Here is a 72089-nt window from a genome sequence, read left to right as displayed (position 1 = left end):
TGACAATTGTTAGAAGCTGAAGGAGAATCAGCCTCCAGCCTGAGAAGGCACTTTAATACCAAAAAAATGAAGAAAGTCACTCCATACTATTTACAATTTTATTCAGGGTAACTTACTGACAGGGATAATCAGGTGGGTGGACAGAGGGCCAGGGCACTACACAGCTTTTCTCTGAGCCTGTTCTCCACCTATTCTCCACAGCTATCTGGACCTTAATCTACAGTTTTTATAAAATGAGGGGCATGGTGGTTATGTCCACAGGGTAGTTATCTAAAGTGCCACCACCTATGAACCAGAGGGTAGAACAAAATGGCAGGGGGGGCAAAGATGGAGTTGCTATTGTTGGCACTCTTATGGAGCAAAAAAGAAAATTATCCTATCAATTGAACAAATAGATCACTGTGATCCCGGTAGACTATCTCATTATCCAGGTTCTCGTGTTTTCCATTATAAGTTCAGATCAGGGTTTTACGGTGGCCATAACATAATTTCATCTTTCCCTGTTGTTATCCACAGAATGTCAGTATCTTATTGTTTCATTATGGAGATGAAGACCCACTTCAAAAAGTCCTGATCAGTCTTTACATGTTCTTTTTGCTCATGTCATTAGCCAGGTTGGTGGTGGGCATGATGGCTTAGTGCATAGTGTTGATCATTGGTGATTGAGTGATTTCTAGTTATTGTCATCCAGAAAAACTTGCATGGCTCCCTTACCTGCTAGTCAGATGAACCAACCTTCTATTTCCTAATTGGCATTTTGCCATAATCTCCCTCTAACTGCCCTTTTCCCACTCATTTTAAGAGTGCATCTCATTTCATCTCTGAGTAATGAAACTCTCCCAAATCACTAGGGAGTATTTTATCTGTAGTTACCACCATGGGCCAGAAGGAAATGGGTCTGTTTTCCTGGTAGTACAGAAGGGTGAGCAACAACCACAGATTTTAAAACTTTGTGATATCCTTCCTTCTCACCTGTCCTCTATCTCTAGCCATTTATACAACCCAACAGATGTCTCCTGGATGACAGTTAAAAAACACTTGTTTCCTTGCCACTGAACACTTCATCAACTAGATGAAATACTGCTTGCCAGATTCCTATTCCATACATTGAAAGTATGGAATACTTCCTTTCTACAAAAAGGCACTGTGATCTTTTTCAGCCTTTAAAACTGGGGGTTGAAAATCAAATCTAGCTAACCTATCAGGAGTAGGTGGAGCCAAAGTTTTTCTAATGTGGCCTATTATTGAAACTGAATGGATCAACTTTGCAGAGGTTACAACTTTTCTACCAAGAGAATTCTTTAGTTTGTTAAAGACAGCATTTTTATCTTTGTCAGAGAAATTTAGTGTTCTGAGTCTACCTGTTTTGAGAAATTTTGTAAATCAAATCAAAGCAGGATCTTGGATTTTCATGGGGTTTATATGTTGTTACTACAGATGGGGAGCCAAGCCACTAAAATAGATTTTTAAATTGCTAACCAACAAGACATCACTTATAAACTAAAAATTGGGGACATAAGAGGAATTTTTTAAAAACACTTCATAAATGTTTACAGTTCAAACATGTAACATATGAATTCTAATTTTACATTTTTATAATACATATAATTAATCATTTAAGAACCCCATTTACAACATAATTTAACCTATTTTTTCTTTATTACAAAAATTTAACCAAACTCTATTAGCCATTTTTAAACAGAAACATAGACTAATGAGTTTACACAGACACTTCAGGAGTTACTGAGTACCTGCTAGAAAAATATCTTCACAGCTAGAAACTCATGAAATAGGGGTGAGTTGAGGATCAGGCAGTTCCTACCAGTTAGTACAACTTTGTATTTACTTTTTTAATTGACATTATTAGTTGCAGGTATACAACATATTGACCCATAATTCTATACATTAATTAATGCCCACCAACCTAAGTGTAGTTATCACACAATGCTATATCAATGGTATTGACTATATTCTCTATGCTGTACTCTCCATCTCTGTGATTACTATTTATTTTATAACGGGAAGTTTGTATCCCTTAATCCTCTTTATCTATTAACCCATTCCCACATCCACCTTTCCTCTGGCAACAACCAGTCTATCCTCTGTATTGAAGAGTCAGTTTGTTTGTTTGTTTGTTTGCTTTGCTTTTTAGATTCCACAAAAAAGTGAAATCATCCAGTATTTGTATTTCTCTGATTTATTTCAGTTAACATAGTATTTTCTAGGGCCATGCATGTTTTCACAAATGGCAAGATCTCACCCATCTTGCATCTGAGTAATATTCAATTCAAGATATTCAACTCAATTCACATCTTTATCCATTCATCTATCAATGGACACAGGTTGCTTTTATATATTGGTTATTGTAAATAATGCCACAATAGACAGAGGAATGGATATATCTTTTTTGAATTAGTGTTTCCATTTTCTTTGGGTAAATATCCAGTAATAAAATTATTGCACCATATGGCATTTCTTTTATTTAACTATATTTTATTATTTTATTTTATTTTATTTTTATTCCAATATAGTCAACATACAGTGTCATATTAGTTTCAGGTGTACGATATAATGATTCAACAATTCCATTCATCACACAGTGCTCATCATGCAAGTGCACAACTTAATACCCATCACCTATTTCATCATTTCCCACCACCCATCAGCCCTCTAATAACCATTATATTGTTCTCAATAGTTAAGAGTCTGATTCTTGTCCAGAATCTCTTTTTCTTGTTTTTTTTTTTTTTTTTTTTTCTTCCCACATGTGGGGTTTTTGCCCTTGGGGAGTCAATAAACCCTCTTCCAAATGTACTCCAGGGAAAGGGACAGTTCTCTCCCAATGTGCCTCAGAGATTGCTACACCATGCTCTGCACTCCAGGGCCAGATCCCTCCACTCCAGTGGCATGCACAACAGCTCCCATATGGAGAAAGTCATGCACTTCCAAAACCTGAGTTGGGGCTCCAAATGTTGTTTGCAAAAAAGAACTGGGACACTCAATACTTCTCGCTCCCCAGTCTGTGGTCCAGAGAGGTTTTCCTCTTATGCTAACTCAATGCTGCACTTTCTTAATGCCCCCTCTCTCTCCCTTTTGTCTCTCAACAGAAAGTGTTCTCTTCCCTCTGCACCTCTGCAATTTTCCTCCCCCAATTCACATTTATAGACCTATTATCTTTCAATTTGTCTCCCTCCAACTGTGTAGATCCTTCTGCCACTCTGAAGATCTATTTCCTGGGTGTTCCAAGTAATCTGAACTCGATACAGTTGTGTTTGATGGACAAGAAAAACCCAAGGATCCCATATTTTCCACCATCTTAACTCCTTCTGTAGTTTTTTTTTTTTTTTTTTTTTTTTTTTTAGTTTTTATATGAATTCCAGTTAGTTCACATACAGTGTAACATTAGTTTCAGGTATACAATATTGTGATTCAATACTTCCATACAACACCTGGTGCTCATCACAAGTGCACTAAAACAGTAGTGACAAAGAAAATAATGTAAAAGTAGCAACAGAATAGAAAACAACTATATACAAGGGAAACCACATAAGGCTAGGAGTGGATTTTTCAGCAGAAACTTTGCAGGACAAAAGTGGCATGTAATATTCAAAGTGCTGAAAAGGAAAAATATGTAGCCAAGATTATACTATCCAGCAAGGCTATCATTCAGATTAGAAAGAAACATAAAGATTTCCTCAAACAAAAGTTAAAGGAGTTCACAACCACTGAACTAGCCCTACAAGAAATATTAAAGGGGATCTTTGAGTAAAATGGAAAGATCATAAGTCAGAGTATGAAAATTATAAAACAAAAAGCAGTAAAAATAAACACTTTTATAAAACAGTCAAAGGTTGAAAATATGATGCCATATTCCTAAAATGTCGGGGAGACAGGAGTAAAAGATGGATTCAAACTTTAAATATAGACTGCTACACAGAAAATGTGGCATACAAAGTTAATGGTAACCACAAATAAAAAACCAGTAGAAGATGTGCAAAGTATAAACAGAAAGGAATGGAAGTATAACACTAAAGAAAGCCAGCAAACGATGGAAGACAGTAAGAGAAAAAGGATTGGAGAAAAACTACAAAAGTGACGACAAAACAAGTAAAAAAAAAAAGGCAATAAATAAATATCTATCAATACTTTGAATGAAAATGTACTAAATGTTCCAATCAAAAGCCACAGGGTATAGGATGCATAACTGGCTCAGTCAGTAAAGCATGCAACTCTTGAACTCAGGGTTGTGATTTCAAACCCAATATTGGGCCTAGAGGTTACTTCAAGCAAACAAAAAAAGACACAGGGTGACAGAGTGAATGAAAAAAAATACCATATATGTGCTGCCTACAAGACCCATTTCAGACCAAAAGACTCCTGCAGATTGAGAGTGACAAAATGGAGAAATACTTATTATGCAAATGATTGCCAAAAGAAAGCCCAGGTGGCATACTTACATAGACAAAATAGACTTTAGAATAAAGGTTATAAAAGAGACAAAGAAGGACACTATGTAATAATAAAGGGGACAATACAATAAGAAGATATATTAATCAAAAACATTTATGCAACCGACATAGGAGTATCCAAATACAAAAGCAATTAATAACAAACATAAAGGAACAGAGTGATAGAAATACAATAATAGTAGTGGACTTTACCACCCCATTTACATCAATTAACTGATCATCTAAACAGATAATCAACAAGTTCACAGTTCTTTTGAATGACACACTCAACCAGTTGGACTTCACAAACATATTCAAAACATTCCATTGCAAAAGAGCAAAATACACATTTCTTTCAAGTATACATGGACATTTTCGAGAATACATCACATATTTGGCCACAAAGCAAATTCAAACTTAAAAAGATTGAAGTCATAACATGCAAATTTCTGACCACAATACTATGAAACTAAAAATCAACCACAAGGAAAAATATGGAAGAACACAAAAATATGGAGGTTAAATAATATGCTACTCAAGAATAAAAGGGTCAACTAAGAAATCAAAGAAGAAATAAAAAATTATGTGGAAACAAATGAATATGAAAACACAATGATCCAAAAACTTTAGGATGCAGCAAAAGCGGTCCTAAGAGGGAAGTTTATGGCAACTACCTCAAGAAGCAAGAAAAGTCTCAAATAAACCATCTACCCTTACACCTAAAGGAGCTAGAAAAAAGCAATAAACAAAACCCAAACCCAGCAGAAGGAAGGAAAAAATAAAGATTAGAGAAGAACCAAGTGATACAGAAACAAACAAATAAACAAAACAATCTAGCAAACAACAGAACAGATCAACAAAAACAGGAGCTGGTTCTTTGAAAAGATGAACACAATTAGTAAATCCCTAACCAGGCTCATCAGAGAGAGAGAAAGAGAGAGAGAGAGAACCCACAAATGAAAGAAGAGAAATAACAACCAAAAATCCAAACAATTGAAAGAAAATATTATGAAAAATTATATTCCAATAAATTAAACAACCTAGAAGAAATAGATATATTCCTAGAAATACATAAACTACAAAAACTGGGCAGGAAGAAAGAGAAAATTTGAACAGACTAATTACTAGCAATAAAATTGCATCACTAATCAAAAAACTCCCAACAAACAAAAGTCCAGGAACAGACATCTACACAGGTGAATTCTACCAAACATTTGAAGAATTAATTCTTCTCAAATTATTCCAAAAAAATAAAAGACAAAGGAAAACTTCCAAATCCATTCTATTAGAACAGTATCAACCTGGTAGCAAAACCTGGTAAAGCTACAACAACAACAACAAAAGAACTACAAGCCAATATCTATGATGAAAATAAGAGCACAAAGTCCTCAAAAAAATTAAAAACAGAATTCAACAATACATTAAAAAAATCATTCACCACAATCAAATGGGAATTTTTTCCCCAAGATGCAAGGGGATTCATATTTGCAAAACTATAAATGCAATATGTCACACTAAAAATAAAAACGATAAAAACCATACAATCACTTCAATAGATGCAGGAAAAGCATTTGACAAAGTACAACATCCATTCATGATAAAAGCTCTCAACAAAGCATGTCTAGAGGGAGTATAACTCAACATAATAAAGGTCTCAACACAACATAATAAAGGTCTGACATGTCAAACCCACAGCAAACATCATATTCAATGAGAAAAAACTGAGAGCTTTCCCCCTAAGTTCAGGAACAAAACAACGATGTCCACCTTTACCATTTTTATTCAGCATGCTACCAGAAGTCCTAGCCAGAGCAATCAGACAACAAAAAGAAACAAAAAGCATTCAAATTGGTAAGGAAGTAGTAAAACTTTCACTATTTGCCAATGACATCATACCACATACAGAAAACCTAAAGACTTCACCAAAAATTAACTAGAACTGATGAATGAATTCAGTATAATCACAGGATACAAAATTAATGTAAAGAAAAATGTTGCATTTCTATACATTAATAATGAAACAGCAGAAAGAAATTAAGAAAATAGTCCCACTTACAATTGCACTAAAAACAATAAATTATCTTGAAATCAACTTAACCAAAGAGGTGAAAGACTTGTACTCTGAAAATTTTAAAACATTGATGAAAGAAATTCAAGATAACACAAAGAAATGGAAATACATTCCATGGATACAAAGAATAGATATTGTTAAAATGTCTATACTATCCAAAGCAATCTACACATTTAAGGCAATCCCTATCAAAACACCAACAGCATATTTCACAGAACTAGAACGAACAATCAAACATTTGTATGGAACCACAAAAGACCCTGAATAGCCAAATCAATCTTGAAAAAGAAATACAAAAATAGAGATATCACAATTCCAGACTTCAAGTTATATTACAAAGCTATTATAATCAAAAGAGTATGGTACTGGCACAAAATTAGACATATAGATCAATGGAACTGAATAGAAAACCCAGAAATAACCCTACAATTATATGGTCAATTAATGTTCAACAAAGGAGAAGAAAAATACATGAGAAGAAAGAGACATTTCAAAAATGGTGTTGGAAAACTGCACAGGTATATACAGAGGAATGAAACTGGACCACTCTCATATACCATATACCAAAATGGATTAAAGACCTAAACTATAAAAATTCTAGAAGAAAGCTCAGGCAGTAATGTCTCTGACATCAATCAGAGCAACATTTTTCTAGATATGTCTCTTGAGGTAAGGGAAATAAAAGCAAACATGAACTATTGGGACTATATAAAAATAAAACGTTTTTGCACAGTGAAGGAAGGAATCATAAAACTAAAAGACAACTGATGGAATGGGAGAAGATATTTGCAATGACATATCTGAAAAGTGTTAGTATATAAAATATATAAAGGACTTATGAAACTCAACACCCAAAAACCAAATAATCCAATTCAAATTGGGCAGAAGAAATGAACAAACATTTCCCCAAAAAGATATCCAGATGCCAACATTCACATGAAAAGATGGCCAACATCACTTACTATCAAGGAAATGCAAATCAAAACTAGAATGACAGATCACCTCACATCTGTCAGAATGACTAAAATAAAAAAAAACACACAAGAAACAATAAGCAGTGGTATTTGGAGAAAAAAGGAAGCCTTGTGCACTGTTGGTGGGAATGCAAACTAGTAAAGCAACTGTGTAAAACAGTATGGAGTTTCCTCAAAAAGTTAATAATAGAACTACCTTACTATCCATAAATCACACTACTGGATATTTACCCAAAGAATACAAGAACACTATTCAAAGGAATACATGCATCCATATATTTATAGCAGCATTATTTGCAATAGCCAAGTTATGGAAGCATCCCAAGTGTCCATCGATAGGTAAATGGATAAAGAAAAAGTGGTATATACACACAATGGAATATTATTCGTCTATAAAAAAGAATAAAATCTTGCCAGTTATAATAACAGAAGGAGCTACAGAATATAAGGCTAAGTGAAATTTGTCAGAGAAAGACAATTACCATATGATTTCATATGGTATATGTGGAATTTAAGAAACAAAACAAACACACAAAGGAAAGAGAGAGAAAGACCAACAAAGAAACAGACTCTTAACTATAGAAAACTAATTGATGCCTACCAGAGGAAAAGTGGGGAGAGGAGGGAATATTGGGGTATGAAATAGGGAATGGGGATTAAAGAGTACATTTATCATAACGAGCACTAAGTAATGTATAGAATTATTGAATCATTATATTATACACCTGAAACTAATATAACACTGCATGTTAACTATACTGGCATTAAAATTAAAAATTAAAATAAAAGAAACCATACAATTCAGACCAGCAAGGTTTTCAAAAAAATTAGATCTAAAAATGCTATGAATAAATAAATAAATAATTGCTTATTTTACCTCCTGACAGAGGAAGTTCTGGTTTATGGAAGCAGAGAGGATAAGCAACACTCCCCAGAACAAAAACAAATGTTCCAGATGGATAATTAATCACACACTATTGACTAGACAAATACAAGTTTTATAATTCACCTTAATTTACTATAGTTTGATTTTATTTATTTTTTTTAATTCCTGGGCACCTGGGTTGCTCAGTTGGTTGAACATCTGACTCTTGATCTCAGCTCAGGTCTTAATCTCAGGTTTGTGAATTCAAGTCCCTTGTTGGGCTCCTTGCTAGGTGTGGAGCCTACTTTAAAAAAAATTCCAGGATAGCTATCATACAGTGCTATTTTAGTTTCAGGTGATTCAACAATAACATCCATCCCCTAGTGTTCATCATGACACATGCACTCTGGATTAATTCCCATCACCTATTGCACCCAACCCCCACTCACCTTTCATGTGGTAACCATCATTTTGTTCTCTATAGTTATGAGTCTGTTTCTTTGTATCTCTCTCTCTCTTCTATTTCCATTGTGTGCTTGTTTTGTTTCTTAAATTCCACATGTAAGTGAAATCATATGGTATTTGTCTTTCTCTAACTGAATTAATTTGCTTAGCATCACATTATTCTCTCTAGCTCCATCCATGTCATTCCAAATGGCAAGATTACATTCTTTTTATGACTGAATAATATTCCACTGTATATGTACATCACTCCTTCTTTATCCATTCACCTATCAATGGACACTAGGTCTGCTCCCATAATTTGGGTATTATAAATAATGCTGCTATAAAAATAGGAGTATATGTATCCCTTTGAATTAGTGTTTTTGTATTTTAGGGGTAAATATCAAGTAGGGCAATTACTAGATCATAGGGTAATTCTATATCTAATTTTTTAAGGAACCTCTATATTGTTTTCCACAGTGGCTGCACCAGTTTGCATTCCCACCAACGGTGCACAAGTCTTCCTTTTCCTCCACATTCTCACCAACACTTGGTTATTTCTTGTGTTTTTTATTTTAGCCGTTCTAACAGATATGAGGTGATATGTCATTCCAGTTTTCATTTGCATTGCCCTGATAATGAGTGATGTTCAGCATCTTTTCATGTGTGTGTTGGTCATCTGAATGTCTTTTTTGGAGAAATGTCTGTTCATTTCTTCCACCCATTTTTTAAAATGTTTTATTTATTTTTGAGAAAGAGGAAGATAGACACCGTATGAGCAGGGGAGGGGCAGAGAGAGGGAGACACAGAGTCTGAAGCAGGCTCCAGGCTCTGAGCTGTCAGCACAGAGCCCGACATGAGGGTGGAACCCACAAATTGCGAGATCATGACCTGACCTGAAGTCGGACGCTTAACTGAGTGAACCACCCAGGTGCCCCTCTTCCACCCATCTTTAATTCAATTATTTAGTTTCTGATTGTTGACTTGTATAAGTGCTTTAAATATTTTGTACATTAACCCTTTATTTTGTACATGGTGTAGAAAGTGGTCCAGTTTCATTCTTTTGCAAGTAGAGACCAGTTTTTCCAACACCATTTGTTGAAGAGACTGTCCTTTTCTATTGGATATTCTTTCCTGTAATTTTCTATTGTTTTAAAGCATGTATTTTAATTAAAAATGTCAGTAAAAGTTGATTATCTAACGTATAGTAGAAATATCTCTATTTACAAGTCAGGATTTCATCATTTTTAAGTTTATTTTCCTTCATGCTTAAAACTTTTATTGATGATATAAACTGCAACATGGCTTAGATCCAGTTCTCTCAATTTCATGTGTATACATCCAAACATTATTAAATGTTTAAATTTTAAAAAAAACATGAAAAAGAAGCTTTCCAATTACAAATTGATCATATGGAAAGAATATACAAGATGTGATTCTGAGACAAGTAGGGGAAATTTCTTTGTACTCTAGTCTCTTGTAATTCCATTTTTGTTTTGTTTTGTTTTATTCCAAATTTTATTTAAAGTCTAGTTAGTTAACATACAATGTAATATTGGTTTAAGAAGTAGAATTTACTGGTTCATCACTTACATATAAACCCAGCATTCATCATAACAAATGCCATCCTTAATATCCATCACCCATTTAACTCCTCCCCCATCCACCTCCCTCCATCAACCCTCAGTTTGTTCTCTATAGTTGAGTCTATTATGGTTTGTCCCCCACCCTCTTTTTTTCCTTCTCATATGTTCATCTGTTTTGATTCTTAAATTCCACCAATGAGTGAAATCATATGGTATTTTCTTTCTCTGATTGACTTATTTCACTTAGCATAATACCTTCTAGCTCCATTCATGTCATTGCAAACAGTAGAATTTCATTCTTTTTGATTCCCAAGTAGTATTCTATTTTACATATACCGCATCTTCTTTATCCATTCATTAGTCAAGAACATGGGCTCTTTGCATAGTTTAGCTGTTCATAATGTTGCTATAAAAATTGAGGTTCATGTGCCCCTTTGGATCTGTATTTTTTTATCCATTGGGTAAATACCTAGTATGGCAGTCCTGGATCATAGGGTACTTTTATTTTTAATTTTTTTGAGGAACCTCCATAGTGTTCTCCAAGAGGCTGCACCAGTTTGTATTCCCATCAAAAGTGCAAGAGGGTTCCCCTTTCTCTGCATCATCACCAACATCTGTTGTTTCCTGCATTGTTAATTTTAACCATTCTGACAGTTGTGAGGTGGTATCTCATCATGGGTTGGATTTGTACTTTCCTGATGAATGATGTTGAACATCTTTTCATATGTCTGTTAGCCATCTGGATGTCTTCTTTGGTAAAGTGTCTATTCATGTATTCTGCCCATTTTTAAACTAGATTATTTGGTTTTGAGCTGTTGAGTTTTATAAATTCTTTATAGATTTTGGAAACTAACCCTCTATCAGATATGTTATTTGAAAATATCTTCTCCCATTTTGTAGTTTTGTTAACTACAGAAGTTAACAGTTGTGCAGAAGCTTTTTATACGATGAAGTCCCAATAGTTCATTTTTTCTTTTGTTTCTTTTGCCTCTGGATACATGTCTAATGAGAAGTTGTTGTGGCCAAGGTCAAAGAGGATGCTGCCTGTGTTCTCTTCTAGAATTTTTATTGTTTCAGGTCTCATATTTAGATCTTTCATACATTTTGAATTTATTTTTGTGTATGGTGTAAGAAAGTGGTCCAATGTCATTCTTCTGCATGTTGCTATCCAGTTTTCCCAAAACCATTTGTTAAAAAGACTGTTTTTTACTCATATATTCTTTTCTGCTTTGCCAAGATTTAGCTGACCATATAGTTATGAGTCGAATTCTGGTTTGTTCCACCAATCTAATGTGTCTGCTTTTATTCAGTACCACACCGTCTTGATGAGTACAGCTTTGTAATATACCTTGAAATACAGAATCATGGTTTCTTCAGCTTTTCTTTTCTTTTTCAGCATGTATTTGGCTATTTGGGATCTTTTGTGGGTCCATACAAATTTTAGGATTGTTTGTTCTAGCCCTGTGAAAAATGATGGTGAGTGTGTGTGTGTGTGTGTGTGTGTGTGTGTGTGTGGAGATTGCATTAAATGTATAGATTGCTTTGGGCAGTATAGACGTTTTAACAATGTTTGTTTTTCCAATCCATTAACATGGAATATTTTTCCATCTTTTTGTGTCCTTTTCAATTTTTTCATAGTGTTCTATAGTTTTCAGAGTACAGATCTTTTACCTCTTTTGTTGGGTTTATTCCTAGGTATCTTACTGTTTTTGGTGAAATTGTAAATGGGATCGATTCCTTGATTTCTTTTTCTGCTGCTTGATTATTGGTGTATAAAAATGCAACTGATTTCTGTATATTGATTTTATACCCTGTGGCTTTCCTGAATTCATATATTATTTCTCATAATTTTTTTTGTGGAGTCTTTTGGGTTTTCTACATAGAGTATTATGTAACATGCAAATATTTGAAGTTCTACTTATTCCTTGGTGATTTGGATGATTTTAACTTCTTTTTATTGTCTGATTACTGAGGTTAAGACTTCCAGTACTATGTTAAATAACAATGGTGAGAGTGGACATCCCTGTCTTGTTCCTGACTGTAGAGGAAAGGCTCTCAGTATTTTTCCTGTAGAGGAAAGGCTCTCAGTATTTTTCCCCAGTGAGAGTCATATTAGCTATGTTTTGTTTTTGTTTTTGTTTATGTTTTTGTTTTGTCTTGTATATGGTCTTTATGATGTGGAAGTATGTCCCATCTATACATACTTTTTAAAGGGTTTTTATTAAGAATGTATGCTGTATTTCGTCAAAAGCTTTTTCTGCATCTATTGAGAGTATCACATGGTTCTTATTCCTTCTTTTATTAAGTATATTGCGTTGATTGATTTGCAGCCCAGGAATAAATCCCACTTAATAATGGTAAATAATTGTTTTAATGGACTGTTAGACTTGATTTACTAGTATCTTGTTGATAATTTTTGCATTCAGGTTCATCAAGAATGTTGGCCTATAATTCTCCTTTTTAGTGGGGTCTTCGTCTTGTCAAAAGAAAGCCTGAGTAGCCATAGTTATGTCAGACGAACTAGATTTTAACCCATAGACTGTAACAAGAAGATGAAGAAGGGCACTATACCATAATTGAAGGGTCTATCCATCAAGATCTAACAATTGCCAATATTTATGCCGCCAGCTTGAAACACTCAAATATATAAATCAATTAATAACAAATACAAAGGATTTTAATACCCCACTTATAGCAATGGACAGATCATCTAAGCAGAAAATAAATAAGGAAACAATGGCTTTGAATGACACACTGGACCAGATGGACTTAACAGATATATTCAGAACATTGTATCTTAAAGCAGAATACACATTCTTCTCAAGTGCACATGGAACATTCTCCAGAATAGATCACATATTGGATCACAAATCATCCCTCAACAAGTACAAAAGATTGAGACCACACCATGCATATTTTGAGACTACAATGCTATGAAACTTGATGTCAACCACAAGAAAACATTTGGGAAGACCACAAACACAGAGTTTTAAGAACATGCTACTAAAGAATGAATGGATACACCAGGAAATTAAAGGAGAAATTTAAAAAAAATACAAGGAAGCAAATGAAAATTAAAACACAACAGTCCAAAACCTTTGGGATGCGGCAAAGGCAGTCCCAAGAGGAGAGTGATTGCCATACAGACCTACTTCAAGAAACAAGAAAGCTTTCAAATACACAACGTAAACTTACACCAAAAGGAACTAGAAAAGGAGTAGCGAATAAAGTCTAAGTCAAAGAGAAGAAGGGAAATAATAAAGATTTGAGGAGAAATAAACAATATAGAAACAAACAAAAAAAGCCAAAACAGTAGAACAGTTTAATGAAACTAAGAGCTAATTCTTTGGAATAAAATTGATAAACCTCTATTCAGACTTATCAAAAAGAAGAGAAAGGATACAAATAAATAAAATCACAAATGGAAGATGAGAGAGCTCAACCAACACTACAGAAATACTAACAAGTATAAGAGAATATTATGAGGGGTGACTGCGTGGCTCAGTGGTTAAGTGTCCAACTTCAGTTCAGGTCACGATCTCATGGCTCATGAGTTCAAGTCCTGAGTTTGGCTCTGTACTGATACCTCACAGCCTGGAGCCTGCTTCGGATCCTGGGACCCATCTCTCTTTCTGCCCCTCCCCTGCTTGCACTCTGTCTCTCTAAAAAATAAATAAACATTAAAAAAAGATTTTTGGGGTACCTGGGTGGCTCAGTCGGCTGGGAGGTCGACTTCAGCTCAGGTCATGATCTCGCGGTCTTTGAGTTTGAGCCCTGTGTCAGGCTTTGTGCTGAGTGCTCAGAGCCTGGAGCCTGCTTCCAATTCTGTGTCTCCCTCTCTCTGCCCCTTCCCTGCTTGCTCTCTTTCTGTCTCTCTGTCTCAAAAATAATAAACACTAAAAAACCATTTTTTTAAGTTTTTTTAAAAAATCACAAGAGTATATTATGAAAAGTTATATACCAACAAACTGGGCAATCTGGAAGAAATGGATAAATTCCTAGAAACACACAAACTACCAAAATGGGCAGAGGAAGAAACAGAAAATTTGAATAGTCCCCATAGCCAGCAAAGAAATTGAATCAGTAACCAAAAATTGTGGGGGAAGTAGGTTCTACTTACATAAATGAGTTAGAAAAAAGCTTAGGGTGGAAAGCCACCACCATGAGGTGAAAGTGCCCGATGTTAGCTAGCGAGATATTGTAATGGGATAATGAGTAACTTGTTATATCACCTGCAGGAAATTACTTTCCATCTGGCACTAATATACCTTGATCACAAACACCACTTGCTCCCCAGACCCTTTGCTTCTCACACATACAAGATAATGATTACTGTCTGATTGTTTTCTTCACATTCACCACATGTGTAAGATCTTGAGCGCTCAATAAATATGGAGACAAAACCACTGTTGAGGGCTCTTGTCTCCTTCTAGACATTAGCCTCTCTTATATTCAATTCTGTGTTCACTCTCTTGCTGGACAAGAGAGAACTCCAGACTCATAGTATGCAACAAAATATTTCCCAACAAATAAGATGACTAGATGGCTTCCCAGAAGAATTCTACTAGATGTTTTAAAAAGAGTTAATACCTATTCTCAAACTGTTCCAAAAAGTACAAATGGAAGGAAAACTGCCAAACTCATTCTATGAGGCCGGCATTACCTTGATTCTTCTGGTTACCTTTTAAATAACTTTTTTTTTAATTTTTTTTTTCAACGTTTATTTATTTTTGGGACAGAGAGAGACAGAGCATGAACGGGGGAGAGGCAGAGAGAGAGGGAGACACAGAATCGGAAACAGGCTCCAGGCTCTGAGCCATCAGCCCAGAGCCTGACGCGGGGCTCGAACTCACGGACCGCGAGATCGTGACCTGGCTGAAGTCGGACGCTTAACCGACTGCACCACCCAGGCGCCCCACCTTTTAAATAGCTTTTAAAATGTACCTAAAGGAGAACAAATAGCCAATATTTCAGCCTCATTTCATGTGTTAACTTACATTTGAAGACAAATTCCTTATTTTTACTTTTGCCATTTTGCTACAAGGATATTTTTCTATTTGATAGTTCTAGAGTAACATTCTAATTCAAAGGCACTATCACTAACATAAAAAATGACAAAGTAATCATTTCCCCCTCCTAACAACCACAGAGCTATCTATTACTACTATTATCAGAAATAATAGAACACTTTGTACTACTTTTTAATGGAAAGCTAATGAAAGATACCCTAAGAATTACATTAACACTTGTAAAGTAAGCAGAGTATCATCTGTAAAGTCTGACTAAACTTCAAATGATCTGTTTATACAGCTTGAAAGCAATTCAAAACACAATAAATAAAAATAAAAATAAACTTCTTATTTCTGACATGTAAAGAGCTTGACAGTCATCACATACATCCTAAGAATAAAGCTGAACAAACTGAAATGCAACAATTCTTGATTCATCAAAGAATTGAGAACATAAGACAAACTGTGATCCTGAAAACTAAATAAACAAATAGGCAATTATAGAGAATTAGAACTTACCAGGAACAGAAGCCCATAGCTTAGGTCAGTATATTTAAACTATAATTGATGAATTTCTGGAGTCTTTGTGCAGACTAAGCTTAGAGCTTAAAACTCTGAAGGAGCCTACTCTTAAGCCCTACACTTTCCATAATTTTTCTTGAAATATCCCTACCAGTTTTTCACTATGAATATCAGAGAAAAAACTGTAGTGCTTCTCACAGGGGAAAATAAAAGCAACCATTCTCAAATATATATAGAGGTTTCTTCTCCTTAAACAAGGCCTTCCTTCAAGGAAATTATTCTACCATAACCTAACATAAGAGAATTTTACCAAAGCCTGACAAACCTGGCAAAGGAAACTCCCAAGTCCATCTCTCTTTAGATTTTGACAAAGAGGAAGGAAAATGCATAATTTAGGCCCATGAAAAGAATAAAACCTAATTATAGGACTACACAAGTCTTGCTTACTCTCCTCCCATACATTACCACCACATCAGTAGAACTCCTGAATAATAGCAGGGGGTTATAGCTGAAAGAATTGAAAGCCTCAGACCTTATTATGGGATCTATGGATAACTAAAGACAATATGGGAGACAAAAACAAGGACAGTAGAGGAAATTTTAGCCTCTAACATCACAGCTATAGCAAATAGTAAACACAGTCTAACTTTTAGCCAGACAAACATAAAAGCTTACACTAAAGACCAATCTACTTCAGTGCCTTTCAACTAATATTAATATATATATATATGTATATATATCACACACACACATATATATATATATATATATATATATATATATATATAACTGTTAAAGAAAATTACAATGCACACTAAAAGGCAAAATGGTCTGAAGAAACAAAGTAAGCATTAGAACTAGACTCAGAATTGGCAGAAATTTTGGAATTATCAGACTTTGAGTTTAAAATAACTATGATAAATATGCTGATGTATTTAATGGAAGAAATGGATAACATGCAAGAACAGATGGGTAATGTAAGCAGAGACATGAGAACTCTAAAAAAGAATCAAGAGAAAATGTTAGAAAACAAAAATACTATAATAGAAATGAAGAATGTATTGATGAACTCAACAGACTAGACAGAATCAGTAAATTTGAAGATATGTCAATGGAAACTTCCAAAAGTTAAATGCAAAGAGATAAAATAAAAACAATGGGATAGAATATCCAAGAACTGTGAAATAATTACAAAAAGGTCTAAGATATACATAATGGGGTATCAGAAGGAAAGGAGAGAGAACATTAGAAATATTTGAAGTAATAGTGGCCGAGAATTCTCTAATTAACAGACAGAAAACTACAGATCTGAGAAGCTCAGAAAAAGTCAACTATGAAAAATACCAGAAAACATACACCTTGGAATGTCATATTCAAACTTCAGAAAATCAAAGGCAAAGAAAACATCTTGAAAGAAGCCAGTGGTAGTTGTGGTGGGTGTAAAACCTTAGATATAGAGAAACAGAACAAGAATTACTTTGGAATTCTCTTCAGAAACCATTCAAGCAAGAATAAAGTGGAGTGAATTATTTGATGTTGAAATAAAAACCACACCAATGTAGACTTTGTATATGATATACAACTTTATACCTATAAATTTTATAACCTAGACAAAATGAACCAATTTCTTAAAAAACACATTCATTAAGAAAGAGACCGGGGAAGATGGCAGTGTAGGAGGACGCTGAGCTCACCTCGTCCTGCTGATCACTTAGATTCCATCCACATCTGCCTAACTAAGCCAGAAAACCACCAGAAGACTAGCAGAATGGATTCTCTGGAGCCAAGTGTAGACAAGAAGCCCATGGAAGAGGGTAGGAAGGGTGGAGAGGTGGTGTATGCTACATGGACTGGTGGGAGGGAGATGGGGTGGTGGAGGAGCAGCCCACCCCGGCAAGGCAGAGCCCCTTGCAAAAGCAGAGGGGCTGGACTCCCTGAGTTCTGACAGCCAGTGGGACTTAACATTTGGAATGTGAAAAGTCAACAGCTCTGCTCTTGGAGAGTGGGGAGGTCAAGAAGATGCTGGGAGGGAGAGTTGTTGAGCCCTGGAAGACAGAACTTAGCTCAGCAGGGAAACAAAGGTGCTGGGAAGCACCATCTCCCTCTCCCATCTCCCAGCCAAACTTCCAAAGGGAACCAGTTCCCATCACCCAACTTGCTTGCACTGAGCAAACACCAATGCTGTGCTTCTGTGGCTTCTGTGGATCCATCCCTCTGACAGGTCAGCCTCCCTCCTGGTTCTGCAGGGCCCCTCCTGCAGGGAACCATGGAAGGCAAAGGGAGCTCAGCCTTCCACTCCCACCCCTGTGCATCTTGCAGATCTGCTGGCTAATACACCAGATCCCATCGAAGTAGCACTCACAAGCCTGGCAAAGTGCAAATATCCCAGACAGGGGCCACACCACTCCACACCCCTGAGAGAGGGGAAGATAAGGTGCACACCAGTCTGACTGTGGCCCCGCCCACCAACACAAGTTACTCCAGACAGCACAGGGGAAGTGCCCTGCAGTCTGGAGCCACGGCAGGGACTACCCAAAATGATGAAACGGAAGAATTCTCCTCAAAAGAAACTCCAGGAAGTAGCGACAGCTAACGAAGTGATCAAAAACGATTTAAGCAATATATCCGAACAAGAATTCAGAATAATGAAATTAATCTCTGGGCTTGAAAAAAGCATAGAGGAGAGCAGAGAATCTATTGCTATTGCTACAGAGATCAAGGGACTAAGAAATAGTAATGAAGAGCTAAAAAATGCTATAAATGAGGTGCAAAATAAAATGGAGGTGGCCATAGCACGGATTGAAGAGGCAGAGGAGAGAATAGGTGAATTAGAAGATAAAATTATGGAAAAAGAGGAAATTTAGAAAAAGAGATAAAAAAATCCAGGAGTATGAGGGGAGAATTAGAGAACCAAGTGATGCAATCAAATGGAACAATAGCCGTATCATAGGAATTCCAGAAGAAGAAGAGTGAGAGAAAGGGACTGAAGGTGGACTTGAACAAATCATAGCTGAGAACTTCCCTGATTTGAGGAAGGAAAAAGGCATTGAAATCCAAGAAGCACAGATAACTCCCTTCAGACATAACTTGAATTGATCTTCTGCACGACATATAGTGAAACTGGCAAGATACAAGGATAAAGAGAAAATTCTGAAAGCATCTAGGGATAAACAGGCTCTAACTTACAAACGTAGACACAGAAGAGTAGTGGCAGACCTATCTACTGAAACTTGGCAGGCCAGAAAGGAATGGCAGGAAATCTTCAGTGTGATGAACAGGAAAAATATGCAGCCAAGAATCCTTTATCCAGCAAGTCTGTCATTCAGAATAGAAGGAAAGATAATGGTCTTCCCAAACAAACAAAAACTGAAGGAATTCATCACCACTAAACCAGCCTTACAAGAGATCCTAAGGGATTCTGTGAGTGAAATGTTGCAAGGACCACAAAGTACCAGAGACACCACTACAAGCATGAAACCTATAGACATCACAATGACTCTAAACCCATATCTTTCAATAATAACACTGAATGTAAATGGACTAAAGGCTCCAACCAAAAGACATAGGATAACAGAATGGATAAAAAAACAAGACCCATCTATTTGCTGTCTACAAGAGACTCATTTTAGACCTGAGGACACCTTCAGATTGAAAGTGAGGGGATGGAGAACTATCTATCATGCTACTGGAAGTCAAAAGAAAGCTGGAGTAGCCATACTTACATCAGACAAACTAGAATTTCAATTAAAGGCTGTAACAAGAGATGAAGAAGGGCATTATATAATAATTGCAGGATCTATCCATCCGGAAGAGCTAACAATTATAAATGTCTATGCACCGAATACAAAAGCCCCCAAACATATAAAACAATTAATCACAAACATAAGGAACCTTATTGATAAGAATGTGGTAACTGCAGGGGACTTTAATACTCCACTTACAACAATGGATAGAGCATCTAGACACAGGATCAATAAAGAAACAAGGGCCCTGAATGATACTCTGGATCAGATGGACTTGACAGATATATTTAGAACTCTGCATCCCAAAGCAAGAGAATATACTTTCTTCTCGAGCGCACATGGAAACTTCTCCAACATAGATCACATACTAGGTCACAAAACAGCCCTTCATAAGTATACAAGAATTGAGATCATACCATGCACACTTTCAGACCACAATGCTATGAAACTTGAAATCAACCACAGTAAAAAGTCTGGAATACCTCCAAAACCATGGAGGTTAAAGAACATCCTACTAAAGAATAAATGGGTCAACCAGGCAATTAGAGAAGAAATTTAAAAATACATGGGGACAAATGAAAATGAAAATACAACAATCCAAACGCTTTGGGATGCAGCGAAGGCAGTCCTGAGAGGAAAACATATTGCAATCCAAGCCTATCTCAAGAAACAAGAATACAAAATCTAACAGCACACCTAAAGGAAATAGAAGCAGAACAGCAAAGACACCCCAAACCCAGCAGAAGAAGAGAAATAATAGAGATCAGAGCAGAAATAAACAACATAGAATATTAAAAAAAAAAAAAAAAACCGTAGAGCAGATCAATGAAACCAAGAGTTGGTTTTGTGAAAAAATCAACAAAATTGCTAAACCTCTAGCCAGGCTTCTCAAAAAAGAAAAAGAAGAGGACCCAAATAGATAAAATCATGAATGCAAATGGAATTATTACAACCAATCCCTCAGAAATATAAGCAATTATCAGGGAATACTATGAAAACTTATATGCCAACCAACTGGACAACCTGGAAGAAATGGACAAATTCCTAAACACCCACACACTTCCAAAACTCAAACAGGAAGAAATAGAAAATTTAAACAGACCCATAACCAGCGAAGAAGTTGAACCAGTTATCAAAAATCTCCCAACAAATAAGAGTCCAGGACCAAGTGGCTTCCCTGGGGAATTCTACCAGACATTTAGAGCAGAGATAATACCTATCCTTCTCAAGCTGTTCCAAAAAAATAGAAAGGGAAGGAAAACGTCCAGACTCATTTTATGAAGCCAGCATTACTTTGATTCCCAAACCAGACAGAGACCCAGCAAAAAAAGAGAACTACAAGCCAATATCCCTGATGAATATGGATGCAAAAATTCTCAAAAAGATACTAGCAAATAGAATTCAACTGCATTTAAAAATAATTATTCACCATGATGAAGTGGGATTCATTACTGGGTTGCAGGGCTCTTTCAACATTCACAAATCAATCAATGTGATACATCACGTTAGTAAAAGAAAAAAGAAAAGAGAAGAAAAGAAAAGAAAAGAAAAGAACCATATGATCCTGTCAATCAATGCAGAAAAAGCATTTGACAAAATTCAGCATCCTTTCTTTTTTTTTTTTTAATTAATTAATTTATTTTTTTTATTTTTGGGACAGAGAGAGACAGAGCATGAACGGGGGAGGGGCAGAGAGAGAGGGAGACACAGAATCGGAAACAGGCTCCAGGCTCCGAGCCATCAGCCCAGAGCCTGACGCGGGGCTTGAACTCACGGACCGCGAGATCGTGACCTGGCTGAAGTCGGACGCTTAACCGACTGCGCCACCCAGGCGCCCCTGGCATCCTTTCTTAATAAAAACCCTCGAGAAAGTTGGGATGGAAGGAACATACTTAAACATCGTAAAAGCCATTTATGAAAAGCCCACAGCTAATATCATCCTCAATGGGGAAAAACTGAGAGCTTTCTCCCTGAGATCAGGAACATGACAGGGATGTCCACTCTCACTGCTGTTGTTTAACATAATGTTGGAAGTTCTAGCATCAGCAATCAGACAACAAAAGGAAATCAAAGGCATCAAAATAGGCAAAGGTGAAGTCAAGCTTTCAGTTTGCAGATGACATGATATTATACATGGAAAACCCAGTAGACTCCACCAAAAGTCTGCTAGAACTGAAACATGAATTCAGCAAAGTCGCAGGATACAAAATTAATGTACAGAAATCAGTTGTATTCTTATACACTAATAATGAAGCAACAGAAAGATAAATAAAGAAACTGATCCCATTCACAATTGCACCAAGAAGCATAAAATACCTAGGAATAAACCTACCCAAAGATGTAAAAGATCTGTATGCTGAAAACTATAGAAATCTTATGAAGGAAATTGAAGAAGGTATAAAGAAATGGAAAAACATTCCACGCTCATGGATTGGAAGAACAAATATTGTTAAAATGTCAATACTACCCAAAGCTACCTACACATTCGATGCAATCCCAATAAAAATTGCACCAGCATTCTTCTCGAAGCTAGAACAAGCAATCCTAAAATTTGTATGTAACCACAAAAGACCCCGAATAGCCAAAGTAATTTTGAAGAAGACCAAAGCAGGAGGCATCACAATCCCAGACTTTAGCCTCTACTACAAAGCTGTAATCATCAAGACAGCATGGTATTGGCACAAAAACAGACACATAGACCAATGGAATAGAATAGAGACTCCAGAATTAGACCCACAAAAGTATGGCCAACTCATCTTTGACATAGCAGGAAAGAATATCCAATGGAAAAAAGACAGTCTCTTTAACAAATGGTGCTGGGAGAACTGGACAGTAACATGCAGAAGAATGCGACTAGAGCAGTTTCTTACACCATTCACAAAAATAAACTCAAAATGGATGAAGGACCTGAATGTGAGACAGGAAACCATCAAAACCCTAGAGGAGAAAGCAGGAAAAAAATCTCTCTGTCCTCAGCCACAGCAATTTCTCACTTGACACATCCCCAAAGGCAAGGGAATTAAAAGCAAAAATGAACTATTGGGACCTCATGCAGATAATAAGCTTCTGCACTGCAAAGGAAACAACCAACAAAACTAAAAGGCAACCAACAGAATGGGAAAGATATTTGGAAATGACATATGGAAGAAAGGGCTAGTATCCAAAATCTATAAAGAATTCACCAAACTCCACACCCGAAAAACAAATAATCCAGTGAAGAAATGGGCAGAAAACATGAATAGACACTTCTCTAAAGAAGACACCCAGATAGCCAACAGGCACATGAAAAGATGCTCAACGTCGCTCCTCATCAGGGAAATACAAATCAAAACCACACTCAGATATCACCTCACACCAGTCAGAGTGGCTAAAATGAACAAATCAGGAGACCATAGATGCTGGCGAGGATGTGGAGAAACGGGAACCCTCTTGCACTGTTGTTGGGATTGCAAACTGGTGCAGCTGCCCTGGAAAACAGTGTGGAGGTTTTTAAAAAAATTAAAAATAGATCTACCTTATGACCTAGCAATAGCACTGCTAGGAATTTACCCAAGGGATACAGGAGTGCTGATGCATAGGGGCACTTGTACCCCAATGTTTATAGCAGCACTTGCAACAACAGCAACAATAGCCAAATTATGGAAAGAGCCTACATGTCCATCAACTGATGAATGGGTAAAGAAATTGTGGTTTATATACACAATGGAATACTACGTGGCAATGAGAAAGAATGAAATATGGCCTTTTGTAGCAACTTGGATGGAACTGGAGAGTGTGATGCTAAGTGAAATAAGTCATACAGAGAAAGACAGATACCATATGTTTTCATTCTTATGTGGATCCTGAGAAACTTAACAGAAGGCCATGGGGGAGGAGAAGGAAAAAAAAAAAAAAAAAAAAGAGAGGCAGGGAGCCAAACCATAAGACACTCTTAAACACTGAGAATAAACTAAGGGTTGATGGAGGGGTGGGAGGGACAGGAGGGTGGGTGATGGGCATTGAGGAGGACACCTGTTGGGATGAGCACTGGGTTTTGTATGGAAACCAATTTGACAATAAATTTCATATTAAAAAACACATTCATTAAAACACACCCAAAATAAATATACAATCTTAATAGGCCAATATTTATATTAAATATTTTGATCAGTAGTTAATAGCCTTTCTAAAAAATACTTCAGGTAATATTGTTTCACTGGTGAATTCTACCCAAAAATTAAGGTTAAAATGTTATCAATTCTATACAATCCCTTGCATAAAATAGAGTGGAGAAAATGATTCCTAACTCATTCTCCGAGGCCAGCATTAGCCAGCTAAAACCAGACAAAGATATTACAATTCAGAAAAAAGTACAGAATACATGAATGTAAATGTATAACCCCTCAACAAAATTTAGCAAAAACTTAATCCAAAAATGTATAAAAGCAATGATGTACCATAACCAAGTGGGATTTATCCCTGGTATGCAAGGCTGTTTTCACATTGAAAATCAGTTAATGCAATCAATGATATCAACAGAATGAAGAAGAAAAACATACAATCATATCAATAGAAACATAAAATGCATTTGACAAAATTCAGCACCCATTCACGTACACACAAATGTCTCTGGAAACAAGGTGCAGAGGGGACTTCCTCAACTTAATAAAGAACACCTGCAGAAACGGGCAGCTAATTTCATAATTAAATGCTGACAAACTAAATGATTTTTTCCAAGATAGAGAACAGAAGAAAGATGTACCCTTTCATTGCTCCTACTCAACATGGTACTGGAAATCCTAGCTAATGCAGCAGAACAAAATAAATAGATAGATGATAGATAGATAGATAGATACATAGATAAAAGGCATACGGATTGGGAAGAAAGAAATAAAATACCTTTGTTCAGAGATGACATTATTTTCTATGTCAAATAATTTACCAGAAAGAAACATATGTAACTAAAAAGTGAATATAGGAAGATTGCAGGATACAATGTCATTATATAAAACTCAATTGCCTTCCTATAAACCAGCAATGGACAACTGGTATTTGAAATGAAAAACACAATACCATTTACCTTAGCACCAAAACATTAAAATGCTTAGAAATAAATTTAACAAAATATGTACGTAATCTATATGAGTAAAACTACAACATTCAGATGAAATAAATCAAAGAAGAACTAGATGGAGGTATTCCATGTTAATGAATAGAATTCTCAATATTTTAACATGTCTTTTCCAACTAACTTGATCAATAGATTCACTCAATCTCAATCAAAATCACAGGAAGTTATTCGTACATACCATCAACTGATTCTAAAATTTATATGGAAATGCAAATTGTCCAGAAAAGTTAAACCGGTATTGAAGAAGTCAGTCAGAAGACTGACACTACTTAATGCCCAAAACTACTATAATGCTACAATGATCAAATCAGTGTGGTGTTGGAGACAGAATTAACAAAAAATTTAAATGGAACAGCATACAGAGCCCAGAAATAGACTCATACAAATATTGTCAACTGATGTTTGATCATACAGCAAAAACAAATCAACAAACAAAAGACAGTCCTTTAAAACAATGGTGATAGAACATTTGGACATCCATATGCAAAAAGATAACACAGACCTTACACATTAACTCAAACATTAACTCAAAATGGATCAGAATTCTAAAAATAAAATGCAAAACTATAAAACTTCTAGATTATAACATAAAAGAAAATCTAGGTGACCTTGAGTTTGGCGACCAATATTTAGGTAACATCAAGGCACAATCCATTAATGAACAAATTGGTCAGTTTAACCTCATTAAAATTGAAATTTCTGCTGTGTGAAAGAATGTCAAGAGAATGAAAAGAGAAGCTACAGACTGAGAGAAAATATTTGCAAGAAAATATCTGGTGAAGGAATTTTATCTAAAATATATAAGAACTCTTAAAATTCAACAATAAGACAATGAACAACCCAATAAAAAGTGGATGAAGGAGTTGAACAGATAACTCACAAAATAAGATATACTTATAGCAATAGGCATATGAAAAGCCCAATGTCACCTGGTATTACCGAATTGCAAATTATGAGATACTACTACACACCTATGAGAATGGCCAAAATCCAGTGCAGTGACAACACCTAAAGCTGGTGAAGATATGGAGCAAGGGAAACTCTCATTCACTGCTAGTGAGAATGCGAAATGACACATCCACTTTTGGCAGACAGTTTACCAGTTTCCTGTAAATTTAAACACAGTCTCCGCTACACAATCCAGCATTGTTTTACTTGCTATTTCCTCATTGCTTTGAAAAGTTATGTCCATGCAAAAGCCTACACACACACACACACACACACACACACACACACACACACACACACAAGCCCTTTTATTTTGTGATTGCAAACACTTGAAAGCAACCAAGATTCTTTTCAGTAAGAGAGTGTATAAACAAACTATGTACATCCATATAATGGAATTTTATTCAGCATTAAAAAATAAATGAGTTATTAAGCCACAAAAAGGGAGAAAGCCTAAATGCATATTCTAACTGAAAAAAAAAGCCAGTCTAAAATATTTTAACTATATGACATTCTGGAAAAGGCAAAACTATTGAGATAATGAAAAGAAAAATGGCTGCCAGGAGTTCAAGAGGGAAAAGCCAAAGGGGAGAGGTTGAATAGACACAGAACAGGTTTTCCAGGCCAGTGAAACTGTTCTTTATGTTTTAGGGCAGTGAGACTGTTGTTCTCTATGATAATGTAATAATGGGTATTACAGTAGATGAGATTATTCATGTAGCAAAACCCATAGAACCATACAACACAAAGATTGACTGCCAATGTCAACTATGGATTTTAGGTAGTAATAATATATCACTCATTAATTGTAGAAAATGTACCACACTAATGTAAGATGTTAATAATAGAGGATACTATGTGTGGGGTATATGGGAACTCTACTTTCTTCTCAATTATTTTGTAAACCTAAAAATACTCTTTAAAAGTCTACAAATAATTTGCTTTTGTGTCCTTAGGTCTCTAATTTGTTAGAGTCTGATGTGTGCATGCATTAATTTTGAAAGAAAGTTTACTCGTGGAAATGCAAAATTGATAAAATTAATTTTCTTACTGTGGGTTATATATATTTTCATGTATTGTGTAATTTTAAACAGCTAGCTTACCCACCTCCACCCCCCAGATAAATCTTGCCAAAATATGACTCTTTCTTTTTTTGTTAATGCTTGCCCCGTTTTCTGGTATTTGTTCTATTGCACAGCAGTATTCATAAGAGATACTTGTGTATACCCTTGAAACTTTATTTTAAAAGATATACTTCTGGGGGCACCTGGGTGGCCGAGTCAGTTAAGCATCTGATTTCAGCTAGGTCACAATCTCATTTTTGGTAGGTTCAAGGCCCATGTAGGGCTCTATACTGACAGTGCAGAGCCTGTGTGGGATTCTCTCTCTCTCCCTCCCTCTCTGCCCCTCCTTAACTTGAGCTTTCTCTCTCTTTCAAAATAAATAAATAGACTTAAAAAAAAAAAGATATACTTCTGGAGGGGAAGTAAGCTCTCTTTAACCCTCCTCCCACCACCAACTCATCGTCCCTGCTCCCATTTTTACTGTGTATTAAAAATAAAATCAAACATTCTAGATATAGTAAAATGAGCATTGTATGCACATATTACAGATTTAACAATTCTTAACTTTGCCATATTTTCTTTTCTGTTTTGCTGCATTTTAGAAAGTAAATTATAAATATTTGATTTAATAATTGAATTTTTTTTTATGTTTCAAGTTTCTATTTAAATTCCAGTTAGTGAACATTTAGTGCAATAATTTCAGGAGTAGAATATAGTGATTCACCACCCACACACAACACCCAGTGCTCACCACAACAGATGCCTTCCGCAACACTCATCACCCATCCTGCCCATCCTCTGCCCACCTCTCCTCCCAGTACTCCCAGCACCCGCCAGTCCCCACAGTCAAGAGTGTCTCAGGGCCCCTGGGTGGCTCAGTCGATTAAGCATCTATTGATTACGCTCAGGTCATGATCCCAGGGTCATGCTCTCTCCTGCTCTGTCTCAAAATAAATAAGTAAAACTTAAAAAAAAAAAAAGTCTCCCATGGTGAACCCCATCGCCCTTCTTATCTTTTCTTCCCCTATGTACATCTGTTCTGCCCCTCAAACTCCACATTTCTTTAAGTATCTTTAAAAATAAGAACAATTTCCTACATTGTACAAATAATCACACTAACCAAAGTAATGGTAATTTTCCTTTATATTTCTAGTATCTAGGCTATATTCATGTTTCTCCAATTGTAGTCTCTTGTAGCTGTTGTTTTTTTCCAACTAGAATCCACTGAGAACCATGCTTTGCAATATGTTGTCATGTCATAAAGTTAAAGTCTAATCTACGTATCTGGAGACTTAGGAAAAGTCTTCAAGGGTCAAGTCCAGTTGTCATGTCCCAAGGCGCTAATGGGGGGGGGGGGGGGGATGGGGGGGAAGGCTTCTAACATTACTTCCTGCAGTTTCCAAGTTTTGTGGGAAATGTAGTCTTTTTTTAATGTTTATTTATTTTTGAGAGAGAGGGAGAGTGTGTGAGCCTGGGAGAGGCAGAGAGAGGGGGAGGGAGACAGAGGATTTGAAGCTGGCTCTGTGCTAACCGCGGGGGGGGGGGGGGGTGGCGGGAGGCGTACTGGACCGCAGGAAGGGTGAGATCACGACCTGTGCCAAAGTGGGATACTTAACCTACTGCGCCACCCAGGCCCCCTGGGAAATGTAGTTTTAAACGTCACGGGCCTACCGCGCAGCACTCTGGGAATCCAGCTTGGGGGCTCATTCTGCGCAAGTGCACATCCAGCCCTATCTCTTTCCGCGGGCCTTCTCTGCCTGAAGAGGACACGATCTCGGCTTCCTTGGGTCTGTGGGGGAATAGAGGCTGCGCGCCGGGGGTGAGAGCACTGGGGACACGGCTTCGCGAAGTGTGGGGCTCTGCCAGGTCGGGTAGGTTTGTGTGCGGCGAAAGCCAGGGGGAAGTTCGAGGAAGCTCCCGGCAGATTCTCCCCTCCTCCAGCCTCTGTGCATGTGCGGGGGGGAGGGGGGGTTGGTTCCCACTTACTTCTGCGGAGCAGGTGGGGCTGAGTCCCCTGTCTGGAGAAGGTACTTCCTGTGGGCTCTGGGTGCTGGGACTGTGGGCAGTGGAAAGGGAATCCGCCTTTGTGATTTCGATGAACACGAGGCTACCAACAGTAGCTTGTGCATTAGTCTGAGAATTAAGTGTGTAAGTTGCTGTCACAAGATGCTTTGTTCCCTTTGGTATTTTATTTAAGCCTCACAATTGCCTTTAACATTCCATGTTAAAAAGTGAAAGGAACTTACTGGGGACGGAATGATATACCTGAGGGCACGGCTGGTAGGTGAGAGAGGCTGGAATAAATACAAGTAGATTTTACTCGCTACTTCTTACTCTTTCCAATATCCATTCTGCCCCAAACCCAGAGGTGAAACCTCTGGAGCTCTTAGCAGAGTCCCCAAATTTTCAGAGGAGATATGATTGTGAAGTGAATATGGACAGAACCTCACAATGTGGTAAATATTTCCTGGGATTTGTGGATTCTTTTTAGAGCCCCTCCTTCAGACAGAGACTCTTGAACCTTCCTGCGCTAACCTATCTCCATCCTCAGAGGCACATTCTGATAATCTAACGCAGTGCTGGCCAGTAGAAAGATAACACAAACCAAACATAATTTAAAATTTTTCAGTAGCGACAGTGAAAAGATTAAAGAGGTGAAATTTGTTTTACTGATGTGTTTAACTCAGTATATCCAAATTACTATTTTGATTTGTGAGTAGGCACACTTCAGGTGCAGTAGTTGCATGCAACTAATGACTACATTACTGGATTTGAAGTGAATTCCAAAGTCACATTTAGAGTGTTAAATGGAGATTTCAAATGCAGTAAATTTGTTTCTCAGACCTGGATCCCAGCCCCTCTGGAGGAAAGTAGGTCTTAAGATAGGAAAATGAGAGCCCTAGAAACCATTGTCAGCTCTTCTGACAGATCCTTCATTGGAGTTTCAGAACAGAGGCAGAAGGTTCAGGAAAGGCACAGGTCCTGATTTTCTATACCAGAAGCAGTTCTTGATCCCTGTACAGCATGAGTGATGTATTTTCAGGAATATTTTCATGAATTGTGTAATTTTAAACAGCTAGCTTACCCCACCTCCACCACCCCCCCCACCAATAAATCCTGCCAAAATATGACTCTTGGTAATGTCATCACACCCCTGAAGCCATCACAGACTGGACAGTGGCACTGGACCTCCTTGCAGAAGGTGGTAACTTGAGGTTGAGAGGGGTGGGTTACTGTCATGCTGCACAGGAACAGGCACGTCACTGGATGGCTGGTGAGGACATGATGCCCAGGGACGATATAATCAGTCAGAACTGGTGAAATCTTAAACAGCACCCCAGTTTCCTTCATTCTCCCCTCTTTCCAGATTCTGAGCTGCCCTCACTCTATGTCCATCAGCACATATGGCATCTAGTTATGCGATGCTCCCTATTATGTAGGTAATAATAAGAGGAGAGTAGAAGAAAGGCTTTCTATATTGGACACTTTGGAAGCCCAAAATATTGGGCCTGAAAGAATGATTTTTGTAAAGACACCCAAGGCAGAATCAAGAACTAAGCACAGTACTGTTTACTTAAATAGATAAGTACTATAGGCATCTTATTAAAAAATATGTCTTATAAGTTGCAACCAAGTTAGAACAAAAAGTTAGAAAATATATTTCTTGCATAAAGCATCCCATCTTTATTTTGGAGTTTTCTGGGGAAGTTCTAACTCAAGGTATAAAGACAACACAAACTTGATTAACAATCACATCTAAGTAATTTTTTTAACAGTTTAAATGAAGGTAGAAGGTTTTACCTTTGTATGCCTGAATTTGTTTAACCAATCTCCTTTTGTTTTATTTTGTGTTTTTTGTTGTTGTTCTTAATTAGAAGGGGACATAAATTGTTAATTCATCGACTTTTGAGTTACACAGCAGTGAAAAGACAAGTTTAAGCCGACATAATCATATTGGAGATGCACTTGTTCAGGTACTGCCTCTGTGTGGTCCCTCCTGTTCCTTCTCAAGAATGTCAAAGGGACATTCTTCTATAGGGAAACCTTTTTTTCTAGCTGGTGTTATGGAAATTTTTAGGCAAATGAAAATAGTTGTAAGGCAGACCAGGTGTCTCATAACTCTATTTTTCTTTCCTCTTCCCCAGGAGAACCTTTTCATTTCTTTACATTCTTCAAGGAGCAGCAGAAAATGAACATAGCTCAGGTGAGTTCTGTTTTAATAATCCGTTTGTTTTACAGTAGATTTTATAAGGGCTTAGGTGTCTATTCACATGGAAAAGTAAAAATAGAAATGGATCAGATGCCTTCATAGGTGGAGATACAGATGAAGAGCAGAGCAAAGGTAGCATGTGGATATATGTAGATGCTCTTGTATTACAATTTTATCAAATTGGAGCTCTAAATCTATTTTTGAATTTTTGGTAGCCATGTCAGAGTGTTAGACAAACAATGCTTTTAAAGGTCAACACTGATGAGATGATTACGCAAACTGATACCTCATAGAATGTTAAGACATTTTAAGTTCAAAAAAAATCTGTTTTTCTTTTTTTTTTTAATTTTTTTTAACATTTATTTATTTTTGAGACAGAGAGAGAGCATGAACAGGGGAGGGTCAGAGAAAGAGGGAGACAGAATCTGAAACAGGCTCCAGGCTCTGAGCTGTCAGCACAGAGCCCAACGCGGGGCTCGAACCCACGGACCGCGAGATCATGACCTGAGCCGAAGTCAGACGCTTAACCGACTGAGCTACCCAGGCACCTCCCAAAAAATCTGTTTTTCGAGTAGGTGATTTAGTTAACAATTTGTCAGTAATAACTCTAAAATAATATAGAACATTGTCTCTACTTGTTCTTCAGTAAAAGTAGAAGACATAATGCTAAATGCGAACTTGGTCAATTCTGTTTTCCAGAAATTCAAACATAAGAGTTGAATAAGACATTTTTTCTGATGAATCAACTGAATATCCTTAAAATTACTGTCCATAAATATTTTGAGTACCCTTGGTATTTGGATTGCTCAGCAGACAACTTAAAATTGTGTTCTGTTTCAAATGTTTAAATACTTTCTATTCACACTTGGTTTCTCTCCCACTTGCCTATCATATCCAGTGACCAGAGACTTGACTGTAATCACATCCTTGAGTCTTGTCAAGTCCTTTCTTTACCTGACTTTTCTGAGCACTTGTCTCTGCTTCTCACTCTGCCCTTCTGGAAAATTTCTTTGTTAGTGTCTGTGACACCCTCCGCTGGCTTTTTCCTTCCCCTGCTGCTATCTTTGTGGAGTCATCTACTTTCCCTTGTACTTTCATGTGGCTCATCCCCCATTTTTGTCCTTGGCCTTTAATCTGCTCTATTATCTTGGTATGGTTTTATTCTCTTTATTTTTTTCTAAACTTTATTGAGATTCAGTTCATATACCATGCCATTCACCCATTTTAAGTGTAGAATTCAATGGTGTTTTAGTGTAAATGTGCAGATATCACCACACTCAATTTGAAAATACTTTCATCACCTTAAAAAGCACCTCTACATTTTATCCCTTCTCATCTGCTCATTTGCCTCCAAGCCCCAAGCAACCACTAATCTATTTTCTGTCTGTATAGATTTGCTGACTCTATTATTTCTTGTAGGAGGGTTCTGCCTATGACAAATTTTGTTTTTGTTTATCTAGGAGGGTTTTAATTTTTCTATTTTTACTAGTTATATAATTCTTGGTTGACAACTTTTTTTCTTTCAGCATTTGTCATACATCATTTCATTACCTTCTGTCCTCCATGGTTTCTGATTAGTAATCTGTTTTTAATACTGTTGTACATGATGAGTCACTTCTTTCTTGCTACTTTCAGTATTGTCTCTTTGTCTTTGTATTTGACAGTTTGATTTCCATGTGTTTAGGTGTGGATCTCGCACTCTAAATTTATCCTACTTGAAGTTTGTTGAGCTTCTTGGATTTGTAGATTAATGTTTATCATGAAATTTGGAGACTTCTTGGCCATTGTTTCTTCAAATATTCTTTCAGACTTTCTGTTTGGGACTCATGCATATGTTGGTAAGCTTATTGCTATCCCATATTTCATTTTCTGTCATTATTTTTTCTTTGTTTCTCACACTACATAATTTCAGTGGGCATATTGTCCACTTTGTTCATTCTTTCTTTCAGCTGCTCAAATCTGCTGTTGAACCCCTCTGGTGAAATTTTGATTTAGTTCTTATATTTTTCAACTCTTGAGTTTCTATATAATTTGTATTTGTTATATTTCTATCTCTTTATTGATATTCTTTATTTAGTGAAATTTTTTTTATATTTTCCTTTAGTCCTTGGACATTGTTTTCTCTAGGTATTTGACCATATTTAAAATAGCTGATGTAAAGTTATTGCCTGGTAAGTCTAATGTCTGCTTCCTTAGGAGTAGTTTCTATTAATTATACCTTTTCTGCATATATGTCTTTCTTTCTTTTCTTGTTTACTAATATTTTTGTTGCAAATTGGACATTTTAAATAAAATAATGTGACAACTCTAGAATTTCTCCTCTCCATAGGGGTCATTGTCAAAATTTATTTTGTTCAGTGACTTTTTAAAAAATTCTGTAGAGCCTGTGTTTCTTGTCATCTGAGGCAGCTAAAGTTGTCTACAGAAATTTCTTTAAATGCCTAGAACCAGTAAATTTTCCAGTCTTTGCTAAGGAGATCTGTGCATGTTTGGGAATTCCTTCTACAGTCAGACAGGCAGTTAATAACTCTGCATTAGCCTACACTTCCTTCTAATGCCAAACTCAGAGTCACCTAGAATTGACAGCTTAGACCCTTCTCACATCTTTCCTGAGCATACTCACAGCCTTGGGTGTATGCACAGCTCTGTGCAAGTATATGACCTCCTAGATTTCAGGAATATATCAGAGCTTTTCAAAACATTTATGGACATCTCATTATCCAGCTTTTCCTTTCAAGCTTCTTAATTAAGCCATTAATTGCCCCAGCTGTTATCTACCACCTCAGATAGCCATTAAGTTAAACAAATGCCTTTAGTTGTTGTTGTATTTAATGTTTATTTATCTTGAGAGAGAGAAAGCATGTGCATGTGGGAGGAGCAGGGAGAGAGGTAAAGAGAGAATTCCAAGCAGGCACCATGCTGTTTGCACAGAGCCATTACAGAGCTCAATCCCACAAATTGTGAGATCATGACCTGAGCCGATACCAAGAGTCGGACACTTAACCAACTGAGCCACCCAGGTGCCCTGCCTTTAGTTGTTTTTGACAAATGCCTGGGAGAATAAGGCTTTTCACGCTCTGAGCTAGCTCAAATAAAGGCATCCTGATAAGCAGGGTCTTTTAGGAAACCACCAAACAGGTCAAATAATGACAGTTTTCTATGAATGAGGCTTTGATGGATCTCCAACCCAGTTCTGCTGTTGTTGTGGTTGCCAGGCTTCTGGTTGCAGACCATTGGTTCTCAAACTACTGCAGAGTTGGGAGAGAGAGGGATGGGAACAGGGTAAGTTAAAAGGATATGGATCAGCATCCTTACTATGATTCCGCTGGTTTTTTTTAATGTTTTGAAGATAGCCTTTGTTAATTTCTATAATTTTGCCAGTTTTTTCATTGTTATTTATGGGCAAGAGAAATTTCTTAGATCCTTACTTCAACGTTTATATTTACATCACTTGTTAGCTTATTTTTTTTTTAATCCAAGTGATTTCATTAAGTCAGATAGTAAAGAGATTGGCAAAATGAAAGCAATGCCACTTTTCTCACTAATTTTTTTAGTTTTGGAGGATATAATTAAAAATTTTTTTAGATTAAATTTTATGAGGGGTATTCCTGTTCTTTTGTTTGTTTTAGTTACCAGCTACTGAGTTTCACACACAGGAGGTACTCACTTAGTAATACCGAAGACATGAATGAACAAATAATTGGATACATAACACTGGGGGGAAAAAACTTGCTTCTATCCTATTATTTCTTAGTCTTTTTCTTTTTCTTTCCTATTTATAATTGTGATAAGAACACTTACATGAGATCTACTCTCTTAGCACATTTTTTATGTGTATAGTACAATACTGTTAACTATAGGTGAGCTACACAGCAGATCTCTAGAACTTAATGACTTTGCATAACTGAAACTTTTTACCAATTGAACAGCAACTCCCCAATTTCCCCTCCTCCCAGCCCCTTTGAAGTGCTTTGTTGTGGAAATTTTCCCTTTTCTCATTTTCTAAGATTCTACCCTTTCCTGACTCTTACTACTTTTCAGAAAACTTTTTATTTAGCTTTGTGGCCTATACTTTATTTGCCACCCTCTTTAATATTCAGGCTTCCTCAAATACTGTTTGGTATTTTTCTTTCCTCAGTCCCATATGGGATGCATAGCAAGCATATAGCTCAAATTGTTGTCTGTTTGCCTCTTAAAATTTTAGGTACAACCCAAATTGCTATTAAGTCCTAAATTCTTGCCGTCATTTTAGACCTCGCTTCTGTGTTCTAAAACCATGTGTATACTAGTTTAAGAGATAGGTCCAGTTTTATGTTCACAGACCCTTCAAGAACAACATGAACAGATCTGTTCACTAAAACTTCTAACATTTATTTTCCTTTTGTTTTCTAAATGTCAGTGTTTAGCATCAACATTCCAGAAGCTGCTTGTATGGTTAGACTAGGTGGTTGCACAAGAAGGTAGTTATCAAATTGGTTGTTGCTGCTGCCCTGTGATTATATCCCTATCATTATATTCATTGTTGTTACTTCAGTTAAAATAATGTTCTCTTATATTGCTCTCTATGGTTCCAACTCCCTGGTAAGTTGTTCTTTGCTCTTCATGAACTCTAGATTTATGTTATCTTTATGTATTTATACCTAAGTTTGATTGTGTAAAATATTTTCACAGCTTACATGTTATCTCTTCTTTGTCTCTCATTATTTACAATGATGATGCATGAAGAGGGAATGAACATCTTAGAATTCTCTAAATACCCACGGTAATCACTTGGGATGTAGAGGAAGAATTGTAGGAAGCCTCTATACATTGAATTTTTTTGTCTTAAAAAAATCTATGGTTTATAAACAGATATAAATGAATTATAGTAAGTTAAAAATCTTGATAACTGAATAACTCCACAAAGACAAAATTAGGTCAGAAATAGATGCCTTTTAAACCATTTGTTTTAAAGCCTAAAAGTAAACAGGAAAAATAGTAATTCTCAAAGATACTTTCTTTTCACTTAATTCTGAATCCGTGAATAAAATGTATTGTCACAGGGGTCTGTGTCATTCGAAGATGTGGTTGTCGAATTTACCCAGGACGAATGGCAGTACATGAGCCCTGCTCAGAGGACACTGTACAGAGATGTGATGCTGGAGAACTATAGCCACCTCATCTCAGTGGGTAAGCATACCTTAGTATGTGACTTCCTCTAGGTTACATTTACTTTTTTTTTTAAAGTTAACAAAACACATGGACTCTTTGTAGAGATTAATGTTGTACAGGCTTTTGAGTAAGAGGTCCAAGATAACTGAAGCCTTGAAGGAAACAGAAACAATGTTTATGTTATTACTTTCCATGGAAAACTTCAATTGAGCACATTATTTTGCTTCTCTTGCTGCTGTTAACTTTCTACACCTTTGGAAACCAAAAAGCCAATGGATCTGGTCTGTATTTACCCTCAATTGTCATGTTTACAGGGTATTGCTTGACCAAACCCAAGATGATCTTCAGGTTGGAGCAAGAAGAAGAGCCCTGGTCCTTAGAGGAAGAATTCCTAAACCAGAGGTACCCAGGTGGGTGAGCACTGACAAAAGGAAACACTTGGGGTAGTTCAACTTTTAGGGGAATACCTTCGAAAGTTTGTTTTATCCTTTTAAACAGCTCTATTGAGATAGTTTACATATTGGACAATCCACCCATTTAAAGAGTACAATTCGGTGGCTGTTCATATATTCACAGATACGTGTAAACATAACCACACTCCCATTTTCATCACCTCAAAAAGAAACCTTATACCCTTTAGCTATTGTCTCCCTTCCTCCTGTCCCCTACAGCCTTAGCAATCACTAATCTACTTTCTGTCTCTATAGATATGCCTATTACATTTCATGTAAATGGAATCACACATTATGTGGTCTGTTATGATTGGTTTCTTTCACATAGGATTACAAGATTCATGTGTATCAATATTTCATCCTTTGATTGACAAAATAAGGTCTCATTGTTTGTTCATTCTTCAGTCATTAGATGTTTGGGATTCTACCTTTTGGCTATTATTGAATAATGCTAATAGAAACATTCATTACAAGTTTTTGCATGGATTTATGCTTTTTTTTTGACATGTGTTTTTATTTATTGAGTTATACTTAAGAATGGAATCACTGGGTTTTATGGTAACTATTTCAGGAACCTCCAGACTATTTTTCACAGTGCCTGCACCATTTTTCATTCCTAATGACAGCATATGAGGGTTCTGATTTTTCCACATCTTCACCAATAATTGTTATTATCTGACTTGTAGCCATCCTAGTAAAAGAGAAGTGATGTATTAGTGAAGTTTTGATTTGCATTTCTGTATTAGTCATCTGGCCTGGCATAATAAAATACCATGGTCTGGGTGGTTTAAACAACAGAAATTTTTCATAGTTCTGGAGGCTGGAAGTCCAACATCAAGGTGCCAGCATAGTTAATTTCAGTGAGGCATCTTCCTGGCTTGCAGATGACTGCCTTTTGACTATGCCTTCATATGGCCTTTCCTGTGAACTTGCATGGAGAGAAAGAGAGCTGGGATGTCTCTTCCTATTTTTATAAGGACACCAACCGTATAAGAGTTGGAGCTCTACCATTATGACTTCATTTAGCCTGAATTATTTCTCCAAAGGCCTTATCACCAAATTACATTGAGGGTGAGGGCTTCAACATATGAATTGCAATTCAGTCTATGACAGTTTACCTGTTCACTAGTGATGTCAAGCATTTTTTCATGTGCTTGTTAGTATTTGTGCAAACTAATAAACAATTTCAAGAATGTCAAAAATTATAGTTTCAATATAACTCTTAGAGCAAAAAGGTAAAATCATCCTGAGCGTGTTTACTGAAAGTTTTTGTTGTGAAACTATTAAAACATATTGTGTAACATAAAAATTGACATAATTTTTGGACCATGCATGTTTCCCAGTCACTAAATATAAATGATTTGATCATATTAGTTAGCTAAAAAAGATATTCCTAAATAAGTATCTTTGAAAGATTGTAATAAAAGGATAGTAAAGTTATTAAGTCAAAAATAAAATAGTTTAGGGTTTCATGTTCTCATTCAGGTTTGAATTTAGGCAATAAATGCATAACTTAAAAAAAAACGCCCTCTAGTCAAGAGCACAAGTTATGCATTTGAATGACTACACCAAACAATATCATACCAATTATCATAAAACACAAAATAATGGAGTACTAAGAATTTAAAATTCACCAGGATTAGGAGGTAATAATGTACTTTATCTGATTATATTAGACATGCTATGAACATTAAATAAGTATGCCTATATAAACATAGATGATATTTATATTAAAGGGAACCATATATTTGTACATGTATCCTAAAATCAAAGAACAAGCCTTTCAAGTTCCCATGGATTTATTATAAGATAGTGAAATGCAATATTAGTCTAAAAAAGAAAACCTCAATAAATCCAAATTAGAATCCCATAAATAGTAATCTGAACATATTTTGATAAATCTAGAAATTAATGATAACATGAGTAAAAAAAATATTGATATGGATATTTCAAAGATTACCTCTTTTAAACAACATAAATACAAAAGGATATCAAATCCAAAATTGCATGACATTTATAAAAATAAATATGCATATTATTAACATTAGGATATGTGTAAGTTAATGAACAGAGGTAAATTGGTAGTCTCCTAGTAATAAATTAAGCAAGAACAATAACAAAAATGTACTAATACAAGCAGAATTTAAAAGTGAAATTAAAAATTAATAAACTGGAGGATTGAGAAATTGTATGTTTCTTAGAATAAAAAACAGTAAAATGAATGAAATTTGAGCTAACCCTAACAAAAACAAAAGAAAAGAAGCACTTATGTGATAAATTCAAGATTGTAAAATTTAATGCAATATCAAAGCAAATCTCATTCATAGAAGTGATGTGATAGGATTTGCTCTGTTAGATATGTAAAGCTGTGAGAGTTAAGTAGTATGAAACTGGAGGTGGGATAGTTTAATATAATAGTGAAACAGAAAAGAAAGGTCAAGAAAAACACATATGCTTTATAGATAATTGGTCTTTGACAGGTGGTTCTATTCCCACAGATCAGTGGAGAAAGAATCTTGAGGTAATCTTTTGGATCTACATGAAAAATGGGATTCAGGTGGCTTAAAGTCCTGATTTTCAAAGCAAAACTAGAAATATTCTATATGATAATGAGAATGTGTTCATGACTCTGCTTAGGGAAGAAATTAATAAGATATAAAAAGTATTAACTGGGGGAAAGATGGAGTAATGTATTTTGTTTTACTCTGCCCACTAAGTACAGCAAAATGTATACGTGTGTGTGTATGTGTGTGTGTGTATGTGTACAGACATAAACATAGACCTGTATATATGTATATGTATATGCATATTATATATAAAAGTATATATATATATATATTTGTGTGTTTAGAGAGAGAGAGGGAGAAAGACAGAGACAGAGAGGGAGAGAGGGGAAATGTAACATTCTGATAGATAACAAAACAATGAAGGTGAACTAGGGGCCTTGGCACTTGATAAAATACAGGGTGGTTAGTGTTAGGAAAATGCTGGTAGGGACCCTGATCTCTTACCCTTCTCCATTGTTAATAGAACAGCCCACTCCTCCAACTCCCAAAGGTGTCTGTGGAAGTTTAGTCCACACTTGGCAGTAGTGAAGCTGCACTCCACTTCTTTTGTTGGCATGATTTCAGAAGAGGTTGGCTAAGACTGAACATTAATTTTGATAAGTCCTATTAATTTTTTCTTAAGGATCATGCATTTGTTGTGCTGTCTAGAAGTATCAAAACTCAAAGTAACAGATTTATTCATGTGTTTTCTTCTAGAAATTTTTAAATTTCACATTTTATGTTTTATGATCCACTTGGTGTTAGTTTTCATAGACAGGATGAGTTATGTGTTAAGTTTAAATTTTTGAAAAGGGGAGTCTAGTTATTCTAGCACCATTTTATTGAAAAAATTATCATTTCCTATTGAATAGCATTTCCATTTTTCTTAGAAAATGGATGAACATCTATTTTGTATATGGTACATAAGTATAAATATATGTGTATATTTGTACTTTTATTCTGTACATTTAAGACTATATATTTCTGTGGTATCTCTATTCTTTTTTATTTATCTACATATTTATCCTTCCCCAGTACCACATTAATTTTATTACTCTAGATTCTTAATTAGACCTTGAAGTCAGGTAATGTGAGTCCACCAATTTTCTTCTGTATAAATTTTAAAATGATCTTCTTGGTATTTACAAAAAGCATGCCAGCTATTCAACTGGGATTGTATTGAATTTATAGATCAAAAGAGGATTGATATCTTAACAATATAGATTCTTCCAATCAATAAAGAACATATACATATCCTTTTATTTATGGTTTCTTTGATTCTTTTTATCAGTAGTTTTCAGCAGATACCAAGTATTTTGTTCTTTGTTTTTTTCAGCACTATGGTAAATCATATTCCTTGTCAGATTTAAAATTCCAGTGATAATTGCTTGTATATAATTGGCTTTTGTATATTGGCTTTGCATTTTGCCTTGCTGAAAACAGTTATTAGTTAAGGAGCTCTTTTGAAGATCTTCTTGGGGCTCTCTGGGTAGACTTACTGTGTATCGTTTATTTCTATTCTTGCTTTATTGCATTGGTTGGAACTTCCAGTCTGGAATAGAAGTGCTGAGGGTAGACAGCCTTGTCTTTTTCCAATCTTAGTATTCAGTTTCTTATTCTTAAGTAAGTCTCTTATTCTTAAGTATGATATTAGCTACAGGCTTTCTGTATATTCCCTTTATAATAGGTTAATGGATGGAATTTGAATTTTGTAAAATATTTTTTCCCTTAAATGATGTGATTTGTCTTCATTCTTTAGATGATTAAGATGGTGGATTACATTGATTGACTTTTAAATATTGCAATAGTTTGTATTCTTGGGATGAACCCCCACTTGATCCTGATAAATCATTTCTTTTCATATATAGTTCTTTTTGATGCTTTTTTTTGAGGATTTTTACATTTATGTCATGAGGGATATTGGTCTGTATGTTTCTCTTCTTGTGTTTTCTAGAAGAAATTATGTAAAATTGGTATATTATTATTATTATTATTATTATTATTATTTTTAATGTTTGGCAGAGTTCACTAGTTACTACCATCTGATCCTGGAGCAGTTTCTTGGAACTACATCTTTGTCGATCACATATTCAGTTTCTCAGATGCTGACCTATTGTGTTACCTCTTCCTTCATGAGTTAATTTGGTAGTTTTTTCAAATGAAATTTGTCCATTTCACTTAAATTGTCAAACTTATGGGCATAGAGTTTCCCCTAATATTCTTTTACTGTCTTTTTAGTATCGTATCAGTATTTATGTCCCCTCTTGCATTTTTTTCTGTTATTAATACTGTGTGTCTTCTCTTTTTTCTTCTTGGTTTTAGCACTTAAAAAAAATCTTCAATGAACTAAGCTTTGGTTTCATTTTTTTCTCTGCTTTCCATTTTCATTTTCATTGTCGTCTTTAGTCTTTATTATTTTCTTTTTTTCTTTCTTTAGATTTAATTTGTTCTCTTTGTCAAGTTTGTTAAAGTAGAAGCTTAGGTGACTGATTAGAGGTCTTTCTTTTCTAATATAAAAGATTGTAAGCTATGAATTTATCTCTGAGAACTACTTTAGCTGCATCCCACAAATTTGTATATGTTCTAAACAGTTTTTGTTTTCATTCAATTCTAAATATCTTAATTTCTTGGGAGATTTTCTCTTTGACTAATGGATTAATTGGAAGTATATTAACTTACAAATATTTTGTGTCTCTCCAGGTAACTTTGTGTTAATCATTTCTAGTATAATTTCTCTGTGGCTTGAGATTATACTTTATACAACTTCTGTTCTTTTATATTTGTAAAGATTTTTCTTGTAGTCCATGATGTGGTCTGCCTTGATGAATATTTTATGTATATTTAAGAATAATATGAATTAAGCTATTTTTAAAATGTTCTTGGGTTTTGAGAGTATAGTTATTCCAAATGCTGCTGCATCCCTTCTAGCTATAATATTGTATTCCTGCCTCTTTTCCCTTTTTTCCTTCCCCTACCTGCTGTGTTGCCACAAGTACCCTAAAACAGATTTATTTCTTTTGCAGATTCCATAAAGTAGATAGGAATGTGGTTTTAGGAATAGTTGCGGTAGTGATTGTTGTTACCATCCCTGAATGTCCTATGAATAGAACTTGCTTAGGATTCTTCATGATCTTTCCACTAAGCTCTTGGTTTGGCTCATGGAAAGAAATTTTGCAAGTGTCCAGTCCTTTATACCTGTGGCAATGGAACTTTCATTTCCTGTTAAACCTATCTAGAACCACAGGGAAATATTCCATTTTTGTTAGGCTTGAGTAGGGTGCATATTGTCAAAAAGATTTTCTGTTCTGTTAGACTATCTTTATTTCAGACTTTTGGCCAGAAGGAATAGGGTTTTCTTGTAGCTCTTTTTGTCTGTGTGTTGTTGACTTTGGATTACAGGCTTCTCCAACACTCCAGTACCCCATAGAAGAATTATGGGAAACAGAAAAGCCTTGAAATCCTCTGCCATGTCATTTCTTGAGTCCCAAAGTTCCACATTCCATTTTGTAGCATCTTACTTACTTTTTTATTTATTACTGATTGATTTATTGATTTTCCAGGGATATTTTAATTGTAAGAGGGAGGACTTAGGAAGATAGCTACTCCATCTTGGCCAGCTCTGGAAATAATACCTGTTTTCTTTAAATAACATGGATGAAGAGAGAGAGAGTATATTTCTTTTTCTCTATGTGTATGAATTACTAATCTCTGGGAATGTGACCTGTAACAGTAGATTACAATACATAACAAACATATGGCTATAAATTCCTTTCCATAAGAAATGTAAGATACAGAGATGTTTTCGATTTTTCTCATTTTAGGATATTTCAGCATTGATATTCACATTGAGGGGAACCAGGAAAAACAAGAGAAACCTCTGTGGCAAGTAATATTCACTAATAACAAAACATTGAGTAAGGAAGAGCAGAAAGTCTTAGAAAAACCGTTTAATCTGGATATAACTCCAAATTCTGCAGGAAATATGCCTTGTAAATATGACTCATGTAGAATGAATTTGCCAGTTGTTTCTGAATTAATTATTTGTGATAGAAACTATTCAAGAAAGAAGGCTGATTACATGGATGTATGCAAAAAATTGAAGCTTGATACTAAGCATGAGAAAACTTACACTGGAGAGAAGTCTTACAGATATAATAAAAATGTAAAACCTCTCAGTTATTGGAAAAATCATCAGAAACTTCAAACCCTGGAACAATCTTTTGAATGTAATGAATTTGGGAAAATTTTACATGATAAGACTATTTGTGTTATAGGAGAGGAATCCTATAAGGGTGATGAATTTAGGAAAAACTGTGATAACTACATGAGAACTGGCACAAAAGAGAAATGCTTTCATCTTAATGAATGTAGGAAATCCAAAACCACTATTGAGAATTACAATAAAGTTCACATGGCTGTGGCACACTATGAATGTAATGAAAGTGGGAATAACTTCAGCAGTATCTCATCTCTCACTCAATCTCAGAGAACTGCTACAGAACAGACTAGTTTTGCAAGCAATAAGTGTGAAGAAAACTTGAGCCAGAGCTCAGCCCATATAGTACAAAAAAAGACACAAACTAGAGATGAATTTTGTGTGTATAATGGATGTATAAATACCTTCTACCAGAAATTAGACCTTATAGTATGTCAGAGAACTCACACAGAAGAGGAATTGTACCAGCGTGGTAAATACAGGAGGTCCTTCCATCAGAACTTAGCCCTTAGTGTACATCAGCAAAGTGAAACTGGAGAGAAGTCATTTGAATGTAATGAATGCAAGAAATCCTTTTACCAGAAAGTACAACTCATTCATCATCAGAGGACCCATCCAGGGGAGAGACCTGAGGAATGTGGGGAATCTTTTTGTTCAAATTCACACCCTGTTCATTATCCTGGAACTGATATAGGGGTCAGTCTCTATGAATGTAGTAAATGTGAGAAAACTTTCTGTCAGAAGTTAAACCTCAGTGAAAATCGGACAGTTCACACAAAGGAGAAACCTTATGATAATAGTGGATGTGGGAAATCTTACAAGAAGTCTGCTCTCGTAGTATGCCAAAGAACACACACAGGGATGAAGCTCTGTCAAAGTAATGTATATGGAAAAACATTCTCCAAGATGTCACATATCAGAGAACATCAGAGAATTCACACAAGGGAGAAATCCTACAAATGTATTGAATGTGGCAAAGCTTTCTCTAAGACATCACATCTCAGAACACATCAGAGAATTCACACAGGTGAAAAACCCTACAAATGTGTTGAATGTGGGAAAACTTTCTCTAATAAGACACACCTTAGTGCACATCAGAGAATTCATACCGGGGAGAAACCCTATGAATGTAATGGATGTGGGAAAACTTTTGCTGATAATTCAACCCTCAGAGCACATCAAAGAATTCACACAGGGGAGAAACCCTATGAGTGTAATGAATGTGGGAGGCCTTTTACCCATATATCTGTTCTCAGAGCACATCAGAGAATTCATACCGGTGAGAAACCCTATGAATGTAATGACTGTGGGAGATCTTTTGCCCATAATTCAGCCCTTAGAGCACATCAGAGAATTCACACAGGAGAAAAACCCTATGAGTGTAGTGACTGTGAAAAAACTTTTGCCCATAATTCAGCTCTCAAAGTACATCAGAGAATTCACACAGGAGAGAAACCATATGAATGTAATGAATGTGCAAAAACTTTTGCCCATAATTCAGCCCTCAGAGCACATCAGAAAATGCACACAGGGGAGAAACTCTATGAATGTAATGAATGTGGGAAAACTTTTTCACAGAAGACACACCTCAGTACACATCAGAGAATTCACACAGGTGAGAAACCTTATGAATGTAGTGAATGTGGGAAAACCTTCTCTCAGAAATCATACCTCAGTGGACATGAAAGAATTCACAAAGGGGAAAAACCTTATAAATGTAATGAATGTGGGAAAACATTTGTTTATAAGGCAGCTCTCATTGTCCATCAAAGAATTCACACAGGAGAGAAACCCTATGAATGTAATGAATGTGGGAAAACTTTCTCCCAAAGGACACACCTCTGTGCACATCAGAGAATCCACACAGGGGAGAAACCTTATGAATGCAATGAATGTGGGAAAACTTTTGCTGATAATTCAGCCCTCAGGATACATCAGAGAATTCACACAGGGGAGAAACCCTATGAGTGTAGTGAATGTGGGAAAACTTTCTCCAAGACATCACACCTCAGAGCACATTTGAGGACTCAAACAGGGGAGAAACCCTATGAATGTAATGAATGTGGGAAAACTTTTTCCCAGAAGTCATATGTTACTGCACATCAGAGAATTCATACAGGTGAGAAACCCTTTGAATGTAATATATGTGGGAAACCTTTTGCCCATAATTCAACTCTCAGAGTACATCAGAGAATTCACACAGGTGTAAAATCCTATGAATGTAATGAATGTGGGAAGACTTTCTCCCAGAAGTCACACCTAAGTGCACACCAGAGAATTCACACAGGGGAGAAACCCTATGACTGTAATGAATGTGGGAAAGCTTTTGCACAAAATTCAACTCTCCGAGTACACCAGAGAATTCACACAGGAGAGAAACCCTATGAATGTAATGAATGCAGAAAAACTTTTGTCCGTAAGGCAGCTCTTAGAGTACATCACACCAGAATGCACACCAGAGAGGAAACCCTTACATGTAGTGAATTTGGGAAGTCCTAATGGGACTCAGATCTTATTGGATAACATATATTAAAGAAGCTTATGTCACATAGACTGGCAAATTGTTTCCTTTTCCACTAGGCACATACATAGCTTGTCTAATTTAACAATCTGTCCTTCATTCAAGTGATGCTGGTCATGGAATATGACACTATTACATTTAATCTAAGTCTAACCTTCAGAAGTCACCTTACATTCTTTCTGTCTTATACTGTATAGAGATATTTCCAGGGCAGACTTCAGTGCCATGTATTAAATATGGTAGAACATAAGGTGAAAGAAGCCAAATCTGAATAACTGGGTGAAACAACATCTCCACTAACATCTTCACAAGTTGGCTTAAAAGAAAAACATCAAATTGTACTCTGTTGAGCTTTTACAGATTTTGTTCTATTGGTTAAACACACATAGCTTAGATAATTCTGTTATGGTGGGACAAAACCCTATGAATATAAATGTCAGGAAGACCTATAAAATTCAGCCTGTCACTATGTATCAGAGATTTCATATGAGGAGAAAAGCTGTCAACATCTTGAGTGATCAGAAGCCTTCATTAAAAATTAGAGAAATCTCAGGGAAAAACACAAAAGCCTTTACTAGATGTTAAACATCAAATAATTAAGATTTGACCAAAATCTTATAATTTGATAATTTATATTTTAATGAATATTGAACAGTTGTTTCAGATTTTTTTCCTGAGGAAATGTATCAGTTTCAGAATTGAAGATAAAATCTTCACCTAGAACTGTTGTACCTAAATTTGTGATTTATATATAACTTCAAGTTTTATAGAAAACATATAATAAAATATTCACCTGTACAGAAACTCACTGTGGAATGTGAAGTTTTAAAGATGGAGGAATAACTTAAATTCTGTGTACAACCCCAATAAATGTTTGTGGCTAGTCTCTGAGCTATGTGGTACATCTGTATTAGTTTGTGTAATAATTCATTATTGGTTATGAGTTCTAGTAGAAGACAGCAACCAAACCTCCTCTGGACCTAATCCATTTTCCTTTTTGATTTATAATTTATGTTCTTCTGTTGGCTTCCTTCAGCTTGATGCTGTTGATGCTGTGAGGTTTTGGCCTGCCTGCTAGTGTGGCCCTGTTTTTCTAGGATATTGGAGATCCATAAGATTTCCTAAGTATCCTCGTGTATCTGGATGGGTGAGTGGGCTGAATGTTGATTCTTACATGGTTTTTTGGCCTTCGTTAAATCGCACAAGTGGCTTATTTTGCACTGTGTAATTATAAAGGAAATCATCTCCTCATCCCTCTTGTATGCATGTAGCCTGGGCATCTCATGTAGGCTCGTTTTCCGACCTCATAATGTATGCTCACACTGCAGCATTGCAAACCAGTGTTATTTCTGTCCTGCTTGGACAGTAGGTTTTGGAATTGGAATGAAAAAGGCTACTTTCATGTCATAAGTATCACACTGATATTGAAAAACAGACTAACTTGAGAACAGGTATTTTTTTGACAGTGGGTGGTTACCACCCAGCGGCATCACTACCAAAGAAAGCCATTGGATGAAGGCTGTATCATCATAGTACCAGGGCTACTACACCAGCCACTGAATCAGCACTCCTTGTGACAAGGAAGTTCCAGCAGCTAAGAAAATGTTTGCTCTTCCTCAGTCTCTGTGCTTTTCCTCAGTCTCTGACACCTTGATGCAACTTGAGCTTATTGCACAATGTTCAAAGGGAAATGAAAGAAAAAAACATCTCTTTCCACATGTCTGATTTTTTCAGAAAACTGTATGAAAAGGAAATTATCAAATCTTGAATACATTAAAAAAATTAACTTCAGTTTAGAATAGTGTTAGATTTAAATAATTACCAATACTAGGTCCTATATACCCACCCGGTTCCTCTTATTAACATCTTTTATTACTCTGGTATATTTGTCTTAACTAAATAATGACACTGATACATTATTAACTAAACATCATTTTTCAGATTGCACTGTTTTTTCTTAATTTTTTTTTATATTTCAAGATGCCATTCAGGATACCACATTACATTTAATAGTCATGTCTCCTTATCTTCCACTAGTCTGTGACAATTTTTTAGACCTTCCATGTGTCAGTTACCTTGACAGTTTTGAGAAGGACTTGTCAAGTATTTTATAGAATACCACTCGATTTGGATTTCTTATATCTTTTTTTTTTTTTAATGATTGCACTGGCACTACAGATTTGTTTTGTGTGTTCATTTTATTTTGTAGGAAGATCACAGAGATAAAATGCTATTCTTACCATATTAATAGTATATGCTATCAACATGAATAATCACTGACAATGCTAAGCTTGATCACCTGGTTTAGGTTGTATCCCTCAAAATTGTGTAGGTGAGCACTATGCTACTTGGTAAAAAATTATTTTATCTTATTTAGTTTATATTGTACACAAACTAATATCAGAATCCTTTTTATATATTTCTGATTTTAATGTTGGAAACTATAAATACAGATAGGTAAAAATTATAACACCAAGAATTTAAAAACTTCACACTGATCCAGTATATAGTCCAAAATTTGTGTTTTTAGTGTTTATTGGAATATGAATGAATCATTGCCCTTTGACCCCAAGGATTTAATTTCAGAATTTTATTTTCATACATCATCATCAGAGTAGTGCCCAATTCTTCTAAACTATTTAATTGCTAAAGCTTGGACTTTGAGTAATGAAAAGACTGAAAGAAAGTTTGTGTTTCATGAGCTTATCAACCCAGATCATTGCATTAACCCAGATAACAATAGGAGATATGAACAATGACCAGCCATCATAACTAAGAAATCTGATAATAGGAGAAATAAGTAAAACTTAGAAAGGTGGAGTATTAAAAGCTTTTAGCTTGTATAGGGTCTTTCAAAAGCATTGATAAATTGGATGGTACTAGTCAGAAGATTTAAAAGGAATGGGTGTGTTATCATTAGAAAGCTAAGTTTAGAAATATATGCTAAAGCCATAGGTAGATGACATAGATCTATAAAGATGAAGGAGCAGGTTACACCCAGATAATAACTAAACAATGGAAGGATCATAGAGAAGCAAGAGCTACTAGTGAAGCAAGAACACATGGGCATATGTTACTGCACACATATAATGCATATTGTCCAACATAAGTGTGAATGAAAATCTAATAGGAATTCTTATAAAACCAACACTTCTGGGAGAAAACTATGCTGATTGGAGTACATGTGGAAAACAGTTTTGTTGATAAACACGTTCTCAAAACAGGCATATGCCTCTGATAGAAGATAGTAATGCAATAGCACAGGTAGAATGTAATTATGTCCCTATTGAGATAAACAAGAATAAGACACTTACTACACTACTTTGGAATCCAGAAAAGATTGTTGATGGCCAGAGTGCAGTAAATCCAAGAGAAATAGATCAGAAACCAGCAAGAACAGTGAGAAAGTTGTTAGCATAGAAAATAAGGCAACAAAACACTAAATAAACAACATAAAAAAAATTATACATGACTTGTGACCAGACAAGAGAAAGAAAAAAGTTACACATTGAAAAATGAACACAGAGTCTAAAATGACAATACTGCCACATTGCCAGAAAATGTAGTGCACTAACAATGACAGTTAAACAGGATTAAAGTGCTGAAGAAGACTCATAGGACCCAAACTGACAATGCTGACAAGTGTGCAATTTATTAAGGGAAAGGGACGCAATATAGCATGTCATTATTTGCATCACAGCCAAAGGCTGCTTCATACCACAAGGTTTGGATAATGGCCAGGCATCAGCTCCCATTTTCCTCCATTGTATGAACACAATTTCACTGCCAGAAAAGAGCCATGTGCACAGAATCACTCAGAAGCTCAAAATGGATTTACTGCTGAGGTTTCTTTCCCCTGCCAGATATGTAGGCATATTCTTGCTATGTAATCAGCCCCAAAAGCAGAGGACTCTGAAGGTCTCAGTGAAAACAGGTATAAATCATCAATCATACTGTTATTAATAAACACTGTTGATAAGTTGTTAAAATCTGCCTCCAAACATTTTGGACTGCTGGTTACAAAGAAACATTGTTAATATATTTCATTCCTTAAACAACAGATAATGATGTGCAGATACCTTAGCTCAGGACTATTCTGGGTCTGCAGGACTTAACCCTCACAGCTAAGTCCACCATTCTGATTTTGGGTCAAAGCCTTTTATAACAAGAGTAAAAACAACAACAAAATTCATTCTTAGTTTGATAGCAATCATGTAGATGTGTCTTTCAATAGCATATAATCAAATAGATAATCAAAACACATATACATATTTCAAAGAGTTGTAATAATCAGGGAGGGTTTGTACCATTTAAACCATCCTATAATGCAGCACAAATTGTCTTATATTTTTATATTTTTCCCTTTTGTTTGCCTCCCTGATCTATAGCTATCTGTGCTTTTTGGTATACATCTATTGAATAATTAAGAACCCTAGTCAATCTATCATCACTTAAGTCTAAATCTGTAGGCCAATTCTGTTTCATAGAGTAGTATTCTGTGAAATGAAAACCATAAGAGACAGACACATTAGTATTATTCCACACAGTCATTGTCTGAGCTCTGGTCTATTTGTTGATTAGGAGTACATAAAACCATCCTGGAAGTATGTTTATTAAATTAGCCATTGTACAGCTCCCTCGTTTTTTTTTTATTAAAAAAATTTTTTAATGTTTATTTATTTTTGAGAAACAGCATGAGCGGGAGAGGGCAGAGAGAGAGAGGGAGACCTAGAATCTGAAGCAGGCTCCAGGCTCTGAGCTGTCAGCACAGAGCCCAACACGCTCGAACCCACGAACCGTGAGATCATGACCTGAGCCAAAGTCGGAAGCTCAACTGACTGAGCTACCCAGGCGCCCCAGCTCCCTCGTTTTTTAGAAGAAGAATTTTGGTAGTCTTTGTCCCAAGGGACATCTAAATCTAAGCTAAAAGAGCATATCATTCACTTGTTCTGAACTTTTCAAAAGGCACCAGAGTGATCTTAGATTTTCCTCCCTTGTAACACCCAAAGGTTGGCTACTTTCCACTAAGCAACAATCTCACATTGTACTCACTTACCATTAATTGAAAAATAAACCTTTCTCCTTGAAGTCAGTGATGGTAATGGTAACAAGATGAGATGACCAGGCCTTATTCTTTGGGCCATTCCCAATCATATAGAGTTGGATTGGATAAATACAGAGAAATATATCTATTCAACCCACTAGGCAACAAAATATTTGCATAGTCAAGCCCAACTAGGTGAAATATAAAAAGAATTTTGTCCATCCCATCAATATCTTGGGAATTCTTGTTATTAGTCAAATTAATACACATAGTTTCTGGTTTTGGAATGTTTCTTGCACCTTAATTTTAGCCCTGTTAGGGCCTTCCAGATATGGCATTTAAAAAAGAAAATTGTAAAGTATAGATGAGTTGTATGTAAACTTATTTTTCATCCCCTATGATATGGACTGAATGTTTGTGTCCCTACTCACCCTCACCCCACCCCTGAATCCATACTTTAAAGGCTTAATTTCCCAGTGTGGTAGTATTTGAGATTTGGAGCATTTAGGAGGTAATTAGGTTTAGTTGAGTCATGAGGATGCAGCCCCCATGTTGGCTTAATGTCCTTATAAGGGGAAGAGACCAGAGCCCTCGCACTTTGCTCCATGTTAAGATATAGCATGCAAGGAGGCTATCTGTAAACCAGGAAGAGGACCTTTACCAAGAACCCCCACCATGCTACCAATCTGATCTCAGACTTCCAGCCTCCAAAACTGTGAGAAATAGATATTTGTTTTTTAAGGCACCATATGTGTGGTGTTTTGTTATAGCAGTCTGAATTAAGACATCATATTCTATCTTCCCAGTACTACCAATAAAACAGTGATTTAACTAATCAAGACTCAACTTTAAGTCCCTCATGTTAAATTGCAAAACAATGCTGAAGGTTTGTAGATTAGTGCTTCTATCTTTTGTTACCCCTGTGTATTGAAGCAGATATTTAAATTGCTAATTCTGATGGTTTATTAAATGGTCACTAAATTAACCACACTTAATCCAGTAGTCCAGTTAGTATATCCTTTTAGTTTGGTATATCTTTTAGTTTCATAGGAACTTTCAACCACCATCTTATACACTTCCTCCCAATTTTCACTGTTATTTTCTGTTTCCAGTTTTGGATTCAGTTCCTGGAGAGAAACGTCTGCCACATTCACTCCACTCCACACAGTCACACTTGGGACACCATGTTCTTCCCAAATCCATCCATGGCAGCTGCTGGGTTGAATGCCAAGTTTTTTCAGCCATAAAATAGCTAAATCTAACAGAATCCAGATTACACCCACTTCCTCTAGGTGACATATGTGGGAATATCTGCTGGGTTGGAAACCATAATTATGAATCAATAAGGGCTGTATGTGACTATCTGAGGAATAATGAATTTGAAGACATTAACATTCCTCTGCACCGGATTGAGATGGCTCTTTCTATGCTGCTGGCGGACTCCTATAGTTATCACCACAATCTTAGAACTGGCAGTCACAGGTAATCCTTATCTGTCATGTCACAACTTCAGGTGTCTGAAGAAATAATGTCCCATGTTGCAGATCCATCATTTCTCCTTTGAGTTTATCTTCCAAAATGCCCACAGGGCAAGCTCATCATCCTGAGGCTTTCCCAAAATACTGATGGCACACACTGTACCAACATCCACTACAGTGATCTTATTGTTTGAGACGGTTGCCTCTTCTACAACTGGTGTAATCAGTTTTTCCTTAAGAGTTGCCATTGTATCCAGGAAAGAAATGTCTGTAAAAGTCATGTGAAGGAGACAATGTCAGATTTCTGGCACTCTTTTCTCAGACTCATAGCCTTAAGAACTATGAAGAATAAACGTTTTTTTTTTAAGCCATCTAATCTATAATTTATTATAGCAGCCTGAACTAAGGGCCCATCCATATAACCTCATTTTCCTTAATTACCTCTTTTAAGGCCATGTTTCTAAATACAGTGGCATTCTGAAATACTGAGAGCTAGGATTTCAACATATGAATTTAGAGGGGCTACACTTCCCTCCGTAACATAGATGAATCTTAAAAACACACTTAGTGAGATAAGCCAGAGACAAAATAATAAAAATTGTATGATTTCACCTATATAAGGTACCTACAATAGTCAAATTTATAGAGACAGAAAAGTAGAATATTGGTTACCAGAAGGTGGAGAAAGAGAGGAATGGAGAGTCATTTTTTAATGCGTACAAAATTTCAATTTGGGATGATGACAAAGTTCTGAAGATTGGATGTTGTGGCAGTTGCACACCAATGTGAATGTACATAATGCCATTGAGTTTCATATTTTAAATTATTGAAATGGTAAATTTTATGCTGTGTATTTTACCACAATAAAAAATGGTAGAAATAAAACATACAGTAATGGAAATAAGGGATGCCTTTAATGTGCTCATTAGTGTACTCATTATAGCCAAGAAAAGAACAAAAAGAATCAGTGAACTTCAAGGTATGTCAATACTTCAAAGAAGGAAAGTGTGAAATTAAAATTAAAACTTTAATGTTTTTTACTTTTAATTGATCTAAAACATGTTTTTAAAAGCAATAACTATCACAATGTGTTGGGTGATTATAGGATATAGGTAAGTAAAATGAATGACAGGAATGTCACAGGGACACAGGGAGAACTAGGGAATACTCTTATAAAGTATCTATGATACATGTGAAGTCATATAGTGATATTTAAAAGTAGACTTAGAATACATTTTAAGCTGTAGGGCAACCATAAGAAACTATAAGATAAATATAATTTTTCTTCATATATTTTCCCTCTGCTATAATGGGTTGTAATTGGCAAAATTGTATACATTTAAAGGGTACAATGTGATGATTTGATATATGTATACCTTGTGAAATGATTATCACAATCACATTAATAACTCATCTATCACTTCACATAGTTTTGTGTGTGTGTGTGTGTGTGTATGAGAACTCTTAAGATTTACTCTCTTAGCAAATTTTAAGTATACAATACAGTATCAACTATAGTCCACATGCTTTACATTAAACCCTCAGAACTTATTTATCCTATAACAATATTTGTATCCTTTTACTAACATTTCCCCATTTCCTCCATCATCCTGGCAACCACCATTTTATTAGTTCAAAAAAAAATTTTTTTTTTTTTTAGATTTCACATCTACATGATACGATACATTAATTGTCTTTGTCTGGCTTCATTACTTAGCATAATGCCCTCCAGTTTCATCCATGATGTTGCAAATGGCAGGATTTTCTTTTCTTAAGGTTGAATACTATTCCATTGTATATATACATATACTACATTATCTTTACACATTCATCCATCAGTGTACACTTAGGTTGTTTCCATACCTTGGATATGAACATAGGAGTACAGATATCTCTTTGGGGTAATGATTTTGTCTCCTTCAGATATACACCCAGAACTGGAATTGCTGGATCATATGGTAGTTGTATTTATTTTTTATTTTTTTTAATGTTTATTTATTTTTGACAGAGAGAGAGAGAGCATGAGCGGGGGTGGGGGGGGGCAGAGAGAGAGGGAGACACAGAATCTGAAGCAGGATCCAGGCTCAGAGCTGTCAGCACAGAGCCCCACGTGAGGCTAGAACTCACAGACTGCGAGATCATGACCTGAGTGGAAGTCGGACGCTCAACCAACTGAGCCACCCAGGCGCCCCTATGTTTGTTTTTTTTTTTTAGGAACCTCCATACTGTTTTCTATTGTGGCTAGATAGTTCACATTGCCACCAAAAGTGTACACAAGTTTCCTTTTCTCTACATTCGCACTAGTGTTTATTATTTCTTATCTTTTTGATAGTAGACATCCTAACAACTGTGAAGTAATATCTCATTGTGATTTTGATTTAGATTTCCCTGATGATTAATAATTTTGAACATCAGTTCATGTCTTGTTAGCTTTGTATGTATTCTTTGGAAAATGCCAGTTAGGTCCTTTGCTCATTTTTTAGGCAGAATTTTATTTATTTGTTTATTTATTTAGCTATTGAGTCATAGGAGTTTTGTATATATTTTAAATATTAACTCCTTATCAGATGTATGGTTTGCAAATATAATTTTCCAGTTCATAGGTTACATTTTTCTTTTGTTGATTTTTTTCCCTTTGCAATGTAGAAGCCTTTTAGTTTTATGTAGTCCCGCTTTTTTGTCATTGTTTTTGTTTTGTCATTGTTGGCTTGTTTCATTTTTGCTTTAGTTTCCTGTAATTTTGATGTCATACCCAAAAAATTATTGCCAACAACTATAGCAAGGAGATTTTTTCCTATGCTTTCTTCCAGGAGAGTTACAGTTTCAGATCTTTTATTTAAATCTTTAATTCATTTAGGGTTAATTTCTGTGAGTGGTATAAGATAGGGGTTCAGTTTCATTCTTTTGCATGTGAATATCCACTTTTTCCAGTAACATTTATTGAAGTGACTTTTCTTCTCCATTGTGTTTTGGTGCCCTTTTCAAATATTAGTTAATCATATATGTGTGGGTTTATTTCTGGGCTTTGTATTCTATTCCATTAGTCTATATGTCTGTTTTTATGTCAATACCGTGCTGTTTTGATTACTATAGATTTGTAATATAATTTGAGGTCATGAAGTATGATACCTCTACCCTCATTCTTCTTGCTCAAGATTGATTTGGATGTTTGGGACTTTGGGGTTCCATATAAATCTTAGGAATTTTTTTTCTAGTTCTGTGAAAAATGCCAGTGGAATTTGATGTGTATTATATTGAATATGTATATCACTTTGGATAGTATGGATATTTTAACAATATTAATTCTCCTAATTATGCACATGAAATATCTTTTCCTTTATTAATGTCTTCTTCAATTTCTTTCATTAGTACCTTAAATTTTCCATGTACAAATCTCTCACCTCCTTGGTTAAGTTTTTTCCAAGGCATTTTGTTGTTTTTGATTCTATTGTAAATAGTATTGCATTCTTAATTTATCTTTCAGATAGTTTATTTCAGATAGCTATTGATGTGTAGAAACAACTGATTTTTGTATGTTGATTTTGTATCCTGTAAGTTTATGGAATTTATTTATTAGTGTTATAGTTTTCTGGTGGAGTCTTTAGGATTTTTTTATATATAACACCATCATCTGCACATAGAGGTGATTTTACTTCTTCCTTTTTAATTTAAGTGTTTTTTTTTCTTTTTTTCTTTTTCTTACCTGGTTTTCTGGCTAGGACTTCCAATACCATGTTTAATAGAAGTGGCAAATGTGGTATCCTTGTTCCTGATTTTAGAGGAAAAGCTTTTAGTCTTTAATTGTTAAGTACGTTGTTTGCTATGGATTTATCATATATGGTCTTTATTATGTTGATGTACATATCTTTTATACTTAATTTGTTGAGTTAGGTGGGGAATGGGCTAGATGGGTGATGGATATTAAAGAGGACCATTGTTATGATGAGCACTAGGTGTTCAATGTAACTGATGAAATCACTGAATTCTAAACCAATATTGCACTGTATGTTAACTAAAATTTAAATAAAATTTTGGAAAAGGATGTTGAATGCTGTCAAGTGTTTATTTCTCTAAGGTTATTACATAATATCTATTCTTCCTTCTGTTAATGTGATATATCATATTTATTGAATTGTGTACGTTGAACCATCCATGCATTTCAGGGATAAATTCCACCTCATTATAGGTTATTCTTTTTTTTTTTTTTTTTAATTTTTTTTTCAACGTTTATTTATTTTTGGGACAGAGACAGACAGAGCATGAACGGGGGAGGGGCAGAGAGAGAGGGAGACACAGCATCGGAAACAGGCTCCAGGCTCCGAGCCATCAGCCCAGAGCCCGACACGGGGCTCGAACTCACGGACCGCGAGATCGTGACCTGGCTGAAGTCGGACGCTTAACCGACTGCGCCACCCAGGTGCCCCTATAGGTTATTCTTTTAATGTGCTGTCGATTTGGTTTGCTAGTATTTTGTTGAGGATTTTTTCATGTGTTTATTAGGGATATTGGCTTATACTTTTCTTTCCTTTCAGTCCTTGTCTGGCCTTGGTATCAGGGTAATGATACTTTGTAAAATGAGATTGAAAGTGTTCCCTCCTTTTTCATTTTTTTGGGAGACATTGAAAGGACTTGGTGTTAATTCTTCTTTAAACGTTTGGTAGAATTCACTAGTGAAGACATCTGGAACAGGCTTTTTTGTTGGGGATTTTGTTACCACCTTAATATTCTTACTTGTTATTGGCCCATTCAGATTTTAAATTTCTTCATGGTTAATTTGGGGTATATTATATATTTCTAGGAATTTATCCATTTAACCTAGGTTATTCAATATTATTGACCTACAGTTGTTCATAGCAGACTCATTATCCTTTGTAGTTCTGTGATATCAGTTGCAATGTCTTACTTTTCATTTCTGATTTCATTTATTTGAATCCATTTTTCCCTTAATCTGCTAAATGTCAATTCTGATTATCTTTTAAAAAAAACAAACAGATGTTATTCCAATAGGAAAGATCTTCTATTTTTTTTTCTAGTCTCTATTTCATTCATTTCCTCTCATCTTCATTATTTATTTATTTATTTATTTATTTATTTATTTATTTATTTATTTTTTGCCTTCTGTTAACTTGGGCTTTGTTTATTTTGTAGTTCCTTAAAGAACTTCATGAGCAAATGATTTTCCTATTATTTTTCTTTAAAGATAATTGAGTGCTTAAACATAACAATATCACATTATTATAATACATGTATAAGTAAAATATATAGTGAACAAAACCATATGGATTGAAAGGAGAGAAGTGGGGTGCACTATTGTAGTGTTCTGATGCTATATGTAAAGTGGTATATTAGTTGAAGTTAGATTGCAATGAGTTTAAGATGTATATCATTACATCTTGGGTAATGAGCTTATAAAATGAGATAAAATGTAACAATAAAAATATCTAATCAAAAGGAAATCAGAAAAGAGGAAAATAAAATAGGTCAGCAACAAAAAGCAAAATGAGCCATATAAATATTGACATTAAAAATGTAAGTGGTTTCAACACCACAGTTAAAGTGGTCAGATTGTCAGATTAATAAAAAGAAAGAAATAGAGAAAGAAAGAGAGAAAGAGAAAGAGAAAGGAAAGAAGAAAAGAAATAAAAGAAAAAAGAAGAGGAAAAGAAAAGAAAGAATCAAACTCTACTGTTGGGTGCTTACAAGAAACACATTTTTTTAAATAAAGAAATAAATATTCTTTGGATAAATACCTACTAGTGCAATTGCTGCATCATAGAGTCGTTCTACTTTTTAAATTTTTGAGGAACCTCCATACTTTTTCCCACAGTGGCTGCACCAGTTTCCGTTCCCACAAACAGTCCAAAAGGAGTCCCTTTCTCCACATCCCCACTAAAATCTATTATTTCCTGTGTGGTTGATGTTATCCATGCTGACAGCTGTGAAGTGATATCTCATTGTAGTTTCGATTTGTATTTTTCTGATGATCAGTGATGTTGAGCATCTTTTCATTTGTCTGTTGGCTATCTGGATATCTTATTGTGATAAGCACCAGGTGTTGTAAGAAAGCCTTGAATCACTATATTGTACATCTGAAACTAATATTACACTGTATCTCAACTAACTGGAATTTGAATAAAAACTTAGGGAATATCACATGAGGCATGGGGTGAAATAAACTGGACACGTCCCCCAAAAAAGAAAGGAATAAGCTAAAAGTAAAGGGGTGCAAAATACATATCATGTTAACAGAAATCAATAGAGAGCTGAAGTGTAAATATTAATATTAGACAAAGTAGGTTTCAGAGCAAAGACTATAACTAGGGGAAAAAATTATGTACTATGTGATGGACCATAAAATAAACCACAACCAATGGGTTATTTAATTAAATCAATTAAACAAAAAGATTAAATGAGTTGAAAAATTAATTATGTATTTAATTCATTTCAAAATGTAATTAAGTAAGTAATTAAAATCACTTATGTCATATAAAGTATGTTTTCTGATTACAATTAAAATCAATAACAAAAAGTTAACAGGATTTTCTTTTTTTAACTTTCTTATTTTACTTATTTTTTTAAATATAATTTATTGTTCAAATTGGCTAACATACAGGGTATACAGTGTGCTCTTGGTTTTGGGAGTAGATACCTGTGATTCATCGCTTACATAAAATACCCAGTGCTCATCCCAACAAGTTCTCTCCTCAATACACATCACCCATTTTCTGCTCTCTCCCGCCTCATTCACCCTCAGTTTGTTCTCTGTATTTAAGAGTCTCTTATGGTTTGCCTCCCTCATTTCTGTTTGTAACTTTTCCCCCTTCCCTTCCCCCAGTCTTAACAGAAGGCTGTTAAGTTTCTCATGGTCCACATATGACTGAAAACATATGATATCTGTCTTTCTCTGACTGACTTATGTCACTTAGTATAATACCCTCCAGTGCCATCCACATTGCTGCAAATGACAGGATTTCACTCTTTCTCATTGCCTAGTAGTATCCCATTGTATGTATAAGCCACATCTTCGTTATCCATTCATCAGTTGATGAACATTTTGGCTCTTTCCATAATTTGGCTATTGTTGAAAGGGTTTCTATAAGCATTGGGGTGCATGTGCCCCTATGAATCAGCCCTCTTATAACTTTGGATAAATTCCTAGTAGTGCTATTGCTGGTTCATAGGATAGTTGTATTTTTAATTTTTTGAGGAACCTCCACACTGTTTTCCAGAGAAGCTGCACCAGTTTGCATTCCCACCAACAGTGCAAGAGAGTTCCCATTTCTCCACATCCTCACCAGCATCTATAGTCTCCTGATCTGTTCATTTTGGCTACTCTACTCTCAGTGTGGTTTTGATTTGTATTTCCCTGATGAGGAGTGACATTGAGCAGAATTCATGTATTGGGTTTAGCAGACTTTTGGTGGACTCCTTTGGGTTTTCCATAGAGTATCATGTTGTCTGCCAAAAGTGAAAGTTTGATTCTTCTTTGACAATTTTGATGACTTTGACTGCCTTTTGTTATCTGATTGCTGATGCTAGGACTTCCAACACTATGTTAAACAACAGTGGTGAGAGTGGACATCCGTGTCATATTCCTGATCTCAGGGGGAAAGCTCTCAGTTTTTCCCCATTGAGGATGATATTAGCTGTGGGCTTTTCATAAATGGCTTTTATGATGTTTAAATATGTTCTTTCTATCCCAACTTTCTCAAGCGTTTTTATTAAGGATGCTGTATTTTGTCCAATATTTTTTCAGCATCTATTGACAGGATCGTATGGTTCTTATCCTTTCTTTTATTAATGTGATGTATCACACTGATTAATTTGCGAATATTGAACCAGCCCTGTAGCCCAGGAATGAATCCCACCTGATCATGGTGAATAATTCTTTTTATATGCTGTTGAATTTGATTTGCTAGTATCTCATTGAGAATTTTTGCATTCTGTTCATCAGGGATATTGGCCTATAATTCTCCTTTTTTGTGGGGTCTCTGTCTGGTTTGGGAATCAAGGTAATGCTGGCTTCATAGAATGAGTCCAGAAGTTTTCTGTCTGTTTCGTTTTTTGGAACAGCTTGAGAAGAATAGGTATTAACTCTGCTTCAAATGTTAATTCCCCTGGGAAGCCATCTGGCCCAGGGCTCTTATTTGTTGGGAGATTTTTGATAACTGATTCAATTTCTTCAGCAGTTATGGGTCTGTTCAAATTTTCTATTTCTTCCCATTTGAGTTTTGGTAGTGTGTGGGTGTCTAGGAATCTGTCCATTTCTTTCAGGTTTGTTGGTATTTAGTTTTTCATAGTATTCTGTGATAATTGCTCGTATTTCTGAGGGATTGGTTATGGTAAATCCATTCTCATTTGTGATTTTATCTATTTGGGTCCTCTCTAATTTATTTTTGAGAGCCTGGCTAGAGATTTATCAATTTTAGGTTTTCAAAAAACCGGCTCTTAGTTTCATTGATCTGTTCTACTGTTGTTGTTATTTTTTATTTTTTGGATCCTATATAGTTTATTTCTTCTCTGATCTTTATTATATCTTTTCTTTTGCTGGCCTTGGGGTTTCTTTGCTGTTCTGCTTCTAGTCCCTTGAGGTGTGCTGTTAGATTTTATATTTTGTATTTTTCTTGTTTCTTGAGATAGGCCTGGATTGCAATGCATTTTCCTCTTAGGAATGCCTTTGCTGCAGCCCAAAGGGTTTGGATTGTTGTGTTTTCATTTTCATTTGTTTCCATATATGTTTAAATTTCTTCTTTAGGGGCGCCTGGGTGGCACAGTCGGTTAAGCGTCCGACTTCAGCCAGGTCACGATCTCGCGGTCCGTGAGTTCGAGCCCCGCGTCGGGCTCTGGGTTGATGGCTCAGAGCCTGGAGCCTGTTTCCGATTCTGTGTCTCCCTCTCTCTTTGCCTCTCGCCTGTTCATGCTCTGTCTCTCTCTGTCCCAAAAATAAATAAACGTTGAAAAAAAAATTAAAAAAAAAATAAATTTCTTCTTTAATTGCCTGGTTGACCCATTCATTCTTTAGTAGGATGTTCTTTAACCTCCATGCATTTGAAGGTTTTCCAGACTTTTTCTGTGGTTGATTTCAAGTTTCCTAACATTGTGATCTGAAAATGTGTGTGGTATGATCTCAATTCTTTTATATTTATTGAGGAATGTTTTGTGACCCAGTATGTGATCTATCTTGGATAATGTTCCATATGCACTGAATATATCTGTCAAGTCTATCTGGTCCAGTGTTTCATTCAGGACCACTGTTTCTTTATTGATTTTCTGCCTACATGATCCGTCCATTGTTGTAAGTGCAGTATTGAAGTCACTGCAATTACTGCATTCTTATCAATAAGGTTGCTTATGTTTGTAATTGTTTTATGTATTTGGGTGCTCCAAATTGGGTGCATGAATATTTATAATTTTTATCTCTTCTTGATTGATAGACCCCTTACTTGTGATATAATGCACTTCTTCTTCTCTTGTTACAGACTTTAGGTTAAATCTAGTTTGTCTGATATAAGTATGGCTATTCCAATTTTCTTTTGACTTCTAGTAGCATGATAGATGGTTCTCCATCCCCTCACTTTCAAGGTGAGGGGTCCTGAAGGTGTCCTCAGGTTTTAAATTGGTCTCTTGTAGACAGCAAATAAATGGGTCTTGTTTTTTTTATCCATTCTGGTACTCTATGTGTTTTGATTGGAGCATTTAGTCCATTTACATTCAGCGTTACTATCGAAAGATTTGGATTTAGTGTCATTGTGTTATCTGTAGGTTTCATGCTTGTGCTGATGTCTCTGGTCCTTTGTAGTCTTTGCAGCATTCTACTCACAGAGTTCCCTTTAGGATCTCTTGTAGGACTAGTTTAGTGGTGATGAACTCCTTTGGTTTTTGTCTGGGAAAACTTTGATCTCTCCTTCTATTCTGAATGACAGCCCTGCTGGATAAAGGATTCTTGGATGCATATTCCTCCTATTCAGCACATTGAGTATTTCCTGCCACTCCCTCTGGCCTGCCAAGTTTCAGTAGATAGGTCTACTACTACCCTTATGTGTCTACCTTTGTAGGTTAAGGCCCATTTGTCCTTAGCTGCCTTCAGAATTCTCTTTATCTTTGTATTTTGTCAGTTTCACTATGATATGTCATGCAGAAGATCAATTCCTGTTACATCTGAAGGGAGTGCTTTGTACCTCCTGGATTTCAGTGTCTGTTTCTTTGCCCAGACTGGAGAAGTTCTCAGCTATTATTTGTTCAAGTACACTTTCCTCCCCTTTCTCTCTCTCTTCTTCTTCTGAAACTCCTATGATACAGATACTATTATGTTTTATTGAATAACTTAGTTCTCTAATTCTCCCATCATGGTTTAGAATTTTTTATCTCTCTTTTTCTCAGCTTCATCTTTTCCCATAATTTCATCTTCTATTTCTCTTTCATCTCCCCTCTGCCTCTTCAATCTTCACTGTCACTGCATCTAGGTTTTTTTTGCACCTCATTTACAGCATTTCTTAATTTGTCATGACTATTTTTTAGTTACTTGATCTCTGCAGCAATAGATTCTCTGCTGTCTTCTATGATTTTTTCAAGCCCAGAGATTAATCTCATGACTATTATTCTAAATTCTTGATCAGATATACTGTTTATATCTGTTTTGATCAATTCTTTAGCTGTCATTTCTTCCTGGAATTTCTTTTGAGGAGAATTCTTCCATTCTGTCATTTTAGCTAGTTTTCTGTCCCTAATGTGTTTTGAAAGCTTGTTATATGTCCTGTACCTGCGAGTGCTACTATATTAAAGAGGGGTCATACACTCACTGTCCAGGGCCTGGCCCTTCAAGAGGTGTTTTTAGGAGTGTGTTACATGCTGTCTGTTGTTCTGACTCTGGTTGCTTTATCTCCCTACTTGTTGTGATGTTTTGGACCTTCCACCAGGTGTGCTTTGATTTGTTCATTTGATACAGCACTGGAAAAAAAATTTAAAGGCAGGGAGGGGGGATGATGGTGGTGGAAGAGGCCTTATCCCATACAAAGAGAGAAATGACAGGGTCAGGGAAAAATAAAATTTTTAAAAAAATGACCAGAAACTATACTACTTAGCCCAGAGAGACAGAGAGGAGAATAAAGGAGATATAGAACAGGTATAAAGAGAATAGATTAAATATGTCTGTTAATAAAACCAACAACCAGAATAACCAGACTAGCGGAGGAAAGAAATAAAAAGGAGAAAAGGAATAAAATATATATACATATATATACATATATGTGTGTGTATATATATTTTGTCCAAGAATTGTCCAAGAATTAAGTCAGAAAATGCAAAACTGCTGGGTGTTTTGGAACCAGTGGCAGTGCTGGTCTGGAGGAGGGGCTGTCTGTTTGGTCAATTACAATCCTACTCCAGTAAATACCCAGTTACTAAGCATGGAGTGGCATGGTCTGATGTAGGTGGGTTCCCTCCTCCATTGTGGGCCCACTGTCCAAAGCCCCACCTTGTTGGTGATGGGGGAAAAATGGTGACACCCCAGTCTCTCCTCCCCAGTCCGGGTATCCCAAACCACTCTGTTCAGGCAGTCCTCACAGTGCTGTGTGGGCACAAGCAGGCCATTTTTTGGTTTTTGTTTTTTGTTTTTGCACTCCACAGTCTCCAGTGCCTCCCTGGGGCTCAACTGGGAATCAAACCCAGATGTCTTAAAGGGTCCCACTCTGCATGCCCTGGTTCCAGGGAAGTGCCATTCCACCCCACCAATGAAGAGCCTCCTCACAGTGCCGCATAGGCACAAACAAGGCAGTTTATCCCATTCCACCAACTCCTGCACTTCCCTGGCACTCAACTGGGATTCAAACCCCGGTGTTTTAAAGGGCCCTGCTCTGTCCACCCCCATTGCAGGGAAATGCACTCTGCCCCACTGATAAATGGCCTCTGGCTGGTGGGCGCAGGCAGGGTCCTTTGTCCTTTAAACAACTATATACCTTCTTCCCACAGCAATAGAAGGAGAGGATTGCTTTCTCCCACTGCAGACTATGCCTCTGAACTAGTTACTGAGCCAAGGGCTGGCTTCCCTGCTCCCCAGATGTGCAAACAGGGCACCCAGCACCAGTCCAGAGAAAGCCTGGAAGTTAGAGATTGGATCTTTCGCCAATTTTTTTCTGATCCCTGGTCTGTGGTTTTTCTCTTTTCCAAATACAGTCCTACACTTCCACAACCTCTCTTTCTCTTCTCTTTGTCTCTCTGAAGAAGGGGATCCCTCCTCTCTGTGCCTACCCTGCCCATTTTTATCTCTCCCAGTACGCAGTCACAATCCTGTGGCCTGCCAGTTTGTCCCTTTGGGCCCCTGGAGATGTCTCTGTCACTCTGCAGACCAGACTTGTAAATTCAAAGTCCTCTGGCCTCAAAACTGCTGTGTTTGAAGGACAAGGGAACTTTGGGTCCCCCTACTTCTCAGCCATGTTGGATCTCCTCTTAACAGGATTTTCAAGATGGCATTGGAGTGTGAAGACCCTAGGCTCATCTCCCATGAACACAACTAGATAACAATCACATCATCCTAAATACCCCAGAAATAGACCTGCAGACTGACAGAACATACTCCACAGCTAAAAGGAGAAAAGGTGCAACAGCAAAGAAATTTTATTTTTATTTTATTTTGTTTATTTATTTTGATGGTGGGGGGCACAAGAAGAGGAGGGGCAGAGAGAGAGGAGGAGAAAGAGAGAGAATCCCAAGCAAGCTCCATACTGTCAGTGCAGAGTCCAATGCAGGGCTCAAATTCATGAACTGTGAGATCATGACCTGAGCTGAAATCCAGAGTTGGACACTTAACTAACTGAGCTACTCAGGTGCCTCCAAACCCTGGGATTTTTTTTTAATGTTTATTTATTTTTTGAGAGAGAGAGAGAGAGAGAGAGGCAGAGCACAAGCAGGGGAAGGGCAGAGATAGAGGGAGACACAGAATCCAAAGCAGGCTCTAAGCTCTGAGCTGTCAGCACAGAACCCAACAGGGGGGCTTGAACCCATGAACTGCGAGATCATGACCTGAACCGAAGTCAGACACCTAACCAACTGAGCCACCTAGGTGCCCCCAAACCCTGGACTTTTAAAGGTTAGCAGGTTTGGTGGGGTTAGAGACCAGTGAGCATTGCCCTGCTCCTGGTGAAAAGGCAGACAAATGACCCAAGGGTAGACAGTGTGGAAATAATGATCTAAAGAATGCCTGGGGCACACAGTGGGCAGATTATTTGCACTTATTAGAGTGCATCCCTGAGAGGCAGAGTTCATGGAGACAACTCTTCAGGAAGAAAGGAGCTGGCTGCAGCCATTTCACTCCCCCACCCCTCAGCATAAACCCAGAGACGCTTGTGGGAAGCAACACAGCACCAAAATTGCCCACCTAACCTGCATATGCCAAGCCCCATGCTCTGAATTCTGGTGGGAAAGCCTTTCTTAATTAAGCTTACTTCAGTCGCAGCATGGAAGGCCCCTTCCCCAGAAGACCAGCACAAAGGCCTGTCCAGACCGTGTCACCAGGTCAGAGTTCTGCAGGGCTAAGTTCCAGTGTAGGTAGTGGTAAGTCTTATTTCACAAGCATACCAGAGCATGCCTAGTTAAAACTTGCCATATTCGGGCCAGGAACCAAACACTGCCCACAGAAGTCAAAGAGAGCCTCTACAAATGACTGGCCTGAAGGATAGAGAAGCCAAAACACAATAGCAGACCACATGCAGCACACACTGGAGATACTTCCTGAAGTGCCAGGCCCTGGCACATGACCTCTTCTTCATAAGGCTATTATTTTCAGGAGCAGAAGACATAGCTGGCTTTTCTAATACACAAAAGAAGGCAGAGACATAGATTAAATGCCAAGATGGAGGATTTTATCCCAAATAAAGAACAAGATAGAGCCACATCCAGATTACTAAGTGAAACTGATACAAGTAACATGCCTGATGGAGAATTCAAAGCAATAGTCCTAAGGATACTCACTGGGCTAGAGAAAAGAATAGAAGACATCAGGGAGACTTATCACAGAGATAAAAGACTAAAGAAGAATTAATCAGAGATGAAGAATGCAATAAATGAGATGGGAAACAGATTTGATGCAATGAATAGCATACTGGAAGAAGCAGAGGAACAAATTAATGAAGGCAAAATAATGGAAAGTAGTGAAGCTCAACAAAAGATAGAAGAATTATGCAACATGAGAATATACTTATGGAAGTTAGTGACTCAATCAAATGTAATAACATTGATATTATAGGAGTCCCAGAAGAAGAGAGAGACAAGGGGGCAAAATATTTATTTCAGGAACTAATAGCAGAAACTTTCCTAATCTGGGGAAGGAAAGACATGCAGATCCAGGAGGCACAAGCAGCTCCCATCAAAATCAACAAAAGCAGGCCAACACTAAGACTATGGTTATTAAACTTGCAAAATACAGCAATAGAAAAATCTTAGAAGAAGTTAAGATGGTGTAGTAAGGGGACCCTGGGCTTGTCTCATCCCTTGAACACAGCTAGATCAACATCAAATCATTTTGAACACCTAGCAAATCAATCTGAGGATTAACAGAACAATCTGCATAACGTGAGGGAGAGAATGCAGGTGGTACACAGTGAGGAGAGGTGAATTGGGGGAGAGAAGAGCCGTGGTGCTGTGGAGGGCTAGGAGCCCCTTTCACAGAGAGGAGAAAGAGACAGGGGAAGATTGAGCAGTACATTGGGCTCACACAAGAAAAGCACTCCCCCTGAAAGTAGCTAGAGAGAAAGAGAGAAGTGAAAACATACACAGATGATTGCACAAAAAAACTGTTCCCCAAAACCATTGATGGGGGAACAGGAGAGGGTTTCAATACCACAAGGTTTTATAAACAGTGAAGGACAGAGTCTGAAGTTTCAGAGTTCAGTGCCTGGCAGAGCTCTGGCAAGGAAGCAGGGTGGAGCCCTAGGAGTGAACAGCATGGCCTGAGGATCCTCTGGGTTGCATGGGTAAAAGCAGTTCTCCTGTTTGGAATGCACTTGGTAGAGGCAATATGGCTTTTCTGAGGCCAAAGACATGGTAAGCACCGTAGAGCTGCCCCAATCACCAGTATAGGAACAAAGAAGCTGGGAAAGGGCAGCAAACCCTGGTGCCGGCTATGCATTGTGATTTGCCGTAAACTCTGAGCTGCTGCTGCTGTGTGGTCACTTGAATATTTTCTGGGACAAACCAGTACCAGACACAGTGCAGTGAGAACCTCCCTCAGAGGAAAAGTGCAAGTCCAAGCTGTGGAGGTCTCTGAAATGTGGGATTTAGAAAGACAGTCAAGTCTGAAATGAAACACAGGAGAAAAGTGCCACCTGGCAGGCAGAAAGCTCGGACACAGGGGGAAGATAGGGAGCTGATGGAAGTGTGAGACACAGGAAAGGTGATTGATTATGTGTCTGTGAGGCTTGAACTTCCTGTGCTCCAGAGATTAGAGAGTGGGGTGAAGACATTTTCACCATTAGCCCAATACTGATTTTCCCCAGTGAGCTAAACAGTGCCACCAAGTGTAGAATGGAGCCATTGCACCAAGCCCTACTCCCCTGCACCCTCCAAGTACATCTCCACTAAGGCAAGTTGGCCTGAGAATCAAAGCAGCAGGCCCCTTACCCCAAAGACCAGGACAACTCTCTTCCACGCATTTAGTCTACTGATCATAGAGTGCTCCAAAGTTTCAGCTCTGGGGGATTTTGATCTACCTTCATTGAGCATTTGTTTCTTCATTTGTTTGGGGTTTTTTTGCTTCTATTTTTGTTTTTGTTGTTATTTTTTCTTCTTTTTTTTTCTTGACTACAGAAAAAGCAAATTTTTTATTTTATCTTATGATTATTTTTTAACCTTTTTCTTTTTTCTTTTCTCTTTTCTTTAATCAAGCTTCTCTTAACAAGCAGGCCAAAACACAACTAGGATCTAACTTCCTTAATTTTTTTTTAATTTTTACGTTTTTATTTCATTTTATTTTCTTTTTTCTTCCTCCAAAATGACAAGATAGAATAATTCACCTCAAAAGAAAGAACAGGAAGAAATGATGGCCATGAATTTAATCAATAAAAATATAAGTAAGATGTCTACACTAGAGTTTAAAACAACAATTATAAGGATACAAGCTGGCTCTGAAAAAAGCATAGAAGACACAAGAGAATCTCTTTATGCAGAGATAAAAGAACTAAAATCTAGTCCAAAAGTAAAAATGCTATAACCAAGATGAAAACCCAAATAGAGGGCATAAAAAATGAGGATGGACAAGGCAGAGGAGCAAATAAGTGATATAGAAGATAAATTTCTGGAAAATAATGAAGTTGAAAGGAAGAGGGAAGCAAAGGTCATGGATGACAAAGGCAGACAAAGGGAACTCAGTGACTTACTAAAACATAGTAACATTCATATCCTAGAAGATCCTAGAAGATGAAGGAGAGAGAAAAAGGAGCAGGTTTATGTGAGCAAATTATTGCCAAAAACTTCTCTAGTCTGGAGAAGGACACAGACATCAAAATCCAAGAAGCACAGAGACCCCCCATTAAATTCATCAAAAGCCAATCATTGCCAAAACATATCATAGTCAAATTCACAAGGACCCTCAGGGCTCTATCCCAGCCATTCCCACTGACAGTTAAATTTCCAGGCTTTTAGCACCACTCGTTGTGAGAACTCAAAACAATTAGCCCCTCTCATTTTCCCAGCCACTGGCTCTGGGGAAATACTCTCCTTGTGTGTTCCTTGTGTGCTCTACTCTCTCTCACCCTTCTCTGTGAGCATGGCTCCCTCCCTTCCTCAGTACCCACAATTCATTTCTCCCCTAAACCACATCTCCACACCGCTACCTTCTTCAATGTGACTTCTTATCTATCTTTAGTTGTGGAGTTTGTTCTATCAGTCTTTAGGTTGATTCTGGTGGATTTAGAATGATTTTATAGTTATTTAGTTGTATTCATGGGATGAGATGAGGCGAGGGTCCTCCTATTTTGCCACCATCTCCTCTTCTTCATATTTCCTTATTTTTTATTTTTTAGGGCTAAAAAATATTCCAATGTGTGTGTATATATCACATTTTATTTATTCTTCCATTCATCAATGGACACCAGTTGTTTCCATACCCTGGCTAGTAAGAATAATACCATAATGAACATAGGAGTACGGATATCTCTTCAGGATAATGATTCCCTTTCCTTTGGATCTCCACAAATGAGATTGTGGGATCATATGATATTATTCTATTATTGATTTTTTTCATTTATTTAATTTCATTTTATTATTCTATTATTAATTTTTTGAGGAACCTCCATACAGTTTCTTATAGTGGCTGCACCAATTTACATTCCCACCAACAGTGTAGGAGAATTCCTTTTCTCTACATCCTTTCCAGAATATGTTACCTTTGCTTTTTTGATAATAGACATCCTGATAGATGTGCTATTATACCTCACTGTGGTTTTAATGTGAATTTCCCTGGTGATTACTGATATTGTGTAGTTTTTCCTGTACTTGGTCACTTGTTTATCTTCTTTGGAAAATGTCTTTTCATGTCCTTTGTCTACATTTTAAGTGAACTGTTCGTTTTGTTGTTATTGAGTTGTATGAGTTCCATGTATATTTTGGATATTAACCCCTTATTGGATATGTGATTTGCAAATATTTTCTCCCTATCTATAGGTTGCCTTTTCATTTTGTTGATGGGTTTCTTTCTTGAAAAGAAGCATTTCAATTTGATATAGTCCCACTTTACTTTTTATTTTGTTGTGCCATTGTATATTGTTGGCTTCTTTCTCAAAAATTACCTGACCATATATGCATGGATATATTTCTGGGCTATCTATTCTGTTACATTGACCTCTGCATCTGTTTTTATGCCAATACAGTACAGCTTTGTAGTGTAGTTTAAACTAGGAAGTATGATGCCTCCAGCTTTGTTTTTCTTTCCAAGATTGCTTTGGCCAATTGGGGTCTTTGTGTTTCTATACAAGTTTTAGGATTATTTGTTCTCTTTGTCTCAAAGACACCATTAGAATTTTGATAGTGATTATGTTGAGTCTGTAGATCACTTTGGATACTATAGACATTTTAACAATATTAATTCTTCCAATCTATGGGCATGGATATATTCCATTTATTTTTGTCTTCTTTATTTTATTAGTGTGCAATAGTTTTCAGTGTACAGATATTTCACATCCTTGGTTAAATTTATTCCCAAGTATTTTTTCATGTTATTGTAAATGAGAATGTATTCTTACTTTGTCTTTATGATAGTTTGTTTTTAATTTATAGACATAGAACTAATTTTCACATATTGATTTTGCATCCTGAAACTTTACTGAGTTTATTAGTTCTACCAGTGTTTTGGTGGTATCTGTAGAATTATTTATATATAATCTGATTTCATCTACAAATAGAAATATTTTTATTTCTTCCTTTCTGATTTTGATGCCTTTTATTTCTTTTTCTTTTCTTTTTTTTAACAATGTGGTTTATTTTTTTTTAATCTTTTTAAATTTATTTATTTTTGAGAGAGATAGAGCACAAGCAGGGGAGGAGCAGAGAGAGAGGGAGACACAGAATCCAAAGCAGGCTCTAGGTTCTGAGCTGTCAGCACAGAGCCCAATGCAGGACTCAAACCCACAAACCACGAGTTCATGACCCTAGCTAAAGTTGTATGCTTAACTGACTGAGCCACCCAGGAGTCCCTTATTTCTTTTTCTTGACAAACTGACTTGACTAGGACTTCCAGTACTGTGTTGAATACAAGTGGTCAGAGTGGGCATCTTTGCCTTGTTCTTGGCCTCAGAACAAAAGGTTTCAGGTTTTGAACATTAAGTATGATTTATCTATGGGGTTGTAATATATGGATGTATTGTGTTGGGGTACTTTCGCTCTATACCCAGTTTTTTTGGGGGGGAGTGGGGTTGTTTCTTTTAGTAACTACAATCATGCTGTGTATATTGTTCTTTTTTTTTTTTTTTTTTTTTTTTTTATTTTTGGGACAGAGAGAGACAGAGCATGAATGGGGGAGGGGCAGAGAGAGAGGGAGACACAGAATCGGAAACAGGCTCCAGGCTCCGAGCCATCAGCCCAGAGCCCGACACGGGGCTCGAACTCACGGACCGCGAGATCGTGACCTGGCTGAAGTCGGACGCTTAACCGACTGCGCCACCCAGGCGCCCCTTGTTCTTTGATGTTCTTATTGGAGATGTTCCCAGCCCAGCATACTCCTTTCACCCATTACATATTTCACAGAATTAGTGTCATCGTTTGTGTTGCTTCATTTTGCTATTATAATTATGCCCACCTTTGTGTGCAAATTTGAGTACAAGGGATGGAATTTGAGTAGAGTCTCAATTCAGAGTCCTGTTGATCTGAGGTGAAAGCTTGTGGGCTTGGCACTGAACAGGCAGCTGACAGTGCACACTGACCTGGGTAGGAGGGCAGTTGAGCTGTGGATTTGGAACTGACAGACTAATGGCACAGTGTGTGATGGAGAAATGGCTGGTTTTACTCCTGGTTTTGTGCTCATAAATTCCTTCAACTTTTGTTTGTCTTAGAAAAAATATTTCTCCTTCTATTATGAATGATATCCATACTGGATAAAATATTCTTGGCTGAATTTTTTTTTCTTTAAGCACTCTGAATGTATCACGCTGCCCCTTTCTGACCTATACAGTTTCTGCTGAAAAATCAGCTGATAGCCCTATGG

At 36.4% G+C, this 72089-nt stretch overlaps 1 protein-coding gene and 1 pseudogene across 7 annotated transcripts; one reads left to right on the top strand and one right to left on the bottom strand.

The window, feature by feature from the left end:
- Positions 1-28471: 28471 nt before the first annotated feature.
- Positions 28472-46771, top strand: ZNF658 (zinc finger protein 658). Of its 7 annotated transcripts, XM_086685210.1 has the most exons (7): positions 28516-28655; positions 30660-30758; positions 30930-30988; positions 32679-32832; positions 36037-36163; positions 36460-36555; positions 42965-46771. In XM_086685210.1, the coding sequence occupies exons 4-7, from the start codon at positions 32821-32823 to the stop codon at positions 45856-45858; spliced, it is 3129 nt and encodes a 1042-aa protein (XP_086541336.1). In that variant the 5' UTR covers positions 28516-28655; positions 30660-30758; positions 30930-30988; positions 32679-32820; the 3' UTR covers positions 45859-46771. The 7 variants fall into 7 exon arrangements, with proteins under 7 accessions (XP_086541338.1, XP_086541335.1, XP_086541333.1 ...); XM_086685207.1 differs by lacking the exon at positions 32679-32832 and having other exon boundaries at positions 28479-28603; XM_086685206.1 differs by lacking the exon at positions 32679-32832.
- A 5084-nt stretch (positions 46772-51855) lies between these two features.
- Positions 51856-52650, bottom strand: LOC112868660 (L-lactate dehydrogenase B chain-like; annotated as a pseudogene).
- Positions 52651-72089: the final 19439 nt, after the last annotated feature.

Source organism: Puma concolor, chromosome D4 (assembly GCF_028749965.1).
Source record: "Puma concolor isolate L17-30 chromosome D4, mPumCon1.1.hap2, whole genome shotgun sequence".
Classification (NCBI taxonomy): Eukaryota; Metazoa; Chordata; class Mammalia; order Carnivora; family Felidae; genus Puma; species Puma concolor.
Note: the sequence above shows the minus strand (reverse complement) of the source record. Positions and strands in the feature narration are given on the sequence as shown.

Bases quoted from the DNA above. Each gene is read 5' to 3' on its own strand.
- ZNF658 (XM_086685212.1), top strand. The intron at 36,164-36,459 runs GTAAGCATACCT...TCATGTTTACAG, and splicing joins TAGCCACCTCATCTCAGTGG to GGTATTGCTTGACCAAACCC. The intron at 36,556-42,964 runs GTGGGTGAGCAC...TTCTCATTTTAG, and splicing joins CCTAAACCAGAGGTACCCAG to GATATTTCAGCATTGATATT.